This window comes from Camarhynchus parvulus, chromosome 2, assembly GCF_901933205.1.
Source record: "Camarhynchus parvulus chromosome 2, STF_HiC, whole genome shotgun sequence".
In the NCBI taxonomy this organism is placed as follows: Eukaryota; Metazoa; Chordata; class Aves; order Passeriformes; family Thraupidae; genus Camarhynchus; species Camarhynchus parvulus.
The window spans coordinates 80,052,301-80,113,248 of record NC_044572.1 but is presented as its reverse complement, the minus strand read 5'-3'; the positions used below and the strand labels follow the sequence as shown (position 1 = coordinate 80,113,248).

Sequence of the window (60,948 nt, the reverse complement as noted above, 5' to 3'; positions counted from 1 at the left end):
TCCCCAAGGGAAACAACAGTGACTACCTGGCTCCAGCTTTTGTTCCTCACACAAAGCACTGGAGAAGAGATGGCAGCAGCTCAGCTTCTCACTGAAACAGTTTAAACAATGAGGCCAACATGTTTATGCAGGAATGTACAGGAGTGTTTATATGCCAGCCCTGTTCTTAGAGACTCTCACTGTAGGAAAATGAGAAAATAAAGTACTTAACTGTGCCAGTAATTTCAGCTGGAGCCCATTATCCATCTGCTAATACAGTGCAGCCTGGAAGCTTTGTCAATGACAGATTAAGGTCAAACAAATGATCATTCCTACAATATACACTCCTCTTCCTAAATGTATTTTTATTTTATTATGTTGTGAAATTCTGATCAAAAAGCCTATAACAATATTATATTAGTACAAATTTCTTGCAGTGAAGCTACAGCAAGTTTCTTGAATAACATTTGGGTCCAGAAAAGCCAGACAGTATATTTAAGACAGGCACTCTGGACTCAAGAGCTTGCTGGCCAAAAAGGCAAAATACGGGAAGAACTGCATAAAGAAGGTGCTGTTGTTTTCTTTTACAGGGGCAGAACCAAAGCAAAGGGCTTGTGGGAATGGGATATGCAAGGATTGCAGGCACAGAAGTAATAGTGGCAACTTTAAAGCCTGCATCCGGTGTCAGGGTGAGACTGAAAATCCCCCGTGATGTGCCTAAAAATATTTTTCTCCAAACTTCAATTTGTGCTGATTTTTTTTTACAGAAGCACTTCTTTAAAAGATTTTTCAAGATCAGCTGTCTTTAAAGATAAATCTGTTCAGACAGAAAATCCTAACCTGCACAGCTGTGCAGACACACAGACTACATGCAACTGAAGACAAGGTCTTAGTGTGAAGTGTTGAGCAAATCAATCTGTAGGGACTGCTTGTTCTGCAGCCCAAAATGTAACACGTCAGAGACGGGAAGGTAATTAGCAGTAATTAATTTTATGACTGCAAAGTTACACAAGGATAATTTAGGTATGTTTTGGATTCAGTCACAGGTCTTAAACACTAAATAGATAAGCCTTGTTCACTCAGGCACATTGCTCAAGCGTTTTAAATCTTTGCACAAGCTGTCTTGTCTTTTACCATTGCTCTGACCATGCGAAAAATGCCCTTTCTTCAAAGTCAGACTCAGAATATGTAAATTGAAGATGATAACACTGACTTTTTTTTTTTTTCAGAGAGCTTTTTATTATCTACTGATGAGAAACACTGCCTGGACGCTGGGTACCATTATGTAAACTGCAGATGTCTCGCCAATTCTTGTGTAACAGGGTGAGAGGGGTGGTGCCTGCTTGCCTCCTCCCCAAGAAGCTGCTTTGCACAGGGGATAAGACTTGGCTTAGCCTGTCCCACAGCAGCTGAGCCCTGGCAGTGCCCCATCTCTGCTGCACACAGCACAGGTAGGAAAAGCTATGGCGTGTCAGTGCCTCATCAGGGACCACAGCAGAGTGCCAAGCACATGAGGAATCATGATTAAAAAAATGTTTAGAGCAACACTTTTGAAGGGGAGGGAGGCTGTTAAAAATGGAATCTGCTAAAAGTAAAGGCAGTCAGGAAAAAATTCCATTTTTTTTAAGATAGTCCAGAAACTACTTTACTATTCTTCTCAACTTTCGTATTTTCTGGCTAAAAAAAATGTAGGAGAAGTGAAATCTGACTTTTTAAAGAGAATGCCACACTGTGAAATAATTTTTTTCGCACACTGAAAAAGCTTTTTCAAAGAAGATGCACAGAGTTGTGAGTTTCTACTAATTTAGAGCACACCACAGGAGGGACCAATTCACAGCAGGCAAACAATTTTAATGTATTTAGATACCTAATACATGTGCCTATTTACCTTCATGTTTCTCTAAAGAATTTCACAGGTGCTCTCTCTGTCCAGCATAGGTATGTTTCAGCTGCAGTAGTGAATGATGAGTATTTCTGGAAAAAGGATCAAGGACTTTGAAAACAAGAAATCAAGGCTTTCTAAAAACCAGAAACACACAGCTGGTGATCACTAGTCAGCTTGGTTCAAAGGGCTGAAATATGATATTGCTGGAAAAAAAGAATTCATCATAATATTTACAGAATAACCACATTCAGAGATGACATCAGTTGTTTTAACATGCCACAAGAGCACAATTGTTATGTTTTTTTTCCCTTCTTGAATGTAGTAAAATGAATTAGCTAAAAAAAAACAAAACCAAAGTCATAGAAGCACCCTTCCTAAAATCTAAGGAAGTTTTCCTAAGTGTCATGAACTTTTAAGTAACAGAACAGGGTTCCACTTAATGGGAAAATGTTAAACCAACTTAATTACATCAGGCATCAAGTGGCTGAACCTCTGTCATGGAAAGATTGATATTGATCACAAACTGCAGAAACTTCTCTCTTAAAATGATGCTGGCTCTCCACGAGAGGCTTCTTATATGAAATCAGTTTATTATGTCCTTGAGCCACATATGAAAAACTTCCAATACAGGAATGAAATTTAAAAGCACATGCAGAAAAGTAGCCAAGAACTTGTTGGATTATGGATTGGATTGTCCATTATTTCTGAAAGATTATTTTGACTATGCATCAGAATAATAGGGCAATAAAATGTGGGAGTGCCTCTTGTATTACTAACATGTTCCTCCCATGTTAGGTGTGTACTTCACACGTTCCTCATATATCAATAAGGTTCCAAAACACCGATCCCAAACTAAAAACTTTTCAAATTAGGCAGAGTTTTTACTAATTATTTGATAGCTTGTGAAGTCATTGAGATATTATTGCACTGTGTGCATCAGCAAGCATTGAGAAAGTGGGATCTGTTGCAGATTGCAGAAAAATTAGCTCAGATGGGTGGTGAACCTGGGGACTGCTCCAAATCTGTGCATTTGGTAGAAAATGCATGGCAGTGGATTCACAGATTTCAAGGACTGCCACACTCAAACTTTCAAAGATCTTGTACTCAGCAACATAAATCGCTAGATTTTCTCCAAAATCATGAGCTATGCAAAGTAGCAGATTCACCATTACTTTTACTCATCTTTTTAGTTTAGAAGTGACATTTAGAGCTAAGCAGATGATTTCGGGAGCTCTGGCTTTCAGCAAAATGGGAACATCATGAGACATCAGGAGAAAAACAAGACAGTTGGTTACTCAGGATCATGGCCTATTCTTGTTATTCATCACATGTTTTCCCACCAGCATATATCTTGTTCTCAAAAGTTACTCCCAATGGATCTCAAAGCACTTCCAAGCCCTTTAATGTGTCTCTCAGCAGCAGCCTTTGCTAAAACTTCCACTGTAACCCTCTAGTTTTGTCAGCAGCTGCCCTGGCAATGTGAACCTGGAAGGTGATCCCTATTCCATAGTCTCTGGCCTGGGCACATTGTTGGCACTGATCCTCCTCATGCTCTCCAGAGGAATGAGGGACTTTGCTCACACCATGCCTCACTTCCCAGGCAGACCAGAGAAGCACCACCAGAGGAATGTGCCCCTGCTCCACATTTGCAATTAGCTCAAAATGCTGATGTAATATCTAGATGCAATTTAGACAGCATGTAGCTATTGACTTAATGAAAAGTTCAAATTCCTTTTCTCTCATACCCTGCTGGGAGTCACTGCCTGGTGTCGTTTTGAGCTGCAGTGCTGGGCAGGGGGGGCCTCCTTACTCAGCCTGCCCCTCCTGCTCTTCCTTCATCCCTGAAGGAAGCAAACCCACCTGTTGCATGAAACCTGGTGATTCTGCTGGGAATTTGCACCATCTGTGCTGAGCTGACACCACCCCGCAGGAAGAAACACTGCCTCTTTTGCAGCACTGATGCTGGTGCACTTGGCACACACACCCAAAAATGACTCAGTGCAAAACCTTCAAATGGGCAAATTATGTGTTGAACTTGGCTGTCACAGCTCTGAGCTCTGTGTTTCTTGCAGAGATGAAGTGGTTTAAAGTGTTATTAATACATTTGTCTTACCCGACTAGGGATTTACTAGGCAGAGGTAAATAAAATGGGGTGAAGAGCACACAGGATGCCACTAGAAAGAACCCTGAATCCCAGGAAACACCTGCAGCTGTTACCCCAGGAGAGAAGGAGGATAGGCACAGACCAGTGAGGTGATGTGGCTCTCCTTTCTGGTGCACATGCTCTGCTCCTCTCAGTGTCCCTCACCCAGGCCAGCCCCCAGCCTTCCTCCCCATCCCAGGGGGATGGTGTTGGCCTCACTCCTCAGCCTCCCAGCTGTGAATCACCTGGAAAGCTCATTCACTCTGCTCACTTTACGAGTGTCAGGACCCTGCTACTCAAATATTTACCACTACCTTGTGTGGTATAAAACCAGTGGCACCTGCTGAAAACATGCATTTGATCCAAGCTATATTCATTAAACGAGACTCTGCTCATTTTATACCTTTGCTTCTTGTTACAGAAGTCATCCCAATGGCATCAGCAAAGGATTTTCTCCCCAGAAAAATGTTGGTGTTTGCACACATAAAAACAATTGAATCTCACCAAAAATTGCTAGTAGCAAGGCTCATTTAAATTACAATATTTTTTAACTGGTTAAAGGGCATTTCATTAACTTTCACAACTATAATTGTAAACCCTGATTTTTTTTACAGAAACACAGGAGTGGGTTTTGACTCTGACACAAGGAAAAGTTTATAGGTTCCAGAGTTAGGCTTGATATGAGTAAGCAAGAATATAATTTGTAAAACTAAATGTTAGACCTCCATGGGGTTTTTTTTCAGTATTGGTAAAGGTATTCTTAATTTAGCTAAGAACGAGAGGTGCAACAGAAGGGGGTTTAAGTTGAATGCCATGCCACTATTTTTGATTGGCAAAAACTTATCTGTTGCAGTTAGCAAACTGTACAGCAAGACCTTATAGCTGTGCTGACAGGTTTTTTTGTAACTAGAATGGTTTTCCCTCTCTCAGTAACCTTGCTTGAATGTACTTACCTTTACAACAAAAAGTAGCAGCAATTTATCTTTTATAAACATCATGTATCCTCTTATTCCCAAACCAACATTTTCAGCAGTTTCCAATCAAACACAGCTCAATATAGAGATCCCTGCAGGTAAATCTCCTTGCTGAGTGATAAGCAAGATGCCATTTTTATAAACTAATCAACAAAAAAATTAAATCAGCTTGCTAGCAAGTTCTCAATTCTATCTTAATATTTTATAAATAAAATCCCTCCTGGAAATTTCTAGGAAACATCAAGGTTTATTTTTCTTGTTTGTATTCTGAAATGTCATTTTTTTCCAGATCAATTAGTTCACACTGAACCCTTGTACCAATTATGCTTCATTATGTTGCTTGTAGTGCTAATGTGCTAACTAGTGTAATGAAACTTTCACGAGCAATAGAACTAACTGTGTTCCTAATTAAGGCAAAGCATGTGCATTTCCCAGGCTGCCAAAATACCATCTCAAGGCTTCTGATCTGAGCGTTATCATCTGCCTCAGCAGCATTCCCCAGCTTGTGCTTCCCTTGTCGATTGGCCACATGTGGGGCAGTACATGATCAGGATGATCAGTGCCTCCAGGCAGGACATGCCTCCTCCAGGCACTAATGAGAAAGGAGATACCTGACTTGACTCCTCCACTCCTCTGCCAGAAGAAGAAATATGCAGCATGAGAGAGAGTCAGATCATGTGCTAAGTTAAAGGAAACACCACTGCTGATTACTAAGTTAGGCAGCATATCTGTATTTTCTGTGCCATGTGTGCTGAAAATGGAAAAACCCTCTGCTTTGGCCATGTGCCTTAATGTGAGGGAGAGCGCCAAACATTGCAAAACATTCAAGTTTTGCAGTTAACTGTTCCCTCCTCAACTTGTAAGAGCCCAAATTGATGAGTACAAAATCGATGCATTGATGCCATTGGGGGGCCATCTGGTCACTAACAAATTCCCTGTATGTGGTACAAGCACACCGTACAGCTCGTGGGCTGCAGCAGCACTTGCCACCATGCCTGGAGTCCCCTTCAAACAGGACTGCATGGGCATGGAGAAGAGTCAAGAGTAAAGCTCTCTCTCTTCTAGAGAGCTGCCTGTCCCTTCCCTACTACTCTCCTCTGGGAAAGCAAGATGCTCTTTCTTTCCTTCCTCTTTTCATGAGGAAAGTGCCTATTTTCATCTTTTCCACAGCCACCTACAGAATAGATTATAATTTTTCCTTCACTCAGTGTGCAAGTTCCTTCATGAATGTGAGACAGACTGTAATGAAGCAATCCAGAAAAATTTAAGTGCAACCTAACTTTAAGAGCAACCACGGTATTTAAGGAAAATTTCCTCATGAGATGTTAATGCTGCGTAAGTGCAAATAAACAGAGGGAGCAAATGCAGTTATCTACAGCTGTACATAAGACAAAACTCTAAAACTTAAAATGATTGAAGATAATTGTGACCAAGACTTAACATTGCCCTAATAATTGAAGCAAGAACTTTTAACTTGGTTACAACACTTATGGCATATAAATAAGTGTTCAGATTTCCACGATTCCTGAAAATGTGCAGTCTTTTTGATTTTGTAGGCTTCAAAAGTTTGCAATTCATGTCATTAATTTAGCCATCGAAGTCCAACCATAAATTTTAAATTGGAAGATGTTGACCTTGACCTCCTTATTTCAGTTTCACCAGCTGAAAAGCTGAGATAACAATATTTACCTTTCTCAGTGTCTTCTGATTGTTAATTGCTGCTTCTGAAGTGGCTTGACTATGGAAATGTCATCCCTTGATGCCCTCCTTCTTACAGGGGAAGTTAAAAAACGTACTTGTTGCTGGACATGCAAGAAGCAATCAAAAGGAAATCGCGCTGGACCCACAGGATGTTTCCAAAGAAAATACAACCACACAGAAACATCTGTGTCCTTTACTGGATCAGTAACAGACTTTACACAGAGTTGTAAAGAAAATGCAGGCAATGAGAACATCACAGGAAGGAGATGCTGCCCTCTCCATTTGGCACTGCTTGTTAACTAGCCCTGTAAAGGGGGTCAGCAGGACCCTCCATACCTGCCCTCTGTGGCAGAACATGCTCTGAGCAGGGGCAGCTCTTCAGTTCCATATTCTATATGCACAGAGGGATATGGGCACTAACAGAGCTGAAATGGAACTGCAGAGGATTTGCCACCACAATGCAGAGTTAGCTACTGACTTACCCCACTAATTCCTTCTCCAGCAAATTAATGGGAATATATTTTCTTAAGTGGAAGAATTCTGATAAAAAGGGATGAAACAGAGGGAGCAGGATATCTAAAATTGTTTAAATGACTATCACATGAGAGGCATGATTTCTAAAGGGGAATGTTTTACAGATAATCTACTTTCACTTGAACATCTCCTGGGATGAGTCCCATGATGTTTGTGATTTGTGAAAATCACATTATGAAAACACCAAGAAACAATGGAACCATTGGGCTAGATAAGCATCTGTTTATTTTAACTTGGCAGTATGGCAATTCTAGTGATTTCAGGATAATATTAAATAATCTCATGGGAGAACATTGCATTTCTGCGAAGATGAAAATGAGTATGATCCTATTAGAGACAAGGAAACCTAATAGATAATGCACACACAATAGGGAAACAATAATAGACCCACAGTTATTCTGTGAGTTTCTAAAATGTTTTCAAACCACACACATCTTATCAGGATACTAGTTCTTTAAATCACTTAAATACATGCACAAAGCTTTTTTCAGAATATGTAAGTATATTTGTCTTTCAGTGAAAGCCTTTAGTTATTCACAAGTTTACATAGGCTGGTGAAACACCAGCTAACACCAGAGAGACCAATTATCTCAGGACGAGGTGGGAGAGGAAAAATAAGAAATCCTCATTGCATGACTCATTGCACATACAAGGAATCACATTTCCAAATATAGGGTGTTATTATTTTGATACTGTATGAAGAAACAAATACAATCACTGAAATCCCCTACTAAGGCAATAAGCTGGATTTGTATCCACACAGCCTTGCTGGAGCCCACTTTGTATCTCAGTATCCCGGTTTATATTTAAGAGCATAGAAGAAACAGGTGGAGAAAAATTCCATGCACTGATTATAATAATTTTTTTGTCCTAAAGTGCTACTTGTAATTTTCTGGCCAGTGTTCATTATGTTCTAAAAAGAGAAATAGTTCCAAGATGACCATTTGTGGTCCTTGATGGAGCTGCACCACATGGACTCAGATGGATTTCTCTAATGGTCCCAGCTGGTAACCACACCCTATACCCCATTTGCCTAATTATGTAGGTATATGGATAAGCCATTTGAACCATGAGTCATTTAAAGCATTTGAGTAATGCCAAAATAAGACATCTGTATGTTTGATATATTATACAATGCCCTGCTGCATTTGAGTAGTCTGCAATTCAATTTCAGCATCTATAAAATGGCTATGACATTCACCTTTGCAGCATGAGATGAGATGTTTCGCTGAAACTTGTCATTCGATGCAAGCTAAAGTCTAAAGCACTCCAAATTCTCACAGGAGAGTGGATAATAAAATAAGATGGTATATATTAATAAATTATGGCAACAAATTCTAGATTTTCCCTTTAATTTCTTTGCTTTTGAAAATATTTATGTTTCTGCTTTTATACCAATGTTTTTTCAGTACTGGACTGCATTAGAGAGCAGTGTCCAATCCCCAGTTTGAATTAGACAAAACTGAAATAGACAGAGGATTAAAGCCATAATATTTCAGAAATAGAAACTGGGTCACATATTAAGGCTTTCTCTAGGGTTTGTCAGAAAGATTAAAATTAGGATGAATTTATCACTGACTTCTTTACAGTTTCCTGATGCAGGGTAACAGTAGGGATAGATGGACCCGTATCTGGGCTACTTTCAAAACTTGAATTTAAACACCATCAGAAACTCTATCAAACAGCAGTGTTCTCAGGTCCCAGACTTCCCAGAAGTAGAAAGAAGTACCGTTATTGTTATTCAGGAACAAAACCTCAGGGTGGGAGAGGCTTAAAGCTCTCACAGCCATGCAGGAAATCCGTGTAGAAGAGGAGTGAACTGATCAGAAGTGTAAGCGTAGATGTGCTACACGCTTTCTCCATATGGAATGGCATCAGCAGGCTTACTCATACCAGCATCAAACCAGCCTATTTTTGGGTGCATAATTTCACAATAAAGGAAGAGGAATAATTTTAGGAAAATGTGAAGCAGATACATGGTTTATCCCCTGTATGTAGAAAGAATTCACTTAGACAGGAACAAAAGATTTTTGGTATAAAAATAACATTACTTATTTATTCTAGATACCCAACTGAGGGACACATTTTCACACATACATGTGGGGAGTCTTCTGCTTCAGTAGAGTGCAAAAATAAGATAACAATTCCCAAATAAACTCTGATGTACACTAATCCAGTCAACCCCCATCCCCAGCCCCAATGACCTGATAATTACAATCTTGCAATGGAATAGATACGGGATTATTTTCCCTAATAATTTTTATACATGTATTAATATCTAGTATTGTGCTATTTTGGTAAAAGATATCAAAATTCAGAAAAATAAAATTAAACTTATAGTTTGAGAAACATTTTTCTCTCCTTCTCTCAATCTTTGTTAGTCTTCCTCCAAAAAAAAGAAATCCACTGACATTTCAAGCCACGGCTGCTTCCCTATTATTATGTGGTTTTGTGGCATTTTAGGAAATAATACGCAAAGTTAAAAAGAAAAATAATTATTTTGAAGAGGTGATTTTTAAAATCTGCTCTTCTGAGAGGGAAGAATCCCAGACAAAAATTTTATGAAAATCTCTGTTTTTCATCAATAAAGCATTATCTGAACAACAACAAAATTTCAAGTTTTCTCCCAAGAAATTCCCTAAGACAGAAATTGAGAGAAATATGAAAACAGAAGTTCCATGCTGAAGAATTATTGAGAACCTCAAGGATCTTCAGCATCACAGTCTACAGCAGCATATATTTGAAAAGAGCAGCTCTGTGGGAACTAGAGTACTCTCCATCTCTCCCCTCTTCACTTGCACAGCCTCCTCCACTTCTACCTCCCACATTCAAAAATATCAAACCACGCATAAAAGCAAACTGTTAGCATATTTGGTGTGCCTTACTTGTTCTTTACAGTCTTGAGGAAATAATCCAAAAAGATTAAGTAGCTTCCATACTTATCCAGTGAAGCTGAACCCCACCAGGCAGTGCTTAGGTTGCAGGTGCCCACCTTCCAGGTGCCCCTGGCTATCAGGGAACTGCCCTACCTGCCCAGAAGTAGCACAGTTTACCCTGAGAGACCTACCTGCTGCTAACCACTGCTGTCCTCAGCACTGACAGCACTTGCAAGCTTTGGCTACAACTAAGTCGAGATTAGCCAGACCCAAGACTGTGCCTAAAGGAAGTATTCCTTTTCTGGAAAGGGCTATGCTTTAGATTTCAGCGCAAACAAAATACAGGTTCATACTGAAAGCAGAACATCGATTATTTTCAGTCATAGCTAGCTGAATGAAATTAAATGAACTGGTATTACATTTATACCCTTATAACCCTTTATTGTATTAACTGCACAGAGATACCAATAAGCTGGTACTACAGATGCTTTAAACAGCATTTAATTTGCCAGAGCAAGTGCTGGAAAAATACTAGCAACTGAGAAAACACTAACATTTAATAAAATTGTTGCTAGTATTTTTTATTCTCTGGCCTCTGCTCTCATCATTCAGCTCAAGCCTTTGGTTTCTAGGAAACATATTGCAACTTCCACTCATGACTCCTTAGCAGCTGTTACTATTCAGATCAACCAGGATTTCACATCAAGTCTTGGCCAGAGCTTAGGAAAACTGAGACTCCAACCTTTCTCCTTCCAGAGGACTTTTTAAGTGGGGAAGTCTTAGCAAGTGCTGCTGAATCTGTTAGTTTATAAACGCTCTCTCCAACACCTCGAATCAGGTAAATATGAAAACAACTCTGTCTCTCTTTGGCTCTTTAGAGTTGAGAGGGAACATTTTCTTAATCATTTCTTCAGCTTAATTCTTTACCTTGAATGCCTTCTTCACATGTACCTTGCCAATAGTACACCACCTGATGTTTTTTGACTAAGTTAATTGCACTTTGATGCCTCACAGCAGCTAGTCTGCTTACAGTCCTGCTACCGCCCTAGAAAATCACCCCAATCAAAAATACATCATTATTAGGCATGATAAACAAGAGGTTGGATTTATTAGCCTGCTAGCTCTGCCAAGAACTCAGCAACCCCAGAAACCAGTCTGCTTACATCTGTGCCTATAAACTCTCTTGAGATTAACTTCAAGCAGACAGTTTTTGAAGATGCAGGCACTCTGTTTTGAGGGCCAATGCAAGGTTTGGAGGCAGTAATTCTGAAAGTCTCTCCCCAAAATTCCAAAGGATGCTGTCAGTAAAGAGCAGTATCTCATCTCTTTTAGCACCTTGTTTCCCTCAGTGCCCACATTTCCTCCATGGACCACCTGTGATGGCCTTTGGTATGGACCAGGTCAGCACTGGGATGATGCTGACTTAGGTCATGTCACCAAACCCAGGTAATGTCACCAAACCCACTCCCCACACTCAACTTTTGGCAGCTTCAGCTCCTCTCCCATCTGTGGAGATAGGAGGCTGCTCAAGAGAGGTTTCCTTCTGCTCTGAATGCTTCCTTTAGTGGTGCTGTTGGAAATGCTGTGAAAGAGAGCTCCAGTGTCCACAGAAACCCTTTCTGTGCATCTCAGAGTTTTTACAAGCTGCTAAACAGAGAGAGGGGGTGAGTGAGCTGGCTTTCATGTTTAACACTGTGGTATTGCAACTACTGAGGGTCCTGCCAGGTAACAAGATGCTGCTCCATCCTTTCACCTGCTCCCAGCACAAACCTGCAAAGAAATGGGTGAGGAGCCAGATGGGTGCAGAAAAATCTGCCTGGTGTGCCACTAAGAGTTTGTAAAACCCTTGGATCACTGAAGTGGCTGAAGTTGCCAGCTGATGGGAATACACCAGCAAGGTGCCTAAACAGCCTAAATGTCTTACCACAAATGCTCACTCAGCCTCAGATTACCTAAGAGATTTTTACAGGCAGGTCAACTAAGGAAGAGAAAAATACACCCTGAATTTCAAAAGTGAGTGTTTAGATGTCAGATGGGTAAAAAACCAAACAGCTTGGCTTCTTGTTATTCAGAAATTTTAGACACCTGAGTAATGGAAACAATCAAAATGAAAGTTATTTTATTTTATTTTATGTTACTTTTGTAGTGACTAGATTTCATCTTTTAAGAATACTGGCAATAGCTTTCATTGTGTTATGAATTTTTTCCTTAGATTAAATTGTTGACTGTAAGAACATATAAAACTCACTGAGTCTTACTATTTATCTTACTCTTGTCTTTATTATTGCACATAAATCTCATTAAATCTCAATTTCAGAGTGTTTTATAAATACAATGGTTTACAAACCTTAACGAGGCAAATTGGGGGCATCCCATGATATAGTCATTCCAAAAATTGGTTTTCTTCAAGGGAAGCTTTGTCTGCATAGGGCCAGGTATCTGCACTGAGTATTTTAATTTCCTGCCTTGGTAATTCTCAGCAATAGATTTTAATGAGATATGGATGGTGATAATGACTCATAATTCTGGGGTATTTGCTTTGAGATTTTGATACAAAGTTTAGGAATACTAGCATTTCAAATCAATTACATTAAGTGATTTCTTTTCCAGATGAAAGTTCGAAGCTGTCCTCTTACAATGAAAACAACTCCCTGCCATGAAAACAGGGGTTGTTTTGGATAATTTGAAAGAATCTGCAGACTTACTCTATGGTCTTTCCTCACATTCTTTTGTTTTGATTTACATACTGAAGCACAAGTGACAAGAAGCTCTGCTTGTCACATACAAGCTGTGCCACTGAAAGAATCAAGAAACCAGACATCATCTGCTTTACATCTATGACTGTGCCCAAGCAGAGCAGCCTTGGTGGGCACCTGTGTGTGACAAGATAAATGGCTGCATCAGGAGTCAAGTAACAGTTTATGCCCGATTAGCTGCGCCAGCTTTTTTGCCAAGATGCATCCAGGTTAAATAATTTGAAATACAGCCTCAATACCAGTTGTAAAAGTGAAAAATTCAAGGGGAAACACCATGTCTGCCCTGTTCCAGCCTGACACCTTGCTTTGAAAGCTTAAGCAGTATAGCACTGCTCTTTGAGAGAAGAGATGAAAGTGACAGGCTGAGGTAAGAGAAAACAGTTTTCATCTCCAAGGTCCCTGCAGAATTATTACAACTGTGGGAGAAAACTGATTCGTTTCTCCTCTATTAATAAGCTGATAAGGTAAACTGAACACAGAGAGAAAAAAAGGATGACTTTCCAGAGTCAAACTTTTTTTTTTCTGTATAACTGTGTTTTCCCTCTAGTTAGCATTAAAGTTTTTCAAGGTTGTTTTTTTGTTGTTGTTGTTGGCTTGGGGTTTCTTTATATTCAGAGTTACTGTTCCCTGCCTCTTTGCTAATAAATTCCACATAACATATTAAAAAACAGTCTGGTAATGTGGTAAATATTTATTCTTCTGAATTGATTTTATAAGAAAGAAACAAAGCAAGTATATTTGATTAATGAATTCTTACAGATGAGCTGAATCTTCAAAAAAAAAACCCTTTGTTCCCCTGTAGTAGAATTATTTTGGGGCCTTTTTCTGCTATTTGAAGTTACTAGAGCCAAGAGTCTTTCTGGGCTTTTCTGATGAGTTCAGGCTGAGAAAACTCAAATGCTCCCCACCAGCTGCAGGATCTCAGGCAAAAATGAAGTTTTCTCAAAATACAAGTGCTATTGTAAGAGGTAGCATTCTGTTAAGCAGCTCAGCAGCCGCACTTACTGAGAAGAAAACAAGAAGTTGAATTAATGGAGCCCCTAAACTCTGTGAATGCAAATACATAACAAATTGATAGGCAATAAGTGTAGAAAGTGAATGCTACAGCACTGTTGTGCAGCAGCTAAAGACAGCTCAGAAGTGTTTGATTTGGGCACAGACACACCCAGCAGCAGTGGGGAAAGGGCCTGTCTTTACCCAAGCAAATAACAGGAGACAGCATGAGCAAGCTGGTAATCTACACCAGCTATGATCTCAGAGGTGACTGGAGGTGAGGCGATAGTTTAATCTCCTTCTTTCCCAGTTTAGCTCCTGTGAAGAAGCAGCCAATCAGGGAACTATTTAATACTAATTCTGCTTACAGATATCCTCCTGCTGGGCACTGGGATAGCCCTGCCAGTTAGGATTCAGCAAGAAGCTGCTGGGCTTTGTATCACCCATCATGTCTGATTTACACAATGATTTCTTGTAAGACTGTAAACAGCTACTATTTGGGGCCCTTTACTCACAGTTACATTTTACTCTTCTTTCCTATGTTCTTTTAGTGTAAAAAATGTGGCTCATACTTTGCCTCACCTCCTGCAGGAATGCCACCTCCTTTCTCTCCCATCAGACAGGGACTTGGACTTTGGACATTCACTTGCTGAAGGATGTCAAATATATGAGATTCACTTCAAAAAGCTGTTGAAGAAAGCAAATACCCTATTTTGTTGGCCAAAGGACTTCTCCCCACTGTTTCCCTGCCAGAGAACAGTGCTAATCCCTGGCATTTGAAAAGGAAAAGAGATTTTAGAGGAACTGTGACAAAGCAAGAACTCAATTTATAGATGCATTATTCCTCTCAACCTAATCTCCAAATGCCTTCCATAAAAAGTACGTGCCTGATATCTCTACAGCTGCTAAAGCGTCAGGGCTGATTTAATGAATTGCTTGCTTTTACAGCACGGCAATTCTGTGCAGTCATTCTCCTTAGTTTCAGTGTTTATTTCAAAAGACGAAAATTCCGCACAGGCCGGTTGTATTCCTGAAAAGTTTTGCGCGCATCGCTGCAGCCGCGGCTCTCGGGACCACGCAGTTGGCGCTGAAAGACCAGCGGCCCCCGGAGCCGCTCCCGCCTCTGCCCCCTCAGGCGGGCTCGCCGCGGGTCTCTCCGAGCCCAGGAGTCTGAGGAGCCCCGGGGGTGCTCGGGGAGCTGCAGTCCCGCACCTGCAGCTCGGTGCCCGCAGGGAGCAGCCGCGGCCGCCCCCGCTCCCCCCGCACACCGCCCCGGCACCGCGCCCCGCCGCTAAACCTCAGCCCCAATCTCCTCACAGCGATGCTGAGCGGATTAGGGGCCGGGAGTTCGACAAGTGTCTGCGCTCCTCAGAGCCGCCCTGCCCGCCCGCAGCCTCTCCCCGCTCCCCGCGGCGGCGGCAGCTCCCCCGGGCCGGGCCGGGCCGGCGGCGGTGAGCGGCCCCCGCGGAGCCTCCCCTCAGGCGGCGGCATGCCCCGGCCCGGGGGCGGCCGGGCTGCCGCGGGGCCGCCCGCGGGAGGGGGCTGACCCTTGCGTGAGGGGCAGCGGCAGCCGGGCCCGGCGAGACAGAGCCGCGGCTGCCGGGCGCCCTGAGCGCCCCGCGGGGACCCGGCATGGTGCTGCTGTCCGGGCACGGCGAGCAGCTGCCCGGGGAGCGCGTCTGCCCCGCGCCCGCCGCCGCCAAGGAGATGCCCGGCGCCGGGGCGGAGAGCAGCCCCGAGCAGGGGGCGGCCGAGGCTGCCGCCGAGGAGCCGGACGAAGAGGAGGAAGAGGAGAAGGAGGTGGAGGAGGAGGAGGAGGATTGCGAGGAGTACGAGGACTTCTCCGAGCTGCCCGACACCTGCAGCATCGCCTCGGACGACTCCTTCTACCCTCCTAGGGGGCTGGACGACGACGACGAGGACATCTGGTCCCTGGAAGGGGACGAGCGCGACAGCCCCGAGGCGCTCAGCCTCTTCCGAGCCTGCTGCACCAACAACAGCATCGTGCTGAAGGCGCTCATCCGCCAGGGCCCCCAGGAGGAGGAGGTGCGGGAGGCCGACCGCAACCGCAGGGTGAGCACTGAGCATCCCGCGCCGCGCCCCCGCCGCCCCGGCAGCCCCGCACCCCGCCCGGGACAGCGCGGCTCGGCCGCCGCCGCCTCCGCCCCCAGCGCCGAGCGGAGCCGAGCGGGGCAGCCGCCGTGCCGGGGCTGAGTGCCGCCCCTCCCGCTTGTGGGATGATGCCCTGCAGCCCCGAGGGGGACGGGACTCCCGGCAGCAAGGGGCAGAGAAAGGTGTGACTTGCCCGCCCTGACTTTCTGCCTTTGGCTAAGGAAGGGTCTGGTTATGGGATGAGACAGCGGTCCAGATTCCGGTTTTCCCGCGATCAGTTTTGAATTGGGTCTTGTTTTCCCTCTGTTTATTGGGGACCGAGAGGGGCATCGCTGGTAATGCTTGTGTTTAGCATCAAAAAAACCTTCCTCTTTTCTGGGCTGTTCATCCCCTGCAATACTTTGTGATATTCACTTTGAAATTTTGTACTGCTGGTAGTTTTTTTTTTTAGTTGTTTGTTTGTTTGTTTGTTTGTTTGTTGGTGGGGAATGTTTTTTTTGTTTTTTTTTTATTTTTCCTTTAGCTCCCCCAAAAACGTAAGCTTCTTCCTGGATCCTAGACTGCCAAGCAGGGTTCAGGGTATTCCTATGTTAAAATCAGCATTTTTCAGAGTTCTCCTTGTATTTATTTTGTGGCTGATAAACTATTTTTGGGGTTTGTATCACTACAAGTTTTGTGGCTCTTTTTCCTGTTTTGTGGCTCTGTTACTCAGTTAATTGCACAGACAGAAGTGTACTTCTCTAAATCAGAAGGTGAAAACTTGGGAAAGATTTTCTGACTAATGAGTTTCTGGGACATTTGAACAACGGTATTGAAGACTATAGTATTACCAATACTATAGTTTGTTTTAAACTTAAGAAGTTATTTTGCATAAACAATCTGTGACTAATCTGTGGCAGCAGTATTTTGAAAGGAAAGCTGTATTATTTTAATTGGGCAAGTAACTTGCACATTCTGGCAACATAAGTTGTCTTTGCACTGAAAAGAATGCCATGATTTGTGTTTGGTTCTGTCTGGAGAGGGGCTTTTCTTGTAGCTTAGATATATGTACTTCTATGATTTTTCCTAAAAAAATCTTTACTTCTTCTCCAAAGGATTGATTTTAATACAGATTTTCAGTGATCAGACTTATTGTAAATTTCTTAAAAAGACAAAAGGTCATATTAACACATCTGAGGGAGAAGCAACCTATGGTGTGAGGGTGGGAATGAGCCACACAAGACAGAAATAATTTGCATCAACTCTTCTGCCCAGGCCAGGATATGATGTGGTTATACTTTAGCTAGTAACATGTGAGATCCAGTTGTACATTACAGGATATTTTGAATACCCTGCAGCTACACCTATCCCATATATAAGTCTTGTGCCTGGGCTGGAGCCCAACCCCAGCCCTGACACTGTGTGGGGTTTGGGCTCCAGCCTCTGCTGAGGTCCATTGATTCAATGTGTCTCAAGTATGTGATGGTGTGGGAGCTTTGGCCCCCCATACATGTGGCATTAAAGGCCAAATGCCCCAGAGCTGTACCTTCTGAAAAGGTGGCCTTCCTGCCAGCTTTTCAGAAGGGACAGCTGGCAAGAAGCCAGAGGGCAAGAAGCTGCAGGAACCCTCCCTCTCAGGGCTGGGGTCCTGCAGACCTCAGTCAGCAGGAATGACAAAGCTCAGCACAAGCATCAGCCATCATCCTGCAGCTGCTCTTCTGGCAAAGGTGATCAGATCAGGGTTGTGAAAGCAGCAAATTCTCCTGTTTGGACAGCCTTCCCTTCACCATCCTCCTCCCAAAAAGCAAGTTCTTCTTCATCTTTTCAGCTTCAGAGAAAAGAGACAAAATTTTAGTTTGAATCTGAAAGGTTATTTTCTTTGTTCATACTGTAAAAACCCAAACCCCAACAAAACAAAACAAAGAGAACATCTACTTAGGCAAATATTCAATTTGGCATGAAATTAAAAATTGGCATAAAATACTGTTTACTTCTTTTTTTTATGAATACAAAGGAAAACATTCTGGAATTCAGCAACTTGTGAAGCTACAGGAACGATGTGGTGGACATGTGTTCACTTCCTCTCTGCCTCCCTCACAGAAGAGCCCCAGTCACAGCAGGACAGAGCAGGACACTTGGTCTTTTCTTTAGAGATGTGAATGGGATGGGAGAAATCTTTTGACTAGGAAGTGGAAGCTTCAGGTGTGACTGCTGCTCAGAGATATTGAGGCAAATTCTCGTTATTTTGCAGAGGAAAACCACCTTTTTAAGAGAATTTTACCTAACAAATGGAAATTTCACACAGGCCTTTTATCGCCCTTTCTGTGGATTTTTTTTTTTGCTCTTGAATTTCATTATAAAATCATTGGATGTTATCCATGAACAAGACAATTTTGCTGCCACAAAGTAACAGAACAATTTACACTTACCTGTTGTTCTCATGAAGTTTTTTAGTTGCTGAAACTAAAACTGCTGTTGGCTTTCAGCATCTTCTTTTGCCAGGATAATGTTTGTCTACAATGTTATCTTGTATGCATTTGTTAGAAAGGTCTATTTTTTTTTCTTATTTTTAAATACTTTTGAACCTTTCTTTTTTTAACTTTTTTTTTTCTTTTCTTTTTTTTTCCCATGCTGTGACCAAATAAACTACACTTTTGTTTCTTCAAAGTTTTAATTTCTTTTCCATGAGACGGGGCAGAGAATGAAGAATAACTTGCTTTTTGAGAAGTGGGGTGGTGAAGGGGAGGGCTGTCCATCTGAGGATATTAACTATTTTCACCATCCTGATCTGATAACCTCAGGTATGTAGGTACAGTAGTTTCATTTTCACAATTTCAAAATCAAGTTTTCTTCAAAACAGACAAAACAAGTAACAAGATATTGTAGTAAGACAACACTATATTTTGATTCTGAAAGTAAATAAAATCAGCTCACAAAATGTAACATGAAAAAACTTCCAAATGCCCTACACTGGGCACATTGAACCAGCTTTGTTTTTAATAAGTTTTACCTTGTTCCTGAAGTGTATAAATGTAAGATGTAGAAGCAATTCTCCAGGAAATGCTAGAATCCAAAGGTACCCTTACTCATTTTCCTCCACCCTTTGTGCCAAAATACATCAATTGTCTCTTTAGAGTCAATTTGCCAAGCTTGGATAGTGCCTTTTTGTGTCATTTCTCCAGAACCGTGTTTTCCCTGTACTCTGTTTGTGAGTTGAAGAACCTCCTGCCAGGCACAAGTTTTCATTAAATCCACCTTCCTGCAGTAAACCAGACTGCACAACATCTGATTTATTAGTCACCACATGTAGCCTGAAGATCTGTACCTTCCCTGTCTTGTTTTCATTACTGTCAAGACAAAAGCAGTGTCTATATCATTGACTGCCAAGGATCCCCAAGTGGCTGATCCCCTCAACTTCTCTTGCACTGCTGTCTGTCCATGGAATTTGGAAAGACTGGATTGGTACTGCTGATTTCCCCTCCTTGCCCAAAGTAACACTGAAATATTTGGAAAATAACTATGGCAGCAAAGAATATACTAATTGTACATTGTGGAGGGTGACCTCTCATTCTTCAGTGCTTGTTTATTTATCCTAACAGTAAAGAGGGATTTGAAAATAGACAAGGGAAAGTAAAATCATGGCTCTGGTGAAATTTCCTGAACCCGACTGAGACCTTAGCATCACCGGGCTAATGGTGCTACTTTTCACCTTACCACATAGGGACTGGTTCTCCTTCCTCACTAGCCAAACTTCTAGAATTTCAGATATTTTTTCTCATCATTTTAATATCACTTAATATTAAATTCTGCCTCGTGACCAGGATTATATATATATACTTAGAAAGACAGAGTTTCAAAATCTGGTGTTACCTAACTGTAGAATACAAGCAAATTTAGAAATTTGCCATGACAATAGAGAAAGCATTGGGAGATGGGGGAGAGAGAAAAGAAGGCAAAGAACATTCCCTTGCCAGATTGAAAATAATCACTGCAGCTGATCTGCAAAAAGGTGTTGTGGTTTTGTGCTGATCTTACATGTGGTATAGCCCAAATTAGCAAGAATATTCTGTTGTAGTTTTTCTCAGTTATTCTTTTTTTTTTTCTTTTTTTTGGTCGTTGCTCAATGAGTCTTTTGTCCAGTTCCATAGACAGCTATGGACATAACTGTGGGAATATTTCTCTGAATGCAGCCTAGGCTTGTTTGTGCACTGCACGCTGTGAGTGGATGTTTTGGAATGGCATCACTCACCTGGTTTCCTCACTGGGTCCATGACAGTATCCAAGGCATCAGACCTGTCACGTTGTTCTCCTTTCCTGGTGGTGCAGGCTGCTCCTCAGGCTCTGTACTGCCACAGTGAAACTGCTTGAGAAAACTCACCCAATTTAGGGAGCATTGCCCTTCAGAATTTTTCACAGAGCAATGCACAGTGAATCCTCCATGGAGCTGACACCTGAATTTGTCCTTGCCAAAGGGCTGGGCTTCTGAAATTGCAATTGGTTGTGAAGGACAGGGAGCCAGTGGTTTGAATCCGGCCTTCTGAGTGAGGGAACTTTGTATTGGATGATGCTACCCCTTTTTATCTTTTTTTTTTTGTAGTCTTCAGAACGTTAACTTGTAAAAATAAAAAATCAAGAGTCTAACATTTTCTGGTAAGGGATGAAGTTACCCTGTCACATGTTGCTTTTCAGTTTTCATGGCACATAGCTAACCCAAGTTAATCCATGTCAGAAAAAGGATTTTAAGAACATCATGCCCTACAGTGCTCAGAATATTTTTTCATTATTATTTTCATAGACAGCTTCAGTTCCTTCATATTATCTTATACAAAGCATTCTTATGGAAACAATTGTATTGAAAGTTAACATCATGACACTAAACAATGAAAGGGAATTTTTTGGAGTGAAAGTACTTTTAAAAAGACAACAAAAGTTGTATAATTTAAATCCTTAAAAAAGTACAGAAATCCTCAAATGCAGTAAAAAATGTCCCTGAAAATACATGTTTGTGCTTAAAAAGGAAGGGAGCAAAGAATTATAGATGTCAAAAAAGGGGGAATTCTTCAAATACAGTAATTGCAGCTCAAGGTTAGCCAAAGGAATAGATAAAGCATGGAAAATATGAATTGAGCTGGCTAAGAGGGAATTTGGTGAGCTAACCAGAGCATGAACCAGACTGATGCAGGTAGGCACTCAGAGGCATTATCAGAAGAGTGTGGGCAGGTTAGCTGTCTGCCTTCTCTTGTCTGTATTCATCTGCAGTGTTAGGTGACTAATGCCTATGTAAACCTGGCACAAAAAATAATCCTTTAAAATAACTTTACTGGAGAAAAAGTATGTGCACAGAATGTAATTTCTATAGATTAAAGAGAACAATTAATAAAGACCCTGAGGGTGTGTAGACATAAGGAATGGCAATGCAGGTCTTTAGTGCACTGCTGGGAATGCATGGCCAGAGCAGGCTGTGTCCTCCATGGAGCTGACAGGTAATATGACATAATTTGTACTTGGTGTCAAAAGCAGCTTTAGCTAATAGATGTAGGTCCTACTGGAATGGACAAATACCTATTTGAAGACCAGATGAGAAAGTTGTACAAGTTTAATCTACTTTCAAGTGATAGTTTCAGCTTCTAGAGAAACCAGATGAAGAGTAGCTTCCTTGAAGAATTTTGACAAATTGCTTAATGGGAAGTGTATGGAACAGGAGAGGTGTTTTTAGTCTGACGGTAGTACAGGAGTAAAGGTCACATCAATCTTCTGTTCTGCTTTAAGCAATGTTTCATGTTAGTGTCTTAAATCAAGTGTGTGGCTTGCAGGGCTCCTCAGAGACGCAGGGATGATCCTGGTTACCCATCTGAGGACAAGTTGACTGCAGATATTTAAAAATACAGCTGCATTTAAAACCCCATGATAGCCTAACAAGACTGGTTGTCCTGGACAGCTTTCATCAGTAATTATGACAGACATATAATGTGTTTTTAGCATAACATGTCCATAACACATGGGACTTTGGGATGCCTTACTGCCTTTTCCTAGAAGAATAGTAGAGCTTTATTTCACAGTGCATAAATTGACACTGCTAATGCCTTCAAGCCATTAGGAAATTCAAATTTATGTTCTCATAGAGGAATTGCTCAAGAAGGAATATTTGCCCTAATTTCCTTTTGTAAAGCTTCCAAAGATTCCTCAGGGAAAATTTATTGAGGAATCATAGGAAGTTGAAGCAGAGAGCACTGCTACAAAACATCTGATTGCTCTGAAAAAATGGGTTCCTGTTGAGTTTCAGTAGCTTATAGGAGGTACTGGACTTCAAGTCTGCTGGGAAAGGAAGTGGTCCAAAAGCCCCAATATTCCCAAATTCCTCAGCTCCAAGCTAAGTGCCAGTAAGGCAACAGTGGTACCTTGTTTTATCAAGGCTTCAGGTCTCAAGGCAAGGGCTCTGAGGAGTAGTCTGTTCCTGTCACAGACACCAGATTCAGACTGCCTGGTGGTGGAAGTGGTGATCTGGGCTGTGGCTCTTGGAGGCTCCCGAGTCAGTGTTGGAAAGGCAGGGACAGGCATGTCAGCCCCTCATCAGGGAGTTCCCTTTTCAGAGGTGTGAGACTTGGTCATCTTTCACTCAGTCTGACTTGGTGCTGGGTTTCAGGGGACATTTCCAAAAAGGTTTTGAAAGAGGCATTAATGTTCCCTTTTGTGTGTGGCACAGAAACCTCTTGCCATCATCTTAATTTTAGTCACACACTCTTGTGTTTATGCTTGGGAATACAAAATATGACAATTAGTTGAAAATAAAAAAAAGTTGAACAGGCAGTACAAGCAATCAAAACATCTAATTGGATCTACTACTCAAGAAGAAATATACAGAAAGATAAAAACCCTAATACTTCATTATACATTTTGGAAAATGTCACTGTATGACAGAGACCAACAAAAATCAGGTGTTTTACTGTAATACTTCTGTATGTTGGTAGTACTTCAGCTTCACAGAGGAGATGAGTAGTAACTCTTGTATGACTTTACAGGTGTTGATTGCTTCCCACCAGAGGACCCAAATGTACATCAAGTTTATGTAAAATTGCATTTCATTAAAACACATTTTTATTCCTCTAAAGAGAAGTGATACATGGTCACTAATTAAAAACTAATGGTAGAGTTGCTAAAAACTGCCGGTAGATTTTTTAAAAATAGAATAGGAAATCTCTGGAGAATGTGAAAGCAATGAAGAATTCCCACAGGCCTTATTTGAGACAGGAGTTCACCTTTCATGTTTTCATAAATAAAATTTCACTCAAAAGGTTACTCTTCTAAATGATTTTAAATATTATGCCACATTGGTTTGAATTTACCTGTTTCTGACTGTTCTTTAATTAAATCCAGAAATGGAAACTCTCCAACCTGGGCTAGATATAATCCTGTATATAATCCTGATATAATCCTCAGTGAGTCACAAGAAGAAATAATCAAGTACTGTAGGAAGAGGATTGTTGTCACAGTGTCTGTGGTTGCACATCTGGCAGTGAATTAGCAATTCAAATTGTATCCACTGTGGGAAAAACCCACTATGTGGAAATAGTTCCCATTTTTCAATTCTATTATTTTCTATCATGTCTGTTAAATTCCATGGGGAGCAATTTGAAAGCCAGATGATGCAAAATGGGAATGACTCACGGTTGGGCTTCTGTTGGTTCACACGTTTCGGATGTACAGTGTTCTGAGCCTGATCCCGTAATATCCTCTCACATATAAGGGTTGGGGATTTTTTTTTTTTTGTCTTCTGCCTCTCAGTACATGAGGCCTCATCTTTGGGACAGCTTATGTGTGGACAGACCAACTGCTGGCAACAAGAGATGCTGCCAGCAGCCACCAGAGCTCAGAGCTGGGCTCATGGAGAAGTTTTGAAGTTTTGTTTCTATTACTATAGGAGGGAAGCTTATTCAGAATCCATTGTTATTAGTTTTCTGAAGTTCAAAAGTAGCAGATAATGGGACATATTCAATCTGTTCATAAAAAGAGCCTTTCAGGCAGTATTTGGCTTCTTTTCTTTCCTTTTTCTTCTTTACAAAACCTAGATATCTTGCTATTTGGAGCTAATAGTAAGAAGGCTCAGCTCAGCTATTTAGCATTTGATTGAGAAACACAGGAAGGGTATCCATGTATTCATAAAAGCGTCTTTAAGTGTGGATGAAAGGAAAAGGAAGACTTTCTTTGAAAGGTGGTGTGGTACTTCTGTGTATCTGCAAGTATCATATGAGTTTGATAAAGGATCCAAGAGAAGCCAGAGTCAAAGCTCAGCTCCACAAAGGAGTTAATTTAAAATACTTTTCTTTCTACAGAGTTTTCTACAGATTTTCTCTAAAAAGAATGAAGTAGCAATAACTTGTTAGACAAAGAATGTAGGATAACACATATTGGCCAGTTCTGCAAAATTAAATACCACAAGTATTAGTGAAATACCACAAACACTAATGCAATATAAGTGTTTAGACTTCAAACACTAATGAAATATAAGAGCCCTTCTGAGCTAGTAAAAATATAAACATAGTGGAGGAGTTTTCTGGTTACACTGAGACAAGCTGTAAGTGCCTGGAAGCATGGAACAATGCCAGCCAGAGGAAACCTGTGTCTGGGAAGAAAAAGGTTGTTTTCCCTGCTGTCCTACAGGCACTTTGCAGGCTCACTGCTCTGTTAGGTGAGTCCTGTCTGCAGGGAAAACTGGACAGCACGACCATATCAGAGATACTGCTCTGCCACACTGCTTCAGCAGAGCTCCCCATGCAGAGCTGCCAGCCTGGAATAAAACACACAGGGTTCCTGGAGGAACAGCCTGGCCAGTGGTTCAAGGGGGGAGTGAAACCATCCATGGCTGACAGGGAAGAAAAATAATTTCAAGGACTCTGAGAACAGAGTGAAAGCCTCTTTCTTGTACCCCAGGGACAGGTGCAATCTCCCAGGCAGAGGCTGTCCCACAGCCTGCAAGCAGTGGCTGTGTGAAAGGGCTTAGGTGTTTCTGGGACCCCCCAGGAACCTCCTGCCATCCCCAGTCAATGGGACAGGCCAAGCTCTGCTGAGTCCTGCTGTCATTTATGTGGGGTGGAATGAACCTTCCTTGCCACCTATTTGTAGCTGTATTTTCTTTTGTTTTACTGCACTGATGCTGCAGGAATTTTACAGTCCAGAAAATTCTTCCTCTTGTGTGGAATGAAACAAGGATGCTTAACGTGTGAAGATATCCATGATTAGAACTGCCTGTGGAATAGGAACTGGAATTGAATACTTGATACATGCTAATCTTTTTAGTTCCTTACTTGAATTAAAATAGTGTGTTTATTGAAGTCAGATGTCTCAGTGCATTTACAATACTTGTCTTCATAAACGTTCCCATGAACTGTGTAAGATCCTTTACATATATGTGGATACATGAAGCAAATATTGAAATATTGACTACTCAAGTTAAACATTTTAGAAGCAGTAAGTTTCTAAAGCACCTGAAAGGAGATTGTGGTACGGTGGGGGTCATCTTTCTCCCAAATAACAAGTGATAGGACAAGGGGAAATGGCCTTAGGTGGTGTCAGGGGAAGTTCAGGTTGGGTATTAAAAAAATTTCTTCACCAAAACAGTGGTTAAAAGGGGAATCTGTGTGAGGAGCTGCAGAAGTCATTTGGTTTTTTCAGCCTAGAGAAGGGGAGACTGAGAGGAGACCTCATTGCATTTACAAATTCTTTGTGAGAGGGAGAGGAGAGGCAGGCAGTGATATCTGCTCTGTGGTGAGCAGTGACAGAACCCAGAGAATGGCCTGAAGCTGAGTCAGGGGAGGTTTAGGTTGGATATTAGAAAAGAGTTTTTCACCCAGAGGTTGTTTGGGCACTGGAACAGGCTCCCCAGGGAAGTGGTCACAGCACCAAGTCTTACAGTGTTCAAGAAGCATTTGGACAATTGTCTCAGGCACAAGGTGTGGTTCTTGGGGTGACCTGCATAAGGCCAGGAGTTGGACTTGATGATCCTGATGGGTCCCTTCCAACGCAGCTTATTCTGTGTGTTTCTGTGTCATTCTGTGATTAAGTGTTGGAACAGGTTGTTCAGGGAAGTGGTGTAGTCACCATGCCTGCAAATGTTGAATAATGAGTAGATGTAGCACTTCACAATGTGGCTTAGTGAACATGGTGGCATTCCATTGAAGGCTGCATTTGATGATCTTGGAGGTCTTTTCTATCCTTACTGATTCAATGATTCTGATATCAGCAGCCCAGAACCAAAAAAAAAAAAAAAAAAAAGAAAGAAAAAAGAAAAAGAGATGGTGAAAAAATGTCAACCTTTCTCTTAAAATTAATCATCCAAATTATTTTCTTCTAAGGCAAGAGATTATGAAATGTCTCTTACTTGCTATTGCCATTTTTTTCTTTCTGTGGGTGTTTTTAGCTTGACCTAGTTTATGCTTATTACAGTCAGCACAGCTGATTTATGAGCAGCGGCTCCATTCACAGATGGGTGCAGGCAGAGCTGAGGTATTCAGGTATACATCTATGGCAATGTTCACAGATCACAAATGCATTTACCATCCTCTTAGGATCTGAAGTCAAATGAGGGGAAAAAAGGTCTAACCTGGGAGTTTCAAGTAAGGTAATGCTGTTTCTCATATCTCAGGTCCATCACTCTCTTTTCAGCTGTTGTTAAAATTATGAAGCCCCCCCAGCTATCAGGTGTCAGCAGAAAGTGCTGTGATCTCTCTTTGGAGCTTCAGTACCTGATGCCAGATCAGTAGCAGCTCCCTCCTGCAGTGGATGCACAGACAGTAACCATGGGGAGAAATAGATCAACACTGCCGACTGAGTGTCATAAATATGTGTGATATGGGTGAAGATACCACAGAGAGGAAGGGGTTTAAAAATTACAGGGGTTCTTTTAAAAATTACAGGGGTGGAAGGAAAGGAAGAGTGGCTCCAGGGCAGGCCATGGCAGTGCAGGAGCCGGGTGCCCAGGGCACAGGCACTGAGCCTGCAGGGACACTCTTGCCCTGTGGCTTCCAGCTCAGGTGCCAGCTGCTGTGCCTGCTGGAGCAGGGCACTGTACCCTGCCTGACCTGCTCACCAGGCCACATTCACAGATACTCACTAGTTATGTGCAAAGCCCACTTTTTTTTCCTGCTGTGCATGTGTTACTGAGGGACATCTCCCCAGCAGAGTGAGCTGAGGGCGGGTGGCTTCAGGCTGGACTGCTCTGAGGGCAACACAGACATTCTGTCTGATCACTTCCCAAGCTGGGTGAGCAGAGGAGCACAGTTCACAATCTTGTAATGAATATCCTTGATGAGCTAGCCCACTGTCATTTCTCTGTCAGTCTGCAGATTTTGATAATTTAGGTCAAATATATCCAAATTCATGCTTTGAGAATTTATAAAAATAAATTAATTGTTTTGAGAATTAAAAAAAAATCAGTGCTGGTTTTTCTGTAATGTAAAATAGTAACTGTAATTGCAGTTGTGAGTTAATGTGTGTATTGGCCCTTTTTTGCTGTTTACTCCCTGCCATCCACAAAACATATTCCTCTGGGGAAGAGGTTTTTAAAATAGTGCTTAGTTACCCTGTTTAGATTTTGAGTACTTGCCTAAAAATACTGTATTTTCCTCTTTCTCATGTAATTTCTATTTCTAGTACAGTGACTTCATCAGTTGTGATTTATTACTAAATTGTTAGTGTGTATCCTAAAGGAACTAAGAACTAGAGCAAAGCCTGTACAGTTTGGCAGCTTATCAGTCACAGGGGAAAGGACAAGTGAGCATTGTTCATGTGATGTAAACCCTTACAAAAACATTCAAATATTGTCAGCATTTCTTTCACAAACTTGCTTCTCTTCCCAGAGCTGTATCCTGCTATTTCCTTTCAGATTTTAAGGTCCTCAGAGAGTGCATCTGGAATGATTCTACTTCATTACTGGTGGTACTGCAACCAGGAATATTCAAAAATACATGAAGGTAGACTTTTGAAGTCTACCTATATTGGTTGAGCTTTCAGGATTATTGCTACAAAGCAATATCAATTAATATAACCATGTTATTTACAGAAATTCTACAGTAAATTCAAAAATCCAATGTGAGATTTACAAATCTTAAGGGGAAGAAGGTGATTTTTGGCTATAGGGCTTTGATACCAATGTTAGTTAGAATCAGTTAATTGCAACTAGCCTTCATTTTGGATATGTGCTACTGTTTGTTTCTTTCCAGAGATAGATTGAAGGAGTCAGACTCTGAAGGTGTGTCCATAATTTTCAGGTAGAAATGAAAAGACCAGATTTGGTCTTTAAAAGATTTCCATATTACCAAGTAGCATTCTCTCATTCTGTGTCAGAGAAATAGAAAAATAACTCCAAACACTGAGAAAAACATTAAAAAATATTCTGCTACTGCTTCTAGGCTCCTGAATACTAAGGGAGAGAAACATAAGTTTTACCATTCTTCCACTGCTACTTTGTGGTCTCTTTAGCTAATGGAGATATAGAGTTCGCAGAAAATCTGGGATGAGAAATTGCAGCATTTGGTAAGTAACTGGAAACACTCTAAGCATGTCAGCTTCCACTCCTCAAATCAGAGAAAAGAAAACAAAACCCAAACAGTATCTTCTGAAATCATGAGAAAGATGAACTGTTAATTGGAACGAGACCATATTTATTCTTTTTTTTTAAATTCCATTTCTTTTCTTTTCCATAAAAATTTGCCTTTCTCATTGATGTGAGTAAAGGAAGATCTTAGCAAACCTTCCTGTTGCTTTTACTACACTGCAGCTTTTCTACACAAACCTAAGTGACCCTAATTCCTATTGAACTAGAAGTAAAAGCCAGTGGAAACTGACAACTTCACAGCCAACCTCCAGATCAAGGCATTTTGAAAGAGTGATGAAAATTTTAGCAGGAGGGAAAGGGGAAACAGGAATTACTTAGGAAATTGATTATATAGTCTCTGAAAATATCTTAAGTCTAAGTTAGCATGAGGAATTTTTCCTACAGCAAATATTTAGGCCAGAGATCTATGATGCAGAAAGGCAGGTATAGATGAGGTTATTCATGCCATAAAAATGTAATATGAATGAAGATATACAGAAAGTAAAATACTGTAAAATCAACAATTTCAAATCTGGGTGTACAAGTTTTCCGTGCATGGACTTTAAAAAGAGAAGGAGATTATAAGTTGTTAGTCTTCCAGTGGAGAGAAGATCTTGATATTTCCTCCTTGTGCTTTCTAATATTTAGCTGTGTAGGATAGGTTAGAACACACTTTTTATAAGGTTAGATGGGAGACATGACATTCCCGAATCAAAAAAAGAAAGGATCATAACCTGTAAAAGAGTCTTTGAAGTCATTAAGGTACACATGTCCTTCAGTTTACAGCTCTATGAGTCATTGCCTTTGTGCAGTGGATACAATCTCATCTGACCTCTGTCTTGTAACTGAGGCATGGCAGAGGTTTTTGGCTCTCATTTGGTCCAGCTGGGCAGAGCCTGGTAGCCTTCTATACCAAGTGGAATGTTCTCTGTGGAATAAAGGGCTCAGAGGCTTTGAAGCCTACATAGTTAGAATATCATCTCTCACCTTTTCAGAACCGAAAGTATCATTTGTGCGTTTCTTTGGCCAAAGAACAAGGTGGGAATCAGACCTAGGAAATGCAACATTTAGCACTGGATGATAAAATGCATATTAGAGGAATTAAAAAAATTAAAAACAGAAGGTGTAACTCTCAGTGCCTCTGCTTCTAGAGATTAGGGCTGAAGAACCTGTACCTTTCTAGATTTGGTGGTAAGGAAGGAGAGGGTTTGTTGCTGCTGAGACCTGTGTCCATGCCCAGGGCGAGAGAGGAGCAAGATTTGGCATCAGACTGTGCTGCTGGCTTGCCTCACAAGGTCCTGTGGCTGAGCTGCTCTAGTAGGGGGCTCTGTCTAAGCAAACAGGCTGGAAATCTGAGGCTCCCTGGGGAGCTCTGCATGGAGCTGGGAGGTTTCATGTTGCTGAGATTTACTGTCCTCAGACCATGTGTAGACAGATTTAAGGATGCTCCTCAAAGGTCTGCTGGTGAAGGACAGCAGCTAGTGGTCCACATACTCAGTTGTGATGAAATAGAAAAAAATGCCAAAAAAAAACCCAAAAAAAACCCACCCAAAAATCTGGGCATAATATTTACCATTTAGCATCTTAATTGTGGTTGAATGTATTTAATCATCATCAAATCTAGAAAAGTGAATCTTCTGGTTTTGCCTCCATCTCCTTTAAAACTGCTTGGTTGGTTCTTGAGTATGCCTTGTGAGTGACTGCTGAAAGGACAAGGGCTAACCTTAGAAAAAATATTGTTATTCTTTATGGAGTAGGTACATAGTGGTTTTGTTCAGTGTATGCAATTATGTTGCACAGTTAAAATTTATGTTGTCATACACTGCTAGTAAGAGAATACCAAATTTATAATAGAATAATTAATTACACCAGCATTTACTATCTTCCTTTTAAATACAGAAATACCTCTTCATCCCATCTTTTTAGTCTCATTATTCCTATTTACTGCTAACCACTCCATGCTTTTCTAATGGTAGAAGAGTTTCCTTCTCTATCGTGCTCTTCATCATTATGAAATGTAAAAATTACACAAATAAGAATGGAATCTTCTTTGCAGTACTTCTTCAAAGCAAGTGTGCATCTTCTCATCTCTTAGGAAATTCCATAGCTTTGGAGTTGGGCACCACGAAAATGAAGAAAATTGTGTTTGCAAGTCACCTCTACTATTTCAATGAACAAGTCAATGGACCAATCATTGCAGTTACAGCTTGCTCGTGAGGGCAAGAGGAGAGGCAGACACTGATCTCCTTTTTTTGGTGACCAGTGACAGGACCCAGGGGAATGGCCTAAAGCTGAGTCAGGAGAGGTTTAGGTTGGATATATGGACAAAGGTTCTTCACCCAGAGGGGTGTTTGGGCACTGGGACAGGCTCCCCAGGGTAGTGGTCACAGCACAAAGCCTGACAGATTTCAATAAGCATTTGGACAATTGTCTCGGGCACAAGTGTGACTCTTGGGGATGATGCTGTGTAGGGCCAGGAGCTAACTCGATGTTCCTGATGTGTCCCTTCCAACCCAGCATGGTTGGAAGTTTTAGTTTCCACCTGTACACTGAAAATTTCTATAAGCCAGCTATCTTTTCTTTGCTCCAGGGCCTGCAGCATTGTTCGAAGTTCTCATAGTGTGCTCAGATACTGCTCTCATTAGAGAGCTGCTATCCAAAAAAATGCCACCCTGCAGTCAAGCAAAGTCTTGACATACCCAAAGACTCTTGTAATTCAGCTGCTGTGGTACACAGAGGTCTGTCAAGCTCACTGCAAACTGCTCTGAGAAACCTTCATCAGATTGATACATGCTGGGTTTTCTGTAGAGTGCTTCTTTTCAGCAAAAGCTATTCTTTTATTGAGAAAGCTGTGTTCTAAATGTCTACCATTTCTCCCATAGGTATAGGTCTCTAAATTAAAAAGCAGACTGCTTATATGAATTCCTGGACTCCTGTCTTAGGAAAATCTGTTTTACAGTTTATCTAAATATTCTCCAGTTTTAGGGAGTAGGAGAACTGTTTCTGGATTGCTTGACTGAAACTGTTTTATAAAGTATATGTATTGTATTAATGATTTATCTGTTTTAGCAAAGGCAAGTGATCTCTAGAAATTCTAGCTATTTGAATATAAATGTGAAATTGCTTCTCCCTCTTTTTTTCCCCAGATATTTAATTCTGTCTTCTTCAGATTCAATAGTATGTTAATGTTCAATTACTCCCTATGTTTCTTTATTATTTAGGTGAATGGGGTGTATTCATTGGAAGATTAGGTTTTTAGATCCAAGAACAGAGGCAGAAGATGCTTTCTTGCCGTTCATTGCATGGAGCTAGACTCTCAGCTGAGATAAACAGGGTGGTCACAGGCTCTACAGAAGAGGAAAGACTCACTCTGCTTTTGCCACCAGGCAAGGACATGCAGTACCAGCGTGTGCTGCATTTGCTTATTAAACTCAAGTTGTAATACTGTAGTTAACTTGAGACAGATAAGATGGTGATGCTACTGTGTCCCACCTGGGTATTCCAAACATGATTTTTATCTTCCTTGAACTTTCTACTCGCACCCTGATGCCTGTTACCTGTTACAGGTACAGTGAATCCTTATCTAGCCAACTGAGAAAATAAAAGGGAAATTCAAAATGGGAACATACACTTAAGAAAAAAAATGAAATCCAGCAGCAAACTACAAGCCTGCTTTTGAACCATGTTATTCATGATTTTTAAAAAGTTGAGTATAAAAAAAACAGTGAGCTACTAGAGGAAAAATTGTCCCTCTGGACAGATTGATTCCATGTCACAGTGTGTGCTTTCTCAAACAAAAAATGCCAGGCTGAGCCTCTTTCAGATTAATAAGGTGGATGAGCCTATTCCCTAAATACATCACTAAATTAATGTGAGGCTATTCACTAGGACTTGCAAGCCAGTAGCAGCAGCATTCTTGGTTTAGCCAAGTGCTAGTCTCTGATCTTACAAAACTGTAATTCTGCCTTTTCTTAAAATATTTTTCACAGGGTGATGCTAAACCTTCAGGAAGGAACCATTCCTTAATGAGAAGCCTGAGGCATGCTGGATTTCCTCTCCAGTGGCTGTGTGCAGCCTATCAGTTACTTTATTACTTAAATAGACAGGATTGTAGGTTTATGGGTTTTATAGTATGAGTCCTTGCTCTCTAATCAGCCATGAACATTATAGAGCCAACATTGTAGGTGTAAGTCACAAGAGCACCACCCTGTTTGCCCTTGACGAAAGAACATTTACATAAAAAATAGAGGTCTAACTGAAACACAGGTCATGTGTTCTGCTGTAATTTAAAATGTGATCACAGTCACCAGTGGTTCTAACAGCTATAAAATATGAAAAAAATGAGAACAAAATTTATAGTGCTCGTAAACCATGCATTACTGCAAAATTGCATACTTTGTTTGAAGTTAGTGCATTCATCCAGAAATGAAAATCTCTAGGGTTCAGAAACTGAATTTTTCAAGATTGTGTTTAGAAAAATAGTTATTAGTGCCTCTTTTCTCCCTCTCCCTTTTTTTTTTTCCTTCTTTTTATGGAGACTCAGTTTCAGTGCAATTTGTGGAGCGCTACTAATAAGCCATGCATAGGTGGGAAAGAGCAAAAAACTTCCTATGAAGTCAGGAACTGTGGTACTTTCCTCCAAGTTTCACACACCTGAATACTAGGAATAATACCTATAAAAATATATTTTTTTGCCTCCAGCATGGTCATCTGTGATATTCCACAGCAGCTGCATTCCATAGAGTTGTAAGATTACAGGATTGCAACCTTTTAGGATCACAAGAGTTGATGCTAATCCACACATATAAAAATCCACTTTAGGTCTCTGAATGAAAAACAGCCCATCCATTCACCACAGATGCATCTGTTGCTCAAAAACACTTTTTTTTCTAATAAAAAGCAGGAGACCTTTTTTTTTATATTTATGCACAAAAAAAAAAAATCTTTTGCTTTTTTAGAGCTAGGGAAAGAAAAAGAAGGGGTATGAATCGCTGGAAAACGAGACAAGGTAAAACCAGAAGCATAACTGAGATGAAGGAAATTTTTCATTGCAGAAAGCATAATGTATAGGGCTTTCAAGAGCCTGGACACTTTGACATCCAAAGAACCATTGTCACTTGCAGTAGTTGATGATAAACTGAAGAGGCAAGATAATGAGATCCCATCAGTGGGATCTTTGCTTGATAGAAGTAAAATAGCAATGTTTGGTCCAGGTGGAGAATCCCTTTCATATCTACCAGTAATATTTCAACCTACCTTTGTTTCTGTACATTAGTATTAACCTTGCATTTCCATGAACAACAAGGTTGTTGTTACCATGTTATCCTCTTGTTTGAAAAGAGGATTTTGGCTGTTGCTATGTGATAGCACATCCAGACAGAAGGATATAAGGTGAATCCTATAGGGGAAATACTAATACTCTCATCTGAGACACGTGCCCTTCTGCTGTGCAAGGGCAGCTGGTCCCCTTCTCCTGTCTTTTTTGTCACTGGGGAAGAAAGTTTGCCACATTTTCCTGGTCCATTTGGGTCAATTTCAGGATCAATAAGCTCATTATTAGAAGATCCAAGATCAAGAGGAAGGGTTATTATTAGAAGTGCTAGAGAAAAGGAAGCAATGAGGTTCAAGAGGTGGAGCACAGGATTAGTTGGGAAGAAGGTGCAATGAGGGAGTTACGTTTCCACTGATTCCATTATGAAACTCATTGTCAAATGGCACTGTAATATGGAGACTGGGCTTCTAGTGCTCTTACAGCTTCTTTGGATCAAAGGGTGAGGAAATCGGCTGGCTGTATTTTTTGTGGTATTACTGAATCATACAGCAGGTTGGGTTGGAAGGGAGTTTAAAACTCATCTATTTCCACCTCATTATGCAGCACTGTGTGTAGTGTGTGCTCAGTTCCCCCCTTTGGAGTCATAGGAAGGGTGTACAGTTGCTCTTCTTGGTGAGAACAGGGCCTCTGCAAAGAAGAGATTCCACCCTGATGGGTATTTTACTTCATCAAGTTGATTTCTTCTGAGGAAAAATGAGCTTTCATGTTTAAGGCTTTTGTATATTTGGTTTTTGGGTTTTTTAGTTGATTGGGGTTTTGGGGTTTGTTTTTCTCCCCTGTGTCAGATAATCCACTGATGGACAGAATCGCTCCTGGGCTCTTTCATTACAAGGTTTGGGTCTGGTGCGATTTCACAGAAGAACAGTTGCAAAATGAATTTACAGAAGTTGGAGGAAAACTTGGAAAACTTCTTGGGAAGGTCTTTCCTAAACAAAACCACAGTACCTTACTGCCACAAGAGGGTGCTTGCAAGCTCATAACTGATCATTTCAGAGACTTTCACAGTGAAAATGTTCTGGGGCTTTAAAATATTCTTTACAGAAGAGACAGATTAGATACAGTGATAGATTCTGATGGTGTGAAAGGTTGTACATTCATCTTTTGCCCAGTGTCAAGTTAAAATTTATCTTTATGAAGATTTTGTGAGAGGTGTCCTGAAAAAAAACCTATGCATTCAAACACTCTATTAAGCTTCTTGCAACAGATCTCAACTACAACCTGCCTGCATCTGTCAGAACATAACAAAAAGGAAAATGCATCTATTAAACACAGAGAGGAGTTGAATCATATGTTTTAAAGCCAAAGGGAGCTCTTTTTGACAGAGTTATGTCAGTGTACACAATGCATTTCACATGGCTTCTGAGTGCCCTACAAAATGCTTTTTAAATGATGTAAACTCTGCTTTTCATCCTAAGTGTGTATGAAGGTGTACATACATTTAAAGGCAAGGAGAGAAGTTGACAGCAGAGTTTGTCAGGCACAGGAGCTGAAGTTCACGTCTATACTTGCTTCTGAATGTTCCCAGAGGTCTTACGTGCTGAGAGAGTGCACTGCATACAGGTCACACCAGGTTTGGTTATGCTGTTCGATGATCCAGCTTTGACTATCACTTTGTTTACCTTTTAGGAGGTTTGTCTTTCTGAAAACAGAGTAAACAAAATGCTTCAGTGATAGGGAAGGCTACAATTTTGACATCAGATTTTGAAGTAATCTGGCCATTGAGAGACTCTCCAAAATGTTTTACATATAATTATATCCACAAGAGGTACAGTTTGAGCTTTATTACAAACACTCTTTCTTCCAGTGATGCCCAAACCCACTGCAGCTCTGTGCAGCAAATAGCCAAAGCAGCAGGTGATCCCAGCCTCAGGTGTCCTCAGGAGGAAGCAGTCAGCACTTTTCTGCTTTGAATCTTGGTAGCTGGGAACAGCTGTTCCAAGCAAAGCACAATAAGGTACTGTTCATTTAAGCACCCAGAAATACATTATCCTTGTGCACAGAATGGTTTCCAGCCATTGGAAGCCTTTGTGAATGCTGCAGATCAAGCCAGAAATAAAAAGGAAATAAATTAAAATCCACTCACCATTTGCTGTAGCAGGACCCTGATGCTGGCAGGAGTCTGTCCCTCCCCAGCCCTCTGCAGTTAATGGTTTGAGTTGCTAATGTTCAAAGCACCTTGAAGTAAAGACATGGGATTTGTGGTGGAAATGCCTTCAGGGCTTATATCAGGACCCCCTCACTAAATAAATTACAGAATCTCGGAATGGTTTGGGTTCAAAGAGACCTTAAAGATCATTTGGTTCCAGCCCCTCTGCAATGGGCAGGGACACCTTACACTAGACCAGATTGCTCAGGGCCCATCCAACGTGGCCTTGAACACTTCCAGAGATGGGGCATCCACAGCTTCTCTGGGCAGCCTGTTCCAGTGCCCCACCACCCTCACAGTACATCATTTACATTCTTTTCTGAAGCCAGACCTCTTGCTTTTTTTAAAGCAGAATGTCTTGTTTAGCACAGATGCCAAAACATAGAGGACTGTGTAAATTTGGCTGCTATGGACCTTGTGTTACTACCACCAACACTATGAAATCTCAGCACTAACATTTGACAGTAGTAACACTTGTTACTATGTGCAGTACAAACAGGTAAGCTAGGATTAGTAAAGGCTGCATTATTTATCAGGGATCACCACTATTTATTTGTTGTACCCAACATGACAATCTAAATAAAATTAAAATATGAAATTTAATCTGATAAAATTTGTGTTGCTTCCCCTACCATTTTCCCACACTACTTTCTGTTCTTTGCAGCCAGGCACCTCATAAACAGAGCAGAGAACTCTTTCTCAAAAATGGAATTCTGGGCTGTTTTGCCATGTTACTGAATCCTTATACAACTTCTTTTTATCTTATGTATAATGATGGTAAGCTTCACTAGATGACCTGTCAGTTCATTTGAAGGATATGTTATTTGTATTAAGCAGTATTTCCCTAAAGTTTCCTTACTTAGTTCTTCTCTAAAATTATGCCTTGTTTAGTTCTGCCATGACCAGAGATCTCACATACATTGCAAAGCTTTATTTTGGACTGATTACACACATCAAATATCACTCTGTGGGAAAATGATCCCAGTTTCCTCTCTTTCCATATAAACGTCTTGATTCTGTATATTGCTTTGTTGCATGTAATTCAGCTGTGACTAGCAAAGGAACTTCTTCCTGATGAAATTTCAGATTGATGAGTAGATTCCTAATCCTTTTCCATCCTTAAGAATCCTTAACTTTACTGTCGATGAAAAGTAATACAGTATTTTAACAAAATTGATATTGAGCATGAATGTGTATATCTGCTAACATCCTGAGCAGTTTGTTTTTTTTTTTTTTTTTAAATATGTGTTAATGGAATCACATTCAATTTCCTAACTCGTGCATCTCAACATTAAAATATGCCCAAGCTAGTTGTGGCTGCTGCTGGTTCTTGTTCACATGTTCAGTTCCAGCTGAGGTTCAGAGGAAAGAGCAACAAAAGATTTTTCACGTGATAACATAGATCCAGTTGCTGCTGTTTCAAGAAGTGTCATCAAGTGTCAGCATAAGTCAGAGGAAAACATCTGGCAATGCAGCCCAGGCCTCCTGCCACTCAATCAGCACAGCATCCCTTGGCTCATATTTTTTCTGCAGGGTTGTTCCCACTGTTAGATGTAATCCTGAGTATCCTCTGCTTCTGGCCTGCTTCTGCCATGGAAACGATTGTCCAGAGGATGTGATACAGCCAGGAACAAAGCAGCCCTTTTCTCTGGTGATGGGGAGAGGAGGTGCTGGCCACCATGGGCTGCTGGTCAGGTTGTACAGTCCAAAAATGTCTTCTATGCTTCATCAGCCCTCCAGGCCCCTGGACGTGGTGTGGTGTAGGGTGAGAGGTGCTGGTAGATGCAGCAGATAAAGAAGTGTGAGAGAGAAGTCACCCCCCACAGCTCCTGGAGCATCCCTGGGGTGGAGGATGAGGTGTGGGGCTTCCGGGCACCCAGGTGTTGTCTTACCTGGACTTTGCCTCATGGGAAGATTAGAACTCCCTGCGGGAGCAAGGAGGAAAGAAGGATCACTATTTTTGGTGTAATGCTCCTGTTCTCCTCCCATCAGGCTTCCCATGGGCTGAAGATCATCTCTTCAGCTGTCCTTTCCCCTGGACTTTGGTCAAGAAAGCTGTGTCAAAAGGTAGCCAGATGGCTGATGTTGGGATATGTGGGGCAGTGCAGGAGCTGGACACATGTTCCAGCCTCCTGGGGAACAGTGCACAACCCTTAGGTCTCCATCAGCTCATGGAGTTTAGATTTCCTACTGAATTATTTGCTTTTATTATCTTGATATTATTTAAAAAAATAGGGAAGGGTTAATATCTCATAAGCATCTCTCAGAATTGCCATGTATTTCTTATATGTCCCACCCACTGGAATATCTCTGACTACTCAGCATGAATTTATTTGCCTTGTAAGTCCCTTATAGCTCTTAGCAGTTACTTCCAAGGCTTCTGCCAGCTGCTTGCATCATCAATGATGCTGAAACTAATTCAGATGATGTACATGTTAGTAAATAAGGAAAATCCCACTATTTTTATTACCTTTTCCTGTTGTCTGCTTTATTACACAAGTGGCACGGGTTCTCTTTGTTGTGTAATGCAAGCTTTTGCAGGCGTAGTAAAACAAACTTTCCTGGCACTATTTTTAGAGGTGATCATGGGGATTTGGATTAGAATAGATTAAGTAAGGATTTCTGCAGAGATGATACATATACCTTTCCTTAAAGACATGTGGCCTGGCTGATTGAAGAAGTGTTTATGAAATAAGTGAAGCTGAACACATCCCAAAAATTGGAGCAGAAAAATGATGGGTCATCATCTGTGTGTTCATGGACTAGACTGTGTTTTTATGTTGTGGAGTGTGGTCCATACTGGGAAATGGATCTGTTAATGCTCATAACTCTGCAATGCAAAGGTGGGAATTTTGTGCCTTCAGTATTGAGGCACTGGCAGGGGCAGTGTCATTTGAGCTCTATTTTGGATGTAGGATTAGGCTTTGGGCTACTCTGTTCCTCTGCAGAGCAGGCAGAGAGTTTTGCACACTGACACTCCATCCATGCCCTTTTGTACTTCTCTGATCACTTTCCCTAGCAAAATTAACCTCTCCCCCCTTTCCCCCTTCCAGGCATGTGGAGTTTTGATCAAGCAACCGTTGGACAAAATTTATTTAAATTTCCAGTTCTTTTTTTTTTTTTTGTCACTTTCCCAATACAAATGTGCATGTGGCTAAGCTGTTGCAGTCCTTTCTTTAAAAGGTCAGCCTAAATTATTTTCTGCAGATAATATTAGGGCTTATGTGCTTGGTGGATTTCTGTAGCACATAAACACCACTGCTTGTGGGATTGATGACCTGAATAATTACCTTGTCTCTGTCACTGTTGAAATAATCAACCCAAACCCAAATACAAAACAAGCTCAAGCCACTTTTGAAAACTTCTCAGATTGCTATTTTTATACTGGAAGGTTTTGTGTGTGATACAAAAATTAGTATGTAGCAGATCATGGGGCTCAGTGCTCCATTTTGCTCTGTTTTAATACAACATAAATGTAGAATCTCTGTTAGAGTGAAGTTTCACACAGTTGCAGAGCTTTTTTAGTGGGGATCAGAATTATCAGAATTACCCTGAAATTATTTTGGGAGATTTGCTTTGAAATACCTGACCTGATTTTAATTTTTTTTCTTTGTACAAGAATTATGGTTATATATTTATATATATAATTCTGTTATTGTATGAGTTTTGTAAAAGACAAAATATTAAACACATGAATTATTATTCAATGAATCAACAAGAAAATGCTTCAACACAACTTTTTATTACTTTATTCCTTTTTATTCTTTCATTTCTACTACTTTTAATATTTTAATAACATATTTTTAACTTACACCTAATTTTCATTGTTGTCCTTGCATGTGACTATGGATTACAATGAATCATTATCTCATTTAATTCAATTACATGTGGTTTTAATCACTACTAGTAAACCAGCCTTGCAGAATTGTCCTTAGTACTTACAGATGCATGCAAAGCAAACTGGACAGTTGTTTATCACCGTGCTTGTGGAGAGCAACGGGTAATATCAATTTAGCCTTTTGCCAGACTCATTTTGTCTGGGGTAATTGGCAAAAAACTATAATAAGCTGTTTTCATTCTCAGCATCTTAGTGGAAAATAAGTTGCCTAAAGAGAACTTTGAAAAAGCTAAATTAATTGCATGCTGTATGTGATTTGCTTGTTATTCAGCTTGAGTTCAATATTGATCCTTGAGTATTTCTTGTGATCCCTATTATCTGTAATGATCTAGCGTACAAATAGCCCTACATCAGTAATTTTGTCATAATATCTGATTTATAAAATTGTCTCTTGAGATATCCATGACCTCACTTAATCAGACATGTTATTATGTCATTAGCCAACACAGCTGAGCAAAACAGAATTTATTTTCATAGTGGCAGCACTATTCCAGTCCTGCATGAAATCAAAGGCACATGGAGAATTATAATTTTAAAGAGAATCAGAAGGTTCGCTGCTTGAGGAAGGTGTTGCAACATCTGAGTAACTTCAGGTATTCCCATGCCTGTTATGTAAATTTGTGTACTCTGAGAAGAAAATAAGAAAAGTAGTTATACTTTATTTAGAATATATGGAAAACAAGTATTTTGTCTGGGACTGTTTTGTCATATATTCTTAATTTTTCTGACACTTCAAAACAAAGGGGGATCTTTCAAAACTGTGCTGGTTACACAAAAAGTCAGGTATATCATATACTACAGAAAAACTGTGGGGAAGCTCTGTGTAATGCCAAATATTCTCCAGAGAAAAGATAGAGCCCCCAACACCTGGAAGTATTGTGGCTTCTACTAGGAAAAAACCTATTCCTGAGCTGACTTTCCACCTCCCTTTCTGTGGAAAAATGACAGTAAATGTTAATGCAGTTGGTGTGATGGATGGCTCACTCTTTCTTGTTTGTCACACAGGGCCTGTGCGTGGTATTTGAAAAATGAAATAGGATCAGTTGCAAACCTTGTTTCATATCTTAAGTCTCTTATGCACAGAGGATCTTTTTCATTGGTCTGGGAGAATGATGGGCAGCAACCCTGGCCACTGATTGGGAGAGAGCAAGGCAGATAACAGAGTATCCCTGAAAAGCAAGGATGCTGTGCTTGCACCTTGTGACATATGTACAGTTACACTAATAATTGATGCTTATTACTATATATGAATGGGAATAGTTTGAGTTTTATTATTATTTAAAATAAGTGGTGTTTGCAGACGTGCAGAAGGGAGAGGGGAAAGGATGCTGTTGAAGGAGAAAAGTCCTTTTAGGCAGAGAATATTCCTTGAAGAATTATCAATCTTTATTTCTCCTAAAGCCTGCACAAGTAGTGGGTACTTCTGAGAATTGATCTTACTGACAAAAATAATGGTAAGATTCAATTTAAAAAATACTTTTTTTTTCCACGTATACTGACCATTTCATAATTGCACTGTGGCCTTTCATATAAGGAGCAGAATAATGGATGCCTTTGTAGAATATTAATGCCATCTCTCTTCTCAGGGTAACCAGATTGTTCAGGTTCAGTATTTTCTAACTAAAACTCATTTATTTTAGATTTTGAAAAGACATTAAGTTCACAGCTGTATTGTCCTGCACACTGCTGTGATAAAGGCTACTGCTTTATTGATCTCTTCAAAAGGCAATTTGCTGGAGGCGATTTTGTATCACTTATTAATTGAGACTGTTGAAGGAGTTTTTAATATATGGAAGTATTTATTGGCACATGAATTTAAAGATTCTAGACTAAGTCACTTTGATAGTGACTGATTTCACATGCTGGCTGATGTGTTTGTACTAGCTTTCAACAAGCAGAATATAGACAGGGTTGGAAATGGATGCAAAGGAAAAAAAATAGGAAAAAGAAAAGCAGCCTGATAACACAAATTATCATTGTATCATTTCACAAGGATTTGGAAAATAACCATCAAATCCAGTAGTTTATTGCAACTTTCATCATAAAGCTACAGCCCCCTGCACCCCCTTTCAGCATCTGACATGTTGGAAGGGCTATGCAAAGGAAAGCAGTCCCTCAGCAAGCAGTCTGTCTCACCCACCTCCCATAGAACTGCAAAAGGGGTGAAAAAAAACCACATCAGCTTTACAGAAGGGATTTGGTTTTATTTTCTCATGCCATAGCTTGTTTTGCTTCTCAACCAGGGACTGCTGGGTGTATGCACCACCGAATATTGGGTTCTCACACTCTTATCTGGCCCACTTCAGATTTGTAAAACTATTCTTCAGGGATGATTTTCTGAGCTACTGCATCATGTAATCCCTCAGAAAGTTCCTACTCTCTCTTGCCTTTCTTTATCCCTTAGTAAGCAGTCTTTGATAGCATCTTTGGAAAATAAACTTCAGAAAATGTTGACACCTAAGTAATCCTTCTGGTTTTTAAACACAGAATGGTGAGTAAGTTTGATTGATTTGAAGATAATTTGTGTCTTGTATCTGCTGAAATCAGAATGCCAGTGTTAGATGTATCTGTCTGTTCCTATCTGTCCACTAAAAGTAGGACAAAATCCCTCCATACTGTAATGGAAAAACCTCTTGCAAAACCCCCCCCCAAAAACCCCCCCAAAACAAAAAACCCCACTAATATTTGTTATTATTTTTTTACTACACTTTAACAATATTTTAACTTTATACTTTTACAAAGACAACAAAAAACCAAACTTATTTTAAGCATCTGGCCACTTTTTTTAGAACAAAAAAATATTCTGTGAAAATATACTGTGAAAATATCCTCCAGATATTGGGTGAAACAGGTTGTTGGTTTTTTTTTTCATTAGAGGTAGAGATAGCTACTTCTAGTTATTCTTACAACCTTTTTGAAACTATCTTCAAAAATGCCATTTTTTCCAGTGAATAATAGAATCTCTTTTCTTATTGTCAAAACCTTTTGGTCTCCAAATAATTGTAAACTTAATTTTCTGCTATCATAAGTAACGGACATTTTACTGAATGACTGCGTGGTGTTTTAAATCTTCACAGCTTTTGGAGTTGTAAAGACCTATATCCTGATCATCAGGTGAAAAATTAAACTATTAAAGAATTGAAATAATGCTCAACCCTTAGAAAATGGACACTGACACATTTTTCTTAAAAGCTAAAGACTATTACATTACAGTAAAACTTGGATTAATCTGTACAATCTCACCAGGAAAGTACATACGTTCAGTAAAAAAAAAAAAAGCTGAAAATAAATTACTTTTGGCAGAATCCTCTGTACAATTTCTATAGAAGTCTTTGAAGTATTACAGGTGCTTCACAAGGAAATGAAGATGCCCTTTATAAAGCAATGGTAGGTGTTGCTTCATGCTGAGGGCAAGAGTGAATTGAGAACAAAAGAAAGCAGAGTAATTATTTTATTGAGAGATGTAATTGAGAAATAACCTACATAGCCTGTGAAGAGCCTGAAAAGTAGCTATCACTCCTGTATCTCAATGAAGGTGTTTGCCACCTCAGCCAAGAGAACTATCCAGAATGACAGTGAAACAGGACACTGAACAAGTAACTAACTAGTTAAGATGACAATAAATCAGAAGCCATAGCTGTCAGCTCCTGAACATCTCTGTTTTAGCAATGTTCATGGGGAAAAGAAATAAAGAGAATGTACAGGCAAGAGAAAAGTGATGGAGGAGTCAGGGTGGGCCAGTCTGTTTCCATAACCAGGTTCTCCCTGCAAGTCTTTGGTGTGAGTGCATTTCAGGCAGGCAGAGCAAGCAGGCAGTTTGAGATTTGTGTCTCTGCCCCCATCTTTTGGGCAGTCAGATGCTCACACTGAGCTCGGGCTCGCTGAGTGATGCGCTGGCAGCGAGGAGGGAGCGCAGGGAGCGCTGATTGTTCTGCGCCTGCCCTCCCCTACACCCATCAACCCCAGGCTGAACGAGGGCTGCCCAAGATAATCCTGAAGACTGGAGATAATGGCTTTAATCTGAGTGGTCAAGAGAGCAGCCAGGATTAAGCACTGTGGTTCCATTTAATTAATGACAAGTGTATTTTGCAGTATTTTAGGAAAGCTGTCAGTTTGCTGCTGTGGAGTGAAACACTATCTGGGTACCAAGCGTAGTTACAGGGTTTACCTCCTGGCTTGGCTTCCTCCTGGAAATTTTACAGCCTCCAGCTGTCATAAAACACATTAAACAGGACCTCTAAAAGCAATTTAATTTTATTTATGATTATAAAAAAAGGAGGCGTAGTTCTAATGGGAAATTTGAATTATTTAACGATAGCAACAGGCAGTATGAACACAACTCCTGCCCACAACTTTCCCTTCATGGAACAAATAGCTGTTTTTCTGAGAATTAATATTCAGAGCAGGTCCAGTTCATCTTACCTGCTGGGTTCATTTTATTATATAATAAAATCAGATTTATTCTCATTTGAGTATAGAGTATATAGCCATATAAGCATAAGCCATTTATAAACAGTTACTTTGCATGTAGCATAATGTAATACCTACTCTCTTAGGTATTTACGAGGAGTATCAAACATTACTTGCCAAAGGGCAGAGATAAAAAGAAGTGTGTGGATCTGAACATTGTGCCTGGAGGTGATCACTAGTTGTGCTGGTACCTTTTCAGTTCTTGAGTCTGGAAGAAAAAAAAAAATTAAACAGCTGTCTAGTAAGCTTCTTCAGTGAATTTTTCTCAGTCTGGCAAACCTAAGTCTCTCTTTATATTTTACTTACAGAATGGTCTTATTGTTGCCTGTTACCAAGGTTATGTGGATATTGTAATAGCCTTAGCACAATGCCCTCACCTTGATGTGAACTGGCAGGACAACGAGGGGAACACGGCTCTAATTACAGCTGCACAGGCAGGTAAGGCTCTCTGTATTGCCTCTTACATGCAGGGTCTTGGGAGGAGTGTGTGTTTAGGCCACTTTATTTTAGGATTTTTGTTTCAAATCCCTGAAAGAAATTATTCTGTGTAAAATAATTCTGGCTAAGCCCACTTCCAAGGTTTGTCATGATTTTCTTTGAACTAATTAATCTACAATAGTATTTATCCAGCAGATTAAGGGAGCAAAAGCTATATGTTTTTAGTAGATGCCATTAATTATTTAAACTTAAAATAAAGAAAACCTCATCCCAAGTGTGCAGTCTTATAGTGCTTTGTTCCTTTAAGCTGATTTTCCAATGTTTGCTTTGGGGAGCAACAACTGAACACTGTGGACATGTAATGTGCTGCATTAGTGCTTTTCTCCCATACTTGCTGCACCTACCTCAGAGGGTCTGTAGGAATTGATGAGTGTAGGAAAACATATCATCATTAAGAAATACCTTACCCGCTAAGACATCCTTCATCCACTCCACAGCTGAAAAGCAAAAGACCTCAGCAGGATTTAGGATTTGTCAATGATCCTTTTGTAACAGCTGATATCAACATTGACCATGTTAATCCTGATGCAGACTGGAGTTTAGCACAAGCTTTTTCTTTTATCCCACCCAGCATGGTAATGTACAGTGAATAAGTCTTACACTTAGATATAAGAGAAGCTCCTGGGAGAGTTCCTTGCTTCCAGTGTTCAGTTAGAAAACAATCATTTGATTATTTCTGTTTAAACTGAAGGGCTGTGCTTCAATCTTTAAGGGAAAGTTTAGTTTCCTCTAACGAGTGTTAACAGAAGTGCTAAAGCATGTAAATCAGGAAAAATTTCTCCAAGGAAGGATGCCATCACTTTGTAATCTAAAAGCTTTTTCAGGGGCTGCCTAGCTCTGTATCTCTGGTTTCCTTTGCATCCTTCAAGTGCACTCTGCAAAGGCAGTCACTTTCCAAGGCAATGCACAGCTGGCCTTTATCATGTCTGCTGACTGGTGAAGAGTCTGGGATGTTTGTGGGAGCTCATGGGACATAGTCCTCACTCCTGGACACTGGCTGCCTCAAGAGAACAAATTTCCATCAGGGAATATCAATGGGCATTACAAGCCACATCTAAAGATTGGATCAGTTCGGTTTCCATGTCAATTTAGTAATAGTGCCACTGGACATTTCCAGGTAGTACCTAACCTTGCTTTGTGTTGTACCAAAAAGTGAACTCTGTGAAAGTTCCTGCAAGATGGGTCTTGAATACTGGAAGAAAGAACCGTGACCACGTTCATAGCAAAGTCATGAGTACAGTAGCTTTCCAAAGAAGGTGGAAAAGTCCCCAAAACACTAATTTACTTTTATTTATCTGCCTTAATATAAATTTGAGCTAAAAAAGGTTTAACACTGCCTCCTTCTTGACCTTTATAACTCATGCTAATTAGCTCAGAATTAATCCAGTGGGCTGACATTGATTTGACAATCTCTGCCAGTACTTGCTATTGATCCCAAAAGCAACTGGAAATTACTGTAGTCAACAGAAACTTATACAACCCCCCAGCAACCTGGATGTTTTCCCCTGCTTGTGCTAATCCTGAGCTACAGGGTTTACACCAGTTATTTATTAATTATCACAAGATACTGCTGCAGTGTTAATAGAGATTACTGTGAGGCTAACATTGCAACCAGAGGAATTACAGTGCAATAGATGCTGCTTAATTATTGCTGGATGTTAAGTAGTAACACTGGGCAGTGCATTATGAAGACCTGAAAGCAAAGCTTATACAAGCTTGCCTTTAGTGGAGAATTTATTTGTTGGGGGAGGGGTTAACTTTAGTAAAGTAATCACATTTTTGCAAAATAAATTATTCTGAGATCACTGTTGTTTACACCAAAACTATGGGTTTTCCTGTGGAAAGTCTAATATCAAATCCACCTTATTTCATGTATCTGTGAGATGTATTTGAAGGTTTTGGAAAGTGCTGCCATTTTTGTTACGATCAATTGCCAGGTGGGCCATTGCGTATGGCCAGACCCCAAAGGGGAACTGGATGGGAAAAAATCATGTGGTCTTGAGGAGGAGTTGTTCCTTGTGTATAGATACCAAAACAGATGACAGGGAGGTCTCTTCACTTGTGCTGAGGAGTTTAAAATCCACATTTGCCTATGCCATTTCATGACTGCCCAGACACGATGCTCAAATATGAGCATCAGCTTGAAATAAATAGGATTAAATTAAAGAGCAACTAGAGTCTCAGAAGATGAATGAATTCAGTTCCTCATATTGCTTTTGATAATTTGAGATTCTTATCCTCCAACAAAAGTATCTAAGGCTGAAGTTTTCTGCATGGGCTGACCAGAGAAAGACGGGTTAGAACAGGTTAGAAGGATTAGTGAAAAACAATTCTGTCTTAACAAGCTTATTAATATAGAAAAATAACCACAAAGTGCTCTGCTTTGTGTGTAAATGTCACATTTGAAAATTGGTCTGTTCCTCTGCTTTCTCTATGTTTCCTATTTCTTATATCCCTTTTCAGAGAGAGCTTGCCTTCCAGAACTGTAAATGCATTGCAGTCTGCAGCAGGTGGTGCCCAGAAATGGATGGCAATGCTATTGAAGCAGAAGCAAAATCATTAAACATCATTACAAGGACAATGCAGAAAAAAAAGGAAGATTGATGCAAACATGCAGTTGAAATAACAAGTGGAAAAGGAAAAGAAGGAAAATTACATTTTTTTTCCTCAGTTCTGCTGCTGATGGGGACATAGCTACATCAGTGTATAGTAATTGGCATGCACTGGTGTTCAGAGGGAGTTGCATTTGCTTACAAAGTATAGATGTTTTATGTTACAGTTTGAGAGCCTTGCTGGGAACACAAAATTGGAAGTTATCCCAGTTTCTGTTTATTAAGAAAGACATGAGAACACAAACACCTTAAGCACCCAGAGGATAAAGCCTTCTGGGTGTCTTTGGTTCCATCCATCTGTGAGGAAGCGTTCACTGCCCACAGGCCAAACACAAGCGTTCTGCAGGTACAATTCCAGAGTGAGATGTTATTGACAAAGGGTCTTCCTTACTATGCAGCTTATCCTTCTGCCTGCATTACACAGATTATTAGGTAATATTGTCATCATTACAGGCCTTTCCTTTGTGGCAGCAATTAAGTGAATTAAGCTATTACAGACATCTGTGCTGATCTCTAAATATGGCTCGCAGGGAAAAGAAGCGAGCCCTTGGCATGCCTGTTCTGGTAGGAAGTAGATCTGGCTTGCAAACAGCAAGAGCCTGCTTTGAATTCAGTATCACCAAACAGGCTGAGCCCAGGCTCGTTTATTTTAGAGCTGCACAGGGCTTTCATAGCAGACTTTACATCACAGGAGGCTCACCCAGTTTATAAATTAGGTACAGGCTGCTCGTTCACGCAGACACAGGACAACCAAAGCAAACTTCATGGCATTAAATCAAAAGTATATGACAGGGTTTGAACTAAAACTTGGCAGCTCTGAGTTTTGCTTTGAATTTGATGTCTGTTTGAACTGGAAATCTGAAGCAAAACCTCAGACGACAGAAGATCCTCTAGATTAAAACTGATTTTCAGGGATCCCTGAGACACAAAACTTCTGTGAATCACAGACTTCTTAATTTTCTTTCATATTTTACTGCTCTTATTTTTTTCTGTCTAATTTGAGGCCATTTCTAGTCCCTTGGAGAGTTTTGGTTAAGAAAGGTCTTTCAGGATTAATTCTTATGATCACCCCAGATTTGCAAAACATTTCTTACTGTAATTATACTTTTGGCAAAGGGAAGAACATCTTTAGTGATGTAATAACTGCTGAAAAATCTTCCATTTTATTATTTCTACTTGTTTCATCTTGTCTCTGGTTTCTGTGGTTAAAAAGCAGGATTTCAAGTGTTCCAAAGCCTTCATGAAGACACATGTTGTACATCACTGAATCAGATCATGTCTTGCAAAACAATTTGGGCACAAAGATTCTCCCAGTAGCAACTGACTCCTTTCTAGGATTTGATTTTATGCCGTAGAATAAGCAAAGCTGAATTCTCTGTACTGAGTAAGCAGGACCAGGTCACTTGATCCTGCCATGAACACAGTTCACTTTTGCTTTGTTCAGCTTGCTGTGGTTTGCTGAAACTTTATATTTCATTCTCATCGGATTGCTCAAGGTACAGGGAGCTTTTTATTTGTTTTTCTCTGTCTCTGGAGTTGCTCATCTGATCTGCATTATCTCTACATCTGCTCAGGTTTCATGAGAGTCTCCAGTTATGCAGAAAGGTAACAGAGTAAAAAAAAAATAGGAGAGAAAGAGTAACACCTGCAACAAAAAATCAATTGGAAAAGACTTTCTTAACTTGCTTTTCAAAATGAATGGAGGACTGTGTTGGTACAAAGTGGCTGCTGAAATGAAATCTATACCAGATGTGATGCTACAGACTTTTAAAATTGTCCTGTATGAATTATAATCTGCTTCAGTAACATTTCTAGATGAATTTGAATGGCATGCATCACAGAATAGTCATCTGGTCTGCAGAGCAAAATGAGAGAATATTTTTACAGCTCTTACTAATTAAATTGTGATTGTTGCAGCTGCCTGACAGACGGCATTATTTTATAGAGCATCAAAGCATCATAAAATGATTGACAAGTGAAGGGAAAACTGTTTTGAATGAGTCATAATGGCCCTAGCTATTCATCTGATAGTCCAATTATAAAGATTTGGTGTCTTAATTGGTCTTCCAACCATTTAGCCAGAGATGTGTTCAGCTCCTCCATATAGCCTTGTAGACACCAGTTATCCTGGCACACAAGGCACATGGATGGCAACAACAGTTGCTTTTAGAAACAGAACTTAAATAATTTATTTTACTACCAAAACTGAACATCAATCCCATTTCCCAACTGCAGGAGAGTAGACAAGTGGCTTTACACTGTCAGATGGAAAAATAAAAATGTGGGATGCTACACAAAATATTCCTTTCTCTTGTATCAGGCCTGGCATGGTTTGAAAGCACTGTTGGCTGGAACAACTATGTGCAGTCATCACTTTTTAATGAAGCAGCATGATTGTAAGGCTCAAATTTACCAGAGGAGGGAAAAAGCTGAACCTTTGCAATAAGTTGCCCCTGGTGATGGGGCATAGGCTGTAGGGATTCCCTCTGCAGTGCTAGTCCCTGGGTAAAAAACTGGGGCCCCTTGCAACCTCAGAGCGACCATTTCTGGTCTTCAGTTATTCCCTTACCTTAAACTGACTTTTCAGAAAGGAGAGCAATTTGAGAGAAGGTGGGAACCCTCCTATCCCAGTATTCTGGTCAAAGTCAGGGCCACTTAACCCTAAGGCTGATGACAGCATTGAGTGGAAGAGGACACAAAGAAAAGATGTCTTGTTAATTATCTGCATTTTCCAGTTACCAGACCTACAGGAGTAAATTTTTGGTTTGCCCTTGAGACAGCACCTGCATTGTATGACATTTTCTCTGCTTTTTTTGTTTCTTTAAAGGGCACATAACCATCACAAACTATTTGTTGAACTATTTTCCTGGGCTTGATATTGAGAAGAGGAATGCGTTTGGATTCACAGCCCTGATGAAATCTGCAATGCAGGGCCGAACAGAATGTGTGAAAGCCTTGATGATGGCAGGTATGCAAAGTGCTTTTCTTCTTCTTTGTCACTATCTAAAAACTACCAAGAATAAAACTGGCTCTTGGAATGTTTACTCTGTGGTACAGCCTTCCCTGGAAATGGGTGCAGCTTTTAATTAAGCCATAGGCAAGGCAGTAAGGCACGTACTGCGGGAGTTTGCTTGTACAACCTTACCCAGGAGCTCTCCTAGAGCTCTGAGGGTGAGATTGATTGTCTCCAGGAGAGTCTGGGGAGCAGGATCACCAAAATTTGTAGAACAGGAGTTGATGAAATCCATGACACGAGTGGGAAAGACATGCCGGTCGCTGGCTGCTGTCTCTGTGTGTGGCAGACACTGCAAGGGTGAGATCGCAGCCAGACTTCCATTTATGCCTTAACTGTGCTGGGGACTGGAAAGCTTTGGGGGCTCCAGCTCCTGTTGGAGTGTTGTGTTTAGGGGCCACATCCCACCAGGGAACACTGGTGGGAAATCTGGTCACTTACTTTTTTGTTAATGCCTCTGCAGCTCTGAGTTTGGTCTCCAGGTTTATGAGCAAGGGGGCACCACCAGGTCTGTGTCTGCTGCAAGAGGGAGCTGTGGCACAAGGAGGGAGCAGGTCTTTCTCTGCCCACCTGTCTCTCTTCACATCTGAGAGCAAGAATTATGTTTCTTGCTTTTGGGTCTTGTCTGCTGTTGAATTTCTGGCTGTGTTGCATTGCAAGGTGAAGGGAGAGGAGAATCAGAAGGCCCCTTGAGGGGCACCAGCCTCTACAAGAGCGGTCCTAACATACAGCATTTTTAAGCCACAATATTGTATGGGTTTTTTAATATGAAATAATTGGTATATGAACTGTTAGATAACAATTAAATAACTAGCTTATATTACTATATATACTTGTTTGTCAGCTGCAGATATGAAAACACAAATTAAATATGTGGAAATAATAACAAATGACATGTGAATATTGTTACTGTCTAGATCAAGAGTCCTACAGGTCCATCTCATCGAGAGAGATCTTGAATAAGGAGTTCATTTCAGTGATTTTGCTGTCACAAGAGTCTAGCCCTTCATAATCAGAGTATTTTAAGTCACATGATTTTATCGAGCATAGTGATATTACTATCCTTCATTCCATAATATCCAGTTTCTAGACATTGATATGACACAGAAAACATGATGTGGTAACTGGTATGTTATTTTCTGCTAGGTTCTGTAGCCTCTTGCTCTGGAAAAAGGGCTTAGGAACTGGATAATTCATTTAAAATTTTTATAACAGAAAATTATGAAGCTGTCAGAGCTCGAACACCGCTAGAAACAGATGCACTTTCTGGACTCACACATACATCTTGCAGATGCTAGTTCAGAATTTTCCAGTGAGTGTTATAAATCATCACTTAAAATGAAACTTCAATCCTATGATTTTCTGACTTGTCAAATTTGCCTTATGGTGTCATGACCTATCATTATCACTAGAGATCTGAGGGAAGCTTGTTCTTTCTGTTTGGGTCACTAGAAGCTGTTTCACAACCCTTCATCTATGCAAATAACCCAGTACTTGTTATTCTGATTCTTATACTAAAATATTATCAAAGTTCACTTCTGTGGTTGCTGCCTCTGGCATCTGAATAGCCATTTCTTGTTTCCATGATTCATAAAAAAACCCCAAATACTGGGGAGAACAAACCTTTAGACAGCCAGAAAATGGCTTTTTTTTTATCCTCCATCTTGAGTTTGCCTGCAGAAAGCTTTATCAGCCTGGTTTGGCATCAGAGATAGAGAGGGTACCAAAGGTCATCCACCAACTAAAGATATGGCAAGTTAATATACTTTTGATTTTCTTAATTGCAGTTTTGGTGAGTACTTGCAGTTCCTCACATTTTCAGCTCAAATTAGGGGCCACAAAGGAAGTGCAGTAAATTGCCTGCTCCCATTTTAGTATCTGAGTATTTTTTAGCACTGCACAGTCTGGTGAAACAGAGGGAGGGAAGGAGGGAAATTCTCATTCAGAATGGATTTAGAAGTAGTTTGGGATTGAAGGGACACTGAGTGGGTGCCAATAATTAAGTACTAGTGAGCTGCAGAAGGTAAAAGAAGTTATTAAAAGATTTGGTGAAAGAATCAATTTCACAAATAAAGCAGTAAAATTTGATATTAAAATGTAAAAATGCATGGCAGCATAGAGGGGAAACACCCATAATCAGCTGTGGGTCTCCTTGCACAGCTACAAAGCATTTATGTGTGTTTAGAAAAGAGTTACAGCCAGGAGGTTTTTAAACCTGGTATCCATCCAGTGGCTTGGGTAAGACCTCTGCTGATGGCAATGCAGGAGGAGCAAAATAACTCACCTTCCTAGCTGCCTTAGCATGGATTCAGCACAGTCAGATGGGGAAAGAGGTAACAGCAATGTGTGACAGATGGTCGGGGCTGGATTGCCAAAGTGACTGCTCTTTCTGAAATTTGAGTTCGTGGAGGGGGGCCAAGGTCAATCACTACAAGATTAAGGCACTCTGAGACACTTGGCCATAGCGTTGCTGTTTCAGAGGGAGCCTTTGGAACATGTGAATTTGCTGTTTGTGAGCGCACAGCGGGTGAGGGGGGCCCGCTCTCCCGCCGGCAGTTTGTCACAGGCTGCTGCGCTGCCAGCACCGCGCCGCTGCCAGCGCTCATCAGGGGAGCCAGCCAGAAATGCTGGTTGCTATTCACGTGTCAAGCCCTGCTGTAATCTCCAGTCTAAACTCAGTGCTGCTTTAGTAATGCTGTCAGAGTGGCCCTGGATCTGGAGACTGGACTTTAAACACCACCCAAAAAACAGGATGGCAACAGACACCTGAGCCTCCTCAGCCCCATCTTTAAACTCAAGATGCCAGTTCTGCATCTCAAAAGGATGTGAAGTCTTAATAAAATAGGATATTTATATCCTAAAGGAGCATGTGTGTTCAATTGTGCTGAAAATGATCTTCAGGGAAACTTCTAGGAAAAGCAAGGGAAGTGGCAAGTGCAGCATTCCTGAAAGAAAACTTGTAAGCTATAGTTACACTGAAATGACAATTAGTTCAATAAGACTGCTATCGCATTTACAAAGGGACATGACTACTCATGTATATTCCAGATAAGGCATTCTGCTGAATAACAAGTTTGTTCAGGAATGTATCCTGATTTGCACAGAAAAATCAATAAAACTATGGTGAATAACACCTTAGAAGAGATTTTATGATACCAGGTACAAAGTCAGCATTGATTTCTGTTGGTAGGTTGGGATTTCAATACTCTGTAGTATTGTTTTCTGAGACAGAGTTTCCAAAACACCTGGGCATCCATCTGCCAGAAAGAATGGGCTTCTCCTCAGACGAAGGTGAGCCAAGGGTGACAGCATCAGCCTCATCAACAAAGGTGCTCCTTTAAGGAACGTGGCAGGGCTGGTGTCAATAACCTGGATCAGGCAGCACTGCAGTGGTTGCCAGGCAAGTCCATGATAACAAGGGCAAGTTCACAGAGAAAAGGTAGGTCTGAGGCAAAACAAGAAATTAAGTCTGTGGGTCGGGGTCCAGGCCAGCAGGACACAGGCATAGCCCAGACAAGGACCAGAGCTGAGTGCAGCCCCCAAGCAAAGGTGGGGAGCTCCCAGTGAGCACTTTCTCACACTGTTCTTTTTGAACTACTCTGCTCCAAATTCTCACAGCTGCACTATATCAGAACTAAAATGACTTTTTCTTGAAGGTAATGGTAAACAGCTGTCCAGACCTCTTGCTTGTTTACAAGCTGATAATTAAATTTTTTATTTGAAGACAATTCCTTTAGCTGCTGTTCTTCCTATATTAATTCCTTGCCTGTTATATGTTACATCAAGGAAACAACTTCCATATAATTTGCCACAGTCACAGTAAGCTCTTTTGGGAAGGAGTTCAGATTCAGGCAAGTGTTAAGAAGGGACCCGGGAATGAGGCTAGCATGAGATGAGAGAAATTCAAAGCTAGGAAGTTTGGGTAGGGAGGTTCATAAACAGGTTAGTGGAGCAGGAGGTATGTGTTGGTATGTCTTCTTCCCTCTTCTCACTGATTTATCTGTCATGTCTGCAGTCATAAACTTCATCAAACCATTCTGCCTCTGAGACCTTGCAATCCTTTCTTCAAATCCATAGCTTGTGAACTCTTTGATTTGATTCCTTCCTTGTCTTTGGCTCCTTTCTGCCTTCCAATCCGGGTCCAACGCTTGACTCCCTGCAGTGCCCTGGTGCTCTCTCTCTGAGTGTCCTTTCTGCAAATTTAACTTAAATTACATTTAAACTGTTACCAGCAATTTTGCTTAGGGTGTCTCCTTCCACGTCCATTCTTGATCTATGTCTCCAGCATCTTCTCTTTAGGGATTTTCTCATAGACTTGGGAACTAACTTAATAAAGCTGAGGTTTTTACCACTTTCCCCATCCTCTCTTTTTTCTTTGTCTTCCTATAATGACAAAACATCCTTTGTGGGAAAGGTTTTAGTGAAGCCACCACAAACTGGTTTGTGGTTGCTTTTCCTTATATCAAGTCCTCCTTATTGCAGTTTGAAATGCTGTCTCCAAGATAATCCAGGTGGAAAAAAAAATATTATTATTCTCTGTACCAGTATTCTGGTAACAGTCTCATTACCAGTATTCTCTCTTCCTTTCCTCAGATCTCTAGACATCTCCTTCTTGCAAAGCAATGGGATAGACTGTCACTTTTGTGACAGGATCTGTGTAGGTCAGTTTTCTGTTGGCTGTTTGAAAATGGCCCTTCATCTGGTAAAGAAGCCCTTCAATTAATCAATGTTCTTTGTATCCCAGCTTTAAACTTCTTCAAGAAACCCAGAAACTGTCTGCAGGGACAGAGATATGAGTAAACCATGACTAAATGTTGCAGAGCTCAGTATGTTGAAGGCAGCTGGGCAAAGTGCCCGTGCCTGTCCCAGGGAACAGATCTGCTGAACAGTCTGCAGACTGGAGCGTGCAAAGCTCCCTCTGAGATCAAAGTTCAAAGGCAGAGTATAAACCAAAGGATTTTCAGTTTAAGAACCTGTCTGCCTGAGTATTCCCTCATTCTCTCATTGATTTCATTCATTCACCTTCATACCCATGTACTGTAGAGCATCAAGATGTGTGTGCCCAGGTGGTGTGCCCAGGATCACTTGGATGCAAAGCACAGGATATGGTGCCAGTTGTCAAGTCCTTGACACGTCTCTGAGATTCTTTTTAATTGGTGCCATCAAGCCAATTTTTTGACAGGTCTTTTGTATCCTTTAGCATTCACCAGCTGTAATCTGCTGGCTATTTGCAACAGTGTTCTGGTAAGTTCAGCTTCCAGAACCACTTGCTGCTGTTCATTGTTCTGCAGCCATTCTTCCACAGGTGCACTTTGAATTGAGCTTTCTATGTCCTTTACAAAGCTCTTTTCCATCAGCAGGACTGGGCACATGTCACCCTCATGGACAAATGCCCTCAGCCCCACCCTGATATCGTGGGAGGGCTTCCTTGCAATTTTCTGGTTGCCAAGGAATGTGGGTATGATACTAAGGAAGTTGTAAAGGATACCATAGGGCAGACTGGGATGCCTGCTTCTCGTGATACTCTTGTATCCTCTTTTCAAACACCCGGGTGCCCCAGGAGAGAAGAGTGTAACTCCACTTGAAAACAAAAGAGTGAAGAACAAGGGCAAAATCCAATGTGTGGAGTCTTATAGGAAGATGGAGAGATCAAAAGAAATGCAAAGATGGAAAAGGATGCAGAAATATGTGAGAAAAAAAAAAGAACGGTGATGGGAACAGATGTCAGAATTGGAGAGATAAAGATCATAAACTGGGAATGGGAGAAGGATAGGCCACTTGAAATAATTTCCTTCCAGGTCAAAACACTTCAAATGTCTAAGCCTCTGCTGTGTAGCCTGTATCCCAGCTGCCTTTTATGGCCAGTCCGCTTAGCATAACAGAATGTTTTGGCTAACAATTATTTCATTTCCTTAGGGCTGGGAATCTCAGGTAGATGAGAACAGCTGTTCTGGGTTCAGACTGAAGGTCCATCTCACCCATTACCCACTCTGATGTTTATGGAAACTTTCCTTATATTTGATCACCCTTGTTACCATCTTCTCAACATTTCCAATTCTATAGGGTCATTCCAGGCATAAGATAACATTAATTGCATGGTTTTTTGCTTTCTTTTTTCCCCATTTTTAATGGAGATACTTTTAAAGAAATTAATTGTATTTTATTTGCTGTTTTTACCCCTAGTGAGCAGTGAGTGGATATTTTCATGGAACTTGTGTTCACTAGCCTAAGACCTTTCTTCCAAGTGGAAGTAACCAGTAAAATGTCCACTATTCAATGTGGGGAAGGATTTATTTGTAGAGAATTGTTTCTTTCCCTATCTGTAACTCTTCTTGTGAGCTCAAGTGAATGGATGTTAAAATGGCAGTCAAGATTAAATGCAGGTGAAATTCATTATTTCATTATTTGTAATTTTAAGAGAATTTCATATATGCAGTCTTAATGTCTTTTACCTTGTTTTAAATACATAAGGAGTTCATAAAGTCAGGAACCAGATCTATCCTTATTGCATGTTCATTTTGACACAAATATTATTGTGTATTTTATGTGACATTTTCTTGTAGGGATCTGCCTGACTCACTTCTGATAACAGGAATATGGGTGTTTTAATTAATTAATACTAATTGTTTTTCTTTTGAGGGGCAAATGTTCATGCAACTGACCCAAGCCGTGGACTGACTTCATGGGAATGGGCTTGTTTCACAGGAAGATCAGAGTCTGCCTTTGTCATGCAGAAGCTGATGGACAGGCCATGCCCAGAACAGTTTTCTGATCAATATAAACCAGAATGGCCAAAAATGAAGGAACTTCTTGCCAAGGCTGCAGAGCCAAAAAGCTGTTTGCAGAAGATTTCTGAGTGCGTAAGGGCAGCTGTCTCGTTCCGGTCTTTCTATGGCCCGGAAGAGGATGGGGTCCTTGACCACATGGTGAAGGTGACAACAAGTTTGGGAAGTCCCTTCATCGCCCTGGGGTGCCGGACCGTGTGCCCAGGCAGCCCACCTTGTGTGGGGAAACGCAGACTGGCAGTGCAGGAAATCCTTAGGAAGCAGAGAGCAGAGGAGATCCGATCTCAAGACAAAGACCACGTTAGCAGCTACGAGAAGCTCTTCCAGAACTCCAGAGTCACCGTGGTCCCCAAGAAGAAGGAGCGTCGAGCCAGCCTGCAGCCCATCAGCATGGCCATGTCCCAGGTGACCACAGTAGCCACAAGGAAAGCAAGCCTGTTGCCGCTCCACCTGCTTCGACGGAGCAGCGTCCGGCCGGGATTTGTCATCCCCAAAGTCCGTGTCAGCAAGGCTCCTCCGCCCACCTTCCAGCCAGAAAAGGCCAGGAGGAGGAGCAGCGCCAAGGAGGACCCCTATCTGCAGATTCCCAAATGGAGATACAAGGAGCTGAAAGAGGAGCGGAGGAAGGCAGAGGAGCTGGAGAAGAATAGAGCAGCAGAGGCTCAAAAGCCCAGGCAGGTGTCTCCTGCCCAGAGCAGGACCTGATTTGGAGGTAGCTGCTGAGAAGGTTCTTGAGCTGCTAGTCTTGTTATCCCAGCAAGGTAACAGACTGAATGCCTTTGTGCATGCCCACTGCTCATGGAGCTGGAATACTGAGTCATGGCAGGAGCATGAAGGGAGCAGAAATACAGCAAGGGCTATGCCACAGCAAGTCTGATGGTGGAGCAGGAAGGTATTTTGAGCTGGAAGACTTACTAGGTGTACTGGTCTGCTATTGACAGGACGTTCTAAGTGGTGCAGTCCTCTTGTGGATTCCTGTTTTTCCAGCTCCTGGTGAATGACTGTGAAACAGCTTGAAAAACATGTTTGAAAGGGTTGTATTTTATGTTTGTTCATTTTGTAACGGACAAAATTAAGGAGTTGTGCTTTTGACACTAGACATTCCTCCCTCTTCTTCCTTAGGTAGACATATTGCAAGGGTTTATAGTAATAATTAAAAGTTTAAAATTTACCACAGTGTTGGTTGGCAGTGAAAATCCAGGTCTACAATTGTTTTGGATATACTAAGCACTTTATTTCTACTCCAGTAAACAGATTTTAAGTACAGGTCTATACAGTCTGTATGGATGCAGTTCTTAATGCTATTGTTTGCTCTGTTGAACCTAAAAAGGGCTTAATATGAAATATGTGCAGTTGAGGTATTCACGTCTTCTGCAAGTATAAATCAGGTGCAGGGAGTGATTTGAAGAAATATAGAAGATGAGACAATTTCTTTCTTTGAAGAAATATAGAAGATGAGACAATTTTTGATTGCCACCATCACCTAAGATATGCCTCCTCCAATAGATTTCCCTTTCTCCATTTTCTGTTGTCTCCTTTTTAGTCTCAGGGAATATTTTGTCATTGCTTTTAACTGTGAAATAAGGGAGATGGTGAAGCACAGTGGATATTTTTTAGGTAGATATTTAAGTTTCTTTTTAAAAAAACTCACCAGGTTTATTGTCAGCCTTTCCAGAATATAGCCAGGACAAGAATATTATGCAGCTTTCAGAGGTTCAAGCAACTTTCCCAGGTGTCAAGTGCAGCTACAGGCTGTGAATACCCAGTCAGAGGTGCAGTACCAGGCAGCTCAGCCACTGATGTGGCCAGATGTCGCTGTAAGCTTAGGTACCACACCTCTGGGTGCCCGAGGAGGGCAGTACCTCACCCCCTGTCTCCACACCGGGAGAAAACCTTCCCTAGCATGGAAGTGCATCTCCAAGTGGCAGTTCCTACAGGTTGCTGCAGGTTTTTGTGCTCCTTTAAAGATCCATTAAGGATTGCTCTGGTTGTACCAGCAGTCAGCCTGAACAGCAAGCCAAGCCCTGGCAGATTCTAGTCAGGAAGGGCTGTAAATCTGCTGCTTGCTGAAGAAAGATCACGCTTATAGAAGTAGAGGTCCAATGCAAACAGCACAGAGCACATGCTCAGGGTAAGGATTTGCTCAGGCTTTGCACACATTTGAACTGAAATGTGCTGCAGTGTGGCCTCCTGAAGGTGTTGCTGGAGCCCAGGCAGACCCCAGCAGCTGCTGCTGTTGTCACCAGTTTCTCCCCTCAATTAAAGAGAGGGAAAACTTTTCCATCCTTCAGTCCCACCACACAAAGGCTGGCCACAGTCTCACTGAATTTGTAATGAAACTGTGCATGTCATGGGAGAAATAAATTCAGTTGATTGAAAACTGAAGCCCAGATCAGCACTGCCATTTCCTGTCTGTGGGGTCTGACAGGGGTTAGGACAGATGTGGGAAACAAAGATTTTTCCTCACAGCTTGTTCTTTGTACTTCTGTGCTGGCCAGACTGCAGTGCCAGGTGGCACCTCCTAGGTCAGAGCTGGAGGAATATGCACCTGCCAATACACCTGCCCAGTCCTGGGAATATGAATAGCATTTTAATCTGCAAGTGCATCAGGGCTGTGCAATTCATAGGCACCAATTTTGTAATGGCTTTGGGGTGACAAGAATGCAAGCTGAACTAATTTCTTTGGAAAGCTGGAGGACAATCTTTTGGCTGGCTGTGGCAAAGGTATCAGGATAGATTTCAAATTGGTACACTGGATTGAATGGTTTAACTGTTAATTTTTGTTTACTGCCAACCCAGGGTTTTGAAGATTTAGCCCTCAGATTTGGTTCTGAAAGGCAACCTGTGCTACAGCTGAGCACTTGAATTTGCACTGTCAGTACCACCTGCAAGAGACCGACAATTGACAGGTGCACTCAGGGATTAACGAACAGTATGTTAGAATTAGGGGCTGGAAATTAAGCCTATTTTCTAATCCTTTGTACTTTACTGTGTTTATGTGCATAAATGTGATATTTCCATTAAAAGAGGCACAAGATGTTAAACTTGTTTGGCACTCTCATTCTTCAAAGGGGTTTGGGGATGCTGCCTTTTGTTTTCCAGTGGATCTAAAAGTCCATTCACTTTCACCAAAAGACTCATCAGCATCACCTAAAAGCAGCTTGGTTTCCCTGGAGTTATTGTGGGTTAACTTCCACTCCTTTTGAATTTTTCCCTAGGAGTTAAGGAAAACTATTGCTTTTGTTTCCCATCAGGTTTTCAGAGAGAGAAGTCATTGCTTTGCTGGCCTGTGTCCATGTTGCTCTGGTGCAAGCAGGTGGTCTCCCAGTATCCTTGCTGAGAGTGTGACTCCACTTGGGGCATCTGTGTAAAGCTTTGCACTTGCTAGTTTTGGCAGTGCAGGCCACAGGTTTCTGTGTCCTCACTGCCTTCCTCCCCTGCTGCCTCACTGCTCTCCTGCTATCTTCCCCTCTTCATCATTGTCCTCACCCTAAAGGCTGCACCCCTCACTTGCTGTTTATCTTACCTGTCTGAAGGTTGCAGTAGGAAAAGCTCCCACAAAACACTTCCTGAAACCTGTGGCAAAGGGACCACAGTGGAGGAGGAGAAGGAGGAGGAGGAGGAGGAGGAGGAGGAGGAGGAGGAGGAGGAGGAGGAGGAGGAAGAAGAGAAG

The 60,948-nt window shown here is 41.0% G+C and overlaps 1 protein-coding gene across 1 annotated transcript; it reads left to right on the top strand.

Annotated features, from left to right (window-relative positions):
* Positions 1-15,447: 15,447 nt before the first annotated feature.
* ANKRD33B (ankyrin repeat domain 33B) lies at positions 15,448-58,118 on the top strand. Its single transcript, XM_030943340.1, has 4 exons — positions 15,448-15,914; positions 44,676-44,805; positions 50,305-50,445; positions 57,130-58,118. The coding sequence occupies exons 1-4, from the start codon at positions 15,474-15,476 to the stop codon at positions 57,978-57,980; spliced, it is 1,563 nt and encodes a 520-aa protein (XP_030799200.1). The 5' UTR covers positions 15,448-15,473; the 3' UTR covers positions 57,981-58,118.
* Positions 58,119-60,948: the final 2,830 nt, after the last annotated feature.

Bases quoted from the DNA above. Each gene is read 5' to 3' on its own strand.
- ANKRD33B (XM_030943340.1), top strand. From the start codon at position 15,474: ATGGTGCTGCTGTCCGGGCACGGCGAGCAGCTGCCCGGGGAGCGCGTC. The intron at 15,915-44,675 runs GTGAGCACTGAG...TTTTACTTACAG, and splicing joins AGGCCGACCGCAACCGCAGG to AATGGTCTTATTGTTGCCTG. The intron at 50,446-57,129 runs GTATGCAAAGTG...TTTTCTTTTGAG, and splicing joins GAAAGCCTTGATGATGGCAG to GGGCAAATGTTCATGCAACT.